The following is a 72,089-nucleotide window of genomic DNA, read 5'->3' as shown; positions in this document are numbered from 1 at the left end:
GCGCTAGCTAGCTCCTAACTCTTAATGTATTACTGTCAAAACAGACGTACTTAATAGAAGTAAAACCATTATTAAGTGTAATTAAGAAAGTTATTCATCCGTTTGTGTGTCCAACCATATATTAATCAAATAGATTTTATCTAAGACTTGGAGCAACAATTAAGCAACATTGTTTGTTTGTTACGCTTAGTGCTAATGCTTTGAATTACAAAACAAAATATATAATATATATATATGGTCCCTAGCTCCAAAAAGCATACTCACGCACATCTATTTTCTTTACATAACCGCAATCTCCATGCATCATCCAACAAACCTAAAGCTTCCTTTTTTAACCAGCCACTCCCATTTTTACATACATTCTCTTAAAACACCCTCCCCCCCTGCATTTCTCCCTCTTGACATTTCACCGAACTACTACCACTTCTAAGACCACCACGATGTCGGAAAAAGATTGTGGACATCACGATGAAGAGAAAAAGAAGCTGTATCGTCGCTTGTTCGCCTTATTATTAGCTTTTATAATCCTAGTCCTGTTCGTTATACTCCTCATATGGCTAATCTTACGTCCCACGAAACCTCATTTTATCCTCCAAGACGCCACTGTTTACAATTTCAACATCTCCACATCCACTAACATGCTTACCTCAAACTTCCAAATCTCTCTATCCTCCAGAAATCCTAACAATCGTATCGGAATATACTACGATCGACTCGACGTATACGCTACGTACCGGAGCCAACAAATCACACTACCAACTTTACTTCCTGCATCGTACCAAGGCCACAAAGATGTATCCGTTTGGTCACCGTTTTTAAGTGGTAATAATGTGCCAGTTGCGCCTTATATTGGAGATTCATTGACTCAAGATCAAATGGCTGGCACTGTGTTGATCAATATCAAGGTTTACGGACGAGTAAGATGGAAGGTGGGCACATTTGTATCAGGCAAGTATCATCTGAATGTGAATTGTCCTGCTTATATAACGTTTGGAGGCAAGACTAGTAACGGTTTCGGAGTTGGACCAGGGATCAAGTATGAGTTAGTTCAGAACTGTAATGTGGATGTTTGATCCCAGAAATGTGTACTCTCTTTTTCATAAGTAAATGCTTTCGTCATGTAAAATTATTGGTCCTGTTTAAGAATTGGTAACTAGTACTTAAAGATTAAGTACCTAAAAGCTTATCGGTATGTGCCAAGTCAAATGTAAAAGAAACTTTATATATAATTTGAATGTTTAATGTTCTTTACTTTCTTTTCAATCGGGTACAATATCTCACTCTTTAAATTCTTTCAGATCAAAATTACAATTGTTAAATGATCAAGTACACATAAAAATAAAACCGTAAAATATTTGTTAGAAAAAAGAAGAAATTATCGATGTCGTACAAACGAGACAAGAGGAAGGCCTTTTAATTTTTTGATACATTTTCAAGCAGGATTTTTTTACGAATTTTTCAAATTATCATCAAAATTACCCCATCCTTTTAACTTTTGAATAAACTCTTACCATATTTTTTCGGTTTTCCACCAAAATTATCACTAGTGAAATGAGTAATCCGGAGTAGAATAGTGAATTTTGGTTAGCTTGTAGAAAAATGGTGTTATTTTTTGTCCCCGGTCCGGGTAGGTGTGAAAGGACCAATCCGGACTAGAGTAGTGAATCCTAATTGTCTAGAGAAGCTATTGTTATTTTTTTTCGTTGGTTATGAAAAGAACAATTGGGACTAACAAAATGAATCATGATTGGTTTGTTGAGAAAAAATTGTTATTTTTTGCCACCATCCGGGTAGAGTGCTGAATTGATACTTAGTGAAGAATGCAAGTTTTTTCTTGCCAACATTTTGAACTCATCTTGAATTCTGAATTTTTTGAAAGTAATCGGTTTTTTACTTTTCCCCCTTTAAATCCGAATCGTGAGTGGTTATTTTTTTTCAAAAATCGCACCAAAATCATTACTCCTTTAAATTACAAATGTTATATATATATATATGTATTTTGTAAAAGTTAATTTTTCAACCTCTCAAAATTGGCCACATGGCTTATACGGCTTTCTCTTCACTCATTGGCTATAAATGCATCTCCCCTCTTTACGTTTGATTTCTACTTTACAAAATATCTATATTACTCACTTTATTCCAACAAAATCGGAAAAACTTCAACTCAGCTCATTAATTTGCTGACACGAAATGTCTCGACTGTCTTGCGGCTCTGTTTTTCCTTCATTTCCAAATCAATCTGTGAGTTCTTTTGCTTCTTACGTTCATCGTATTGGATTTTTAACGCAGCGGGGTATGGCAAAACACTTTTACACATACAAAATCCAAATAAATGCATACAGATCATGAATAAAAATTCGAGAGATCGAATCTAACCTTTTAAATTAATTCGGAGACAACGATCAGAGATCCTTAGCAGTTGTTTCTCAAGTGTGAAGCACTCCACCGGTATCCACCAAGAAAACGATGTTAAGGAGGAGGAAGGAGGTGGAGAGAATTGAGTTTTCCAAACTTTTTGGGTTTTCGGGTTCCGATGTGGGTTAGAATAAAATAGGGTCTATAATAGTGTATTTATAGGCAAAATTTTCAGCTGAAATTTTCCCATAAATATTATTATTATTATCCCATTTATTATTCTCATTAATAATTAAAACACCTTTTAATCATTAATCCTTTTTCTAAACACTTTAGAAATAATTCTCTCTCTTGATTTAATTTCCAAAAATTAAATCCTTTAATTAATAATATTAAGAACTTTTCTTAATTAATTTATAATCAATTAAATCTCATTTAATCAATTTTTAAATTTGCCAATTAATTATTTATTTCACAAATAAATAATTATTAGCCATTATTAATTAATTCCTCCACCATTAAATCATTCTCTTTTTATGGTGTGACCCTGTAGGTCAATATTAAGCCGGTAGTAGAAATAAATAATAATAAAACTATTTTATCATTATTTATATAAATTCACTAATTTATTAAATATGATTAATTAATTAATCACATTTATTCTACATCGTGAGGGATACTTCTCAGCATATCGCGACTATCCGGATAATATAAATTCACTGCTTAGAATATCAAGAACCTATTCAGTGAATAGTTACTGTACAATAAACTCCTTCTACCCTACAATGTCCCGATTAAATACAAGGCATGGATCTCGTGTCAAGCCTATCTAATTCAATCACTTGCTTACCATTTACTATGCGTAGTTCTATGCAAATTAGAAACTCCTTTCTAATTTCATTCACTCTGGCCAGAGATTCCTGAACTAGCATAAGTGGATCAGCCTTGAACATTCGCTTCCTTCACTGGAAGGGGTAGATCCTTTATTGATCATACACTATCTTCGTGTACAAATTTCTATACCCAGAAGAGCCCTAATAATTGTCCCTGGAGACTAAGAACTAAACCAAAGCATAGTTCAGTTTACACAAGATGACTATGATGACCTCAAGTCTAAGGATACTTGTACAACTATCACTATGTGAACAACTGCTGACACGTGAGTGAACTCCATCAGTTGTTCAGCTGTGCGAGTCATGTTCAGTGAACTTATTCCATAATAAGCACCTACATACTAGCTATAGTGTCACCACACAAATGTCTATGAGAACAGACATCCTTCATAATGAAGCAAGCATAGTATGTACCGATCTCTGCGGATTATTAATTACCAGTTAGTAATCCTATGACCAGGAACTATTTAAGTTTAGAGTTATCATCTTTTTAGGTCTCACTATTATGATCTCATCATAATCCATAAAAAGCTTTACTCTAAACTATAGTATATCTTATTTAAACACTTAAATAGATAAAGCCCGTAATAAAAACAAAACAAGTCTTTATTAATATCAATGAAATCAAAACAGATTACATAAAAGTTATTCCTAAATCCTAATACACGATTGGACTTAGGACATATTCCTTTCAATCTCCCACTTATACTAAAGCCAATCACTCTGGTATCTAATACCCATCTTGACGATCAAAGTGACTTTCATAAAGTAGCTTTGTGAGTGGGTCTGCTATGTTGTTATGTGTGTCAACTCTAATTCAATACAATATAAGAAATGTTACCGCGCTCCCACTAACCCTTTTGTAGACGCATGGTTCATCTGCGTTTTTGATAAAATCAAACTCTTTGATTATCTCATCAAAACGAATGTTCCATCTTTCGAGAAGCTTGCTTTAAACCACATATGGTTCGCAGCAGCTTACACACTAGGTTTTCATTTCCCTTGGAAAGAAAACCATCTGGCCATCTGCCAGATTTCATAGTCGTAGTAAGCAGCATTCGCAAGCAAAATCCGAACTGATTTTAACATGGCTACAGGTAAAAGGTTTCATCAAAGTCAATCCATTGCCTTTGTTTGAATCCTTTTGCCACAAGCCTGGCCTTAAAGGTCTCCACCTGGCCATCTGCTATAATCTATCTTTTGTATACCGTATACATAGATTCCATTCTGGATTTCATGGCACCATGTCATTTCTCTGAGTCAACATTACTCATAGCCTCATTATAGGTTACAGGGTCGTCATCATCAATGATCGACAACTCATTGCCATTCTCAATGATAAGGCCATATTACCTCTCAGGTTGGCGAGACACTCTCCCTGACCTACGAATGGGCTGTTCCACAAAAGTTTGTTCAGTCAGAACAGGTGTTTCCACTTGATCCGTAGTAGTTTGTGCTTCTTGAACTTCATCAAGTTCAATTTTGCTCCCCCTGTTTCCTTCAAGGATAAACTCCTTTTCCAAGAAGTAGCATGTCTGGAGATAAACACCCGATGATCGGTGTAAAAGTAATACCCTAAAGTCTCTTTAGAATATCCCACAAAACTATATTTTACGGATCGATATTCCAGCTTATTTGGGTCAACTTACTTGACATAAGCTGGACATCCCCAAATCTTAACGTGTTTAAGACTCGGTTTCCTTACTTTCCATATCTCATACGGAGTTTGAGGAACAGATTTGGAAGGCACCATATTCAGTAAATATGCTAAGGTTTCCAATACATAACCCCATAGGAATACTGGAAGATTTGCATAGCTCATCATGGACCGAACTATGTCTAACAAAGTTCGATTTCTCCTTTCAGATACCAATCTGGAGGAGTCCACTGGGAGACTATACCATTTACTTTGAGATAATCTAGAAACACTCCATTAAAGTATTCACCACCTCGATCTAATCGAAGAATTATAATACTATGTTTGGTTTGTTTCTCCACTTCATACTTATATTCTTTAAACCTTTCAAAGGCCTCAGACTTGTGTTTCATCAAACACATATCCGAATCCAGATCTATCATCTAAGAAAGTAATGAAGTATGAAAATTCACCCATGGCTTGCGTAGACATTGGTCCACATACATTTGTGTGTACCATTCCTAGCAAATTTACAGTCCTCTCTCCATGTCTACTGAATGGAGACTGCAGTGCCACTATAAAGTGAGATTTTCATCATCCCTTTTCTTTTATTAGTTTGTTCAATCTGAAGTAAATTATGTCACATATATACAGACCATTATTTAAAGCACCACGTCCATAAAGAATATTATCTCTAAGAATAGAACATTCATTATTCTCAATAATAAATGAAAATCCAGCCAAGTCTAACATGGGAATAATATTCCTCACAATCGAAGGAACAAAATAACAATTATTTCAAACAATAGTCTTGCCCGTAGGCATATGTAAATGAAATGATTCTACCTACATCTTCAGTAGCAACTCTTGCTCCATTTCCCATCAGTAGAATCACCTCCTCTTCCTCAAGAGTCCTACTTCTCCTTGGTCCCTGCAACAAATTGCAGATTTGAGAACCACAGGCGGTATCTAATACCCAAGTAGAAATTTGATTTAATGACATATTCACTTCTATCATGAACATACCTGAATCAGAAGCGGTAGTCTCACTACCCTTCTTCTTCTTCAATTCTGCAAGGTAAACCTTGTAGTTACTCTTCCAGTGCCCCACCTTGTTACAGTGAAAGCAAACAACTTTGCTCTTGGGGTCTTCAGCTTTTGGTGGAACCGGCGTTTTCTCACCTACTTTCTTCTTCTTGGAAGAGTTCCTCTTCCTTTTCTTAGGATTGGAACCTTCACCAATTAGAAGAACAGAACTCTTCTTAGGGGGAAAATTCGATTCCGCAGTCTTCAACATGTTGTGGAGTTCAGGCAGGCTGACATCCAACTTATTCATGTGAAAGTTCACAACAAACTGCGAGAACGAACTCGGAAGCGATTGCAAGACCAAGTCTTGGCTCAGCTCCCCATCCATGGCAAAACCAAGTTGTCCAAGACGTTCAATCAAATTGATCATCTTAAGTACATGGTCATTCACAGATGATCCCTCAGACATCCTACAACCGAACAACTCCTTCGAAATCTCATATCGAGCTGTCCTCCCTGCCACATCATACAACTCTTGTAGATGCATGAGGATAGTGTGAGCATCCATATGCTCATGTTGCTTCTGTAGCTCAATGTTCATGGAAGCTAGCATGATGCATTGAGCAACATTTGCATCATCTATCCACTTATGATACACAATATGTTCATCATTATGCGCATCGCTAGCAGGTTCAGTAGGCTTAGGTGAGTCAATCACGTATTCCAGCTTCTCAATCCTGAGAACAATTCTCAAGTTTCGAAGCCAGCCAGCATAATTAGGACCAGTCAATTTGTGAACATCCAATATGCTCCTGAGTGATAGTGCAGAAGATATAATGTATATTGTAAATCTGTAAATGATAAACACATAACAACACTTAGCAAATATTCGATTTCATTTTAAAACACTATATGAATCGGGTCTTTATTCATAAGTGGCTCCCACTAGTTTATCTAATTTATTCAACCCTCTACGTGAAAAATTAAGCATTCATAATGCTAGTGGGAATAGGGATCCTACATTCCATTACACAACCCCGGCTATAGCACGAACCGTCATGCAATGTTCAATAGGCAGACAACTCTTACCAATTACATCTCATGTTATTCCCTAATCAAACTTTAGCCTCTTGAATAATTGAGTCTCGGCTGTAGCACGACAAACTCAATATTCTAAGTCAAGTCTAACCCAACATTCTGTACAGTTGAATCAGTCCCCAAAGGCCCACGGCTGTAGCACGTACCGACCTTTAGATTCTTATTCAAAGTACACATCTCTATGTAATAGACAAGTATTTCTTATTTCGAAATCAAAGCCCTCGGCTGTAGCACGAACCGACAATGATTCAAAAATAAGAACTACTTTTCTATCATGTTGGAAGGCTATGACCGACACAAGCCCGTTGTATCATTGGCCAATTACTACTTGATATTATTTAATTTTAGAGGGATTATATTACGTTACAATCATAATCATATTATAAAGAGATTCTTCCTTTTAAATTAAATATTTCAAATCAATAATCAATAATCAGATGATTCCCAGATCGGGTGGAGCATTGTCAAGAGGCGTCACTTAATAACCCTTTCTTACAGATAGAAATCTGTTGTTGACAGAATCATCATTTCTCTTATATTGAAAATTCATATTCAATTACGTATTTCACAAACACAAGAATCTCATGATTGTATTCATAATATTATTCTTAAGGTTATGAAACAATTTCACTATACTAGGTTTTCTAACAAACGCCTTATGTTCATTTAAGTTCACCTAAATCTATCATCGCATGATAAACTAAGAATATATCACATATATCAACATGAATAAACATCAAGGTAGGCATGTTAAATCATCTAGCACATTAGTTTAAGCATTATACATCTCTATGTATCACATGAAGCATTTAAAAGCAATTAAAACAGTCAAAACCAACTTTAAAACACTTCATGGGAATATAAACAGTTCAAAACTTTTATATAAACTAAAATTGATCACTCCATTAGATCCGTATCGAAAATACGAATCCAACGGTATATTGCACGCCTAAAACGGAGTTACGAAACTCCCAGAAAATCAATTTTAAAATCAACAGACGGGCTGTAACGCATTACAGGAACGCGTTACAAGCCCTGTAACGCATTCCGGTCATGCGTTACACCCCTTTTAAGCCATTAATGGGTGTAACGCATTTCGTGAATGCGCCACAGGTGTGTAACGCATTCCCGGAATGCGTTACACCCCTATTTTATTTTTTTTTGTTTTTCAGCAGCCGACAGCTTTCCTCGATTTCCGTGCCTGTCCTTTCTGCCGCTGTCACCTGTGCTAGTCTGTCTTTGTTTGTTTTCCGTGCATCACAGATTCTTTTGCAACAATACAGATGTATATACAAATATATATATATATACTATATACACATATATTTACTTATTTAATAACGAATTTTAATTGTAAGAACTTCAAAAATTCATAATAAAAAATCTATACATCATAAAATTATGAAAAAAATACCCAGACGATCTACAACACTTGTACAACCCAGATCAACATTCAAAATTATTCTGAGAAACGATTTCTCATCAGACAAAATTAATCCATGATATAACTTGTAAAAATCATAATTAATTCAAACAAGCACATAAAATTCTGAAATTTTTACCACATATCTATATGCATACAACCTATGCTCTGATACCACTATTGGATTTTTAACGCAGCGGGGGCATGGTAAAACACTTTTACACATACAAAATCTAAATAAAAGCATACAAATCATGAATAAAAATTTGAGGGATCGAATCTAACCTTTTAAATTAATTCGGAGACAACGATCAGAGATCCTTAGCAGTTGTTCCTCAAGTGTGAAGCACTCCACCGGTATCCACCAAGAAAACGATGTTAAGGAGGAGGAAGGAGGTGGAGAGAATTGGATTTTCCAAACTTTTTGGGTTTTCGGGTTCCGATGTGGGTTAGAATAAAATAGGGTCTATAATAGTGTATTTATAGGCAAAATTTTCAGCTGAAATTTTCCCATAAATATTATTATTATTATCCCATTTATTATTCTCATTAATAATTAAAACACCTTTTAATCATTAATTCTTTTTCTAAACACTTTAGAAATAATTCTCTCTCTTGATTTAATTTCCAAAAATTAAATCCTTTAATTAATAATATTAAGAACTTTTCTTAATTAATTTATAATCAATTATATCTCATTTAATCAATTATTAAATTTGCCAATTAATTATTTATTTCACAAATAAATAATTATTAGCCATTATTAATTAATTCCTCCACCATTAAATCATTCTCTTTTTATGGTGTGACCCTGTAGGTTCAATATTAAGCCGGTAGTAGAAATAAATAATAATAAAACTATTTTATCATTATTTATATAAATTCTCTAATTTATTAAATATGATTAATTAATTAATCACATTTATTCTACATCGTGAGGGATACTTCTCAGCATATCGCGACTATCCGGATAATATGAATTCACTGCTTAGAATATCAAGAACCTATTCAGTGAATAGTTACCGTACAATAAACTCCTTCTACCCTATAATGTCCCGATTAAATACAAGGCATGGATCTCGTGTCAAGCCTATCTAATTCAATCACTTGCTTACCATTTACTATGCGTAGTTCTATGCAAATTAGAAACTCCTTTCTAATTTCATTCACTCTGGCCAGAGATTCCTGAACTAGCATAAGTGGATCAGCCTTGAACATTCGCTTCCTTCACTGGAAGGGGTAGATCCTTTATTGATCATACACTATCTTCGTGTACAAATTCCTATACCCAGAAGAGCCCTAATAATTGTCCCTGGAGACTAAGAACTAAACCAAAGCATAGTTCAGTGTACACAAGATGACTATGATGACCTCAAGTCTAAGGATACTTGTACAACTATCACTATGTGAACAACTGCTGACACGTGAGTGAACTTCATCAGTTGTTCAGCTGTGCGAGTCATGTTCAGTGAACTTATTCCATAATAAGCACCTACATACTAGCTATAGTGTCACCACACAAATGTCTATGAGAACAGACATCCTTCATAATGAAGCAAGCATAGTATGTACCGATCTCTGCGGATTATTAATTACCAGTTAGTAATCCTACGACCAGGAACTATTTAAGTTTAGAGTTATCATCTTTTTAGGTCTCACTATTATGATCTCATCATAATCCATAAAAAGCTTTACTCTAAACTATGGTATATCTTATTTAAACACTTAAATAGATAAATCCCGTAATAAAAACAAAACAAGTCTTTATTAATATCAATGAAATCAAAACAGATTACATAAAAGTTATTCCTAAATCCTAATACACGATTGGACTTAGGACATATTCCTTTCACATCGAAGTGTGATTTTTTTTTTTACTTTATTTTTCCGGTGATTGTTCGCATGTTCCCTTTATTCTTCTTTTATTTGTTGATTTTTGTGGTTATCTGTTGTGTAATATTATTAAAATTTTGGCATATGATTGTTCAAATCAGGATTTTTTGTGTCTATTTTTGGTTTGATAGAAATCTGAGTTTCCGGGTTTATTCGATTTTCTGGGTTTGGACTCCTTGCGTTCTTGAGGTTAATTTGGAATATATATGTATGTGTAGGAGTTTTTGGACATATTTTTGTTTTTAATTCTTATGATTAAGTGTTTCTGTGTTTTGGCTTCGGTCCGGACTCCGCTGATTTTGTGTTTATAATACTTGACTTAATTATGTGTAAATGTTTGATATAAGATTGACTGTTAACCCGGACTAGTAATATAGGCCCGGATGAATATATAAATTAGTCTAGTCAGGACCATACACTAGCTTAAATTAAAAGAATTTCTTAGAAATTTAGACTAACTCGGATTGCTACTTATAGGTATATGATCCGGACTAAATCACACGTCAAAGCTTATCCGAGTTGTTATCCTGGAGTTTCTAGTAGTCAAAGAGGCCCGGATTCGCCTCACCAAAATTTAACCCGGGTAGAGATAAGTAAAGTTGCTTTCACGTATTCTGAAATGTCCCTAAGCTCTGAGTTAAGGAGGTCTCAGAGAGGCAACTTCCCTGTACCCTAATGGTTATTGGACCAATGGGAAGTATCAATTTTACGAACAAATCTTGGGTTTTAGATAACTACTTTTATCCTAAGAGCATAAATTATGCGTATCAGGATAAACAGCCACACCGGACCATATGAGCACGTGGATTTCGATCAAAAATTCCCTGGAATGATTGTAAGTAAAGCCCCCTATCCGTTAAAAGATAAATTTTCCTACTTCAACCCGATAGAAATGGACAGGGCCATCCGGGCGGCTTTTCAGTTAAACCCTAATATTGAGTGGAGATCTCCTAAACCTAGGGAGAGAATTTACCACCGACTTATTGACGAGTTTGTTCTGGTCTGGATGGAACACTTGAGGTCCGGGTAGAATCCTTATTTCCGTATTTTTGTTAAGTACCTTTGAAAGTATGCATATAAGGTCTCTACAATTTAAATAACTCTAAATGGGATCAAGTGGATAACTTAGTTCTTGACTTATTGTAACAATTCTGGATACCAGCCCACTCTGAAGCTTTTTCATCAGTTGTTTATGTTGGTGAAATCTAGCATGAAGTGTAATAACCCCAATTTTTGGAAATTTTTGAAACCCTTATGAATAGTGTTTTTGCTGAATGAGAAAACTTTTCATGCCACGCTATGTAGGGGTTCTGATATGGATATTCTGAGATTTTATTAGTACTTTATATGGGATATAAGTGTATGTAAAGATCGTCAGAATCCAAATTCAAACACTTTGATTTTTCCCGGAAATCCACTAGATACGGAAAGAATTGAATATAAGGTAACAGGATACGAAGGATTTAAATTGAAGGATTATAAGAGAGGATCATAAAAAGGAATATAATGTATTGAGAAAGGTTAAGGGAACCCAAGTAATAAGATCCCGGGTATGATCCCTCAAACGATAAACGAAAACGAAAGTTAAGCGAACCGTATAACAGATCAGCGGTCATTAGGCAAACAATTAGGAAGTTAATCAAAGGGATTAGAGAGAGTGATGTCACCCAACCAATGAGAAGAGGACAAGGAGGGAAAGATGACATCACAACATGACATAGGCATGACATGGGAAGGAAGGAGATGTGGTGGATTTTTTAACCACACAAAATCAAGGTTAAATTGGTAATTAACCAAAAACAAAACAAAACCAAATCAACCAAGCAAAATAATTCATTCTTCATCAAAACAAAAAGAAACCAAGGCATTATTCTTCAATTGCTCTCGGCTTTTTACTATTCCAAAGGCAAGAAATTTCAAAAATTCAAGATCCAAGCTTCCTAAATTGGTGAGTTAATTCCCTAATCATCCTTATGCATAGTTAGGGCTATATCATGAGTTTAAGCCATCAATTCTTTCTCAATCTTCTTCATTAAATCAATGAAGAAGACAATGAGTGTTTTCAAGTTTTTAACTTGAAATTTTTCTTGTTTTCCTTTAAGATCCAAGCATCCCTAAGACTTCTCAAAGCTTCTTAAGGCTTCCTAGCTACTCCCACCACTTCAAGGAAGGTATATCATCTCCAAACCCTAGATTCCTATGTTTAATAAGATGATTTTGATTATTATGATGATATTGTAGCTTAATGTTTGTGGTTTAGAGTTTGGGTTGAAGTGGTATTGAAATGGAATGGTAAATCTTGTTGTTTTGGTTAAAAGAATGTAGTATAGTTAAATTCAAGCTTAGGCATAAGTATGAATGTTAAAAATTGAATTGATTGGGGCTGTTATGATGTGATAAGGATGGATGCTGGTTGTATGATTGATTTGAGGTTGAATTGGGATGGTTTTTGAATGGTTTAAAATTGGGAAATCGCGTAAACATAGCCGTCGTAACATCCGATTTTCTTTAGACTGTTTTTGTGCATAACATTAGGACCCGAGAACCCCTTGCTAGATTATGACCATTGCCATGTCTAGATAGCTCGTGTTACGAGCTTCGTTTTGATATGTAGTTCGTTCGATTCCGATACACGGTTTAGGAGAAATGACAGTTTCAAGTAACGGCGTTTCGCGAACGAAACTTTTCCCCTCGCCTTACTTTGAAACATAGGTTAAAGACCAAAAAGGGTTAATTAATGTATGAAACATTTATGGTAAGTGTGTTAGGCAGTTGGTAAGACACTCGCAAAGGAGTCGCCTTAAAACTCGTAAAGGTTAATTTATTAAAAATGGTGGAGCCGAGGGTACTCGAGTGACTTAGGAGATTCAATAAGCGCAAAACAAGCGTTAGAGTCTAAGTTAGTCAAAGTATAGATTTACAAGTGACTTTGGTTTAATTCCAACTTACTTGTTGTTTATAGGTTACCAGACTCGTCCCGAGCCTTTTATCACCCCAAGTCGCTCAGGCAAGTTTTCTACCTGTTATACTGTTGTTGTGATGTATATGTGTATATGCATTATCTTGTGATAAATGCATGATTGTTATTAGCAAATTCTTGCGATATATTGGAGCATGTGATATGGTATATATGCATGTCTGTTTCGTAATCTTGATATATATCTTTTGGTTCAAATGCTTATTAGTTGCATAATACCTATGCTAGAGATAAGCGGTAATTTGCATATACCCTTAGAAAAGGGGACCCCAAGGTGAACATATTTCTAAACCGGGAGTCGATGTTCCCGAGTATATTATATATATATATTTATATATATATGGATATAGTTTTCAAAACTATTGATCGAATAAGGTTTATTCGATAATTTTATTTTATTTAATGAATATTATTTGAATGTTCATTCGAGGACTTATGACTCTGTTTATTCTATTTAATGATTATTAATTGGATATTCCTTTGAGGATGTATGACTCTGTTTATTTTATTTAATGAATATTATTTATAATATTCATTCGAGGTATTATGACTCCGCTTATTATTTAATAATATTCTTTATTTTATTAAAGAATAATGTTTCAATAATCAAACTTATTTTCGATTATTCAAATAAAGATAGTACTTTCGTATAAGTATATCTTTGGTTATTTAATACTCATTTCAAATATAAGTCTTACAACTTCTACTTCAATTATTTGTATAAAGATTATTCTCTATGGGAATATTATTTAAATAATAATATTCAGATATTTTCTAATATATTGGGACTGATTTATTTCATTAAATCAGCATTACTCCAAACACTCTTTAAAGTGTTTTCGAGTCTTCAAAATGATTTTTTAAAAGTTAGAGCGGATCCCAAAACTCATTTTTATATTTAAGATCTTCCTTTTAAAGGGGATTTAAATACTCGTTCAAAACTTGAGGGATCCGGCTCAGTGGTGTATTTTACATTCGCAACGAGGTTGCTGTTTTGAGAAATCATATTGATTACTTACCCAACGTTCGGGAAGTAAGTCCATCTATTGAGTCGGCATAAGCAACATGGGCTCAGTGGACGTCCATGATAGTGTAAGTGGCTCAGTGGGAGTCCATCAAATGCATAAGTGGCTGAGTGGCAGTCCAGCATAAGGTCCTATTGTGGCCAGGGTGATGACCAGTGGGGAATTCGTCCATCTACTAGTAGAAAAGGTTACTTATTGGTATCTTTGCCTGATCAGCGAGATATCTGGTTTATGCCAAAATTCTTTCCTTTCCAAATTTATTGGATATTGCAATTCTGTTCATACTTTACATGACAGGGGTTTTCAGGAAATGTATGTATATATATATAGGTGTATATATATATATCGGGACTTAATGAGGTATATCATAACTTCATTTCCTTCAAAATATTTCAAAGATTGAATCTATACAAGTCTTATCTTGTAGTCTCATCAGTGAGATGAACTTTTGAACTAATTATAACTTGAACGGTGGTAGTTCAAGTAGTATTTGGAAATGATATAAGTATATTGGAGTATCTGGTAACTTCATCTTTTAAACTTATATCTAGTAAATGATTATCTTATGCATGACAAAGATTTTCAGAAAAACGTTGAGACAAGGTTAGATATATGAGATCACCTTGCAACGATATTTTTTATACAGTTATAAACTGGAACTTTGTGTATATTATACATGGAAGAGGACTTCCAAGATTTTGAAAAGTATATATGTATATATACTGAATATTTTGTGACTTCATCGCATTAAGATATCAAACTTGGTTCATTTCTTTTGACCAAGACTTTCATGAGTACTATGAGAAGGCTCATATACTGTAAATCATTATACATATTATTTTGGTGGGCTTGCTGCTCACCCTTGCTTTCTTCTTTCATCACACAACATCAGATAGATAAGATGAACAAGACCAAGCTCCCAATTCGCAAGCGGATAGGAAACGTACCGCAGCTTTCTGGAAGCGTTGAGGCCGTTGTAGCTGAGGTAGAAATTACCAATAGGCTAAGTTTTCAACTAATAATGTACCAGACTTATGTATATCATGAATTGTAATAATGGCAAAGAAATGTAAATTTATTCAGAAACCTGTTTAAGGTGCATTGGCATATAATTGTGGAATAAAACGACTTGTGATTATTTTTGGATATTCATCTCTGAGACTATAACTTGTGGTGTGTGTGTTTATTGTGGGGTCACAGTACAGAGTAGTTGATTATTTATTAAGATTGGGTGTTATTAAGGGAAATGGAACTCGTGACAACCCGGATCCCCGACCCCGGATTTGGGGGTGTTACATGAAGCCCTTATATAGGTTTCAGTTCTGGGCAGTAGAGTGTGGCTACGGTCAAGGTGTGCAGAAATTGGTCATTTAACATACTTCTCTGAAATACTGGAATGGGGAGGTTATAATGCTGAAGGGTTTGGATTTGGAATACCTTCCGTATTTTTTCACGAAGGGGATTTTTACTGATTTTAGGCCTCTAGTCTAGGGAGGTCTAGCTCTAGACAGGTTAAGGAGTTTTGTGGGTGTCTCGGGTTCCAGATGACCCGAGATACCTCTACGGGTCATAAAACGTTGTTTGAACTTGGTTGTAAGTGTTTACTTTTGTGTAACCTCAACATAAAATAACTTGTTAATCATGAATATTCACCAATGATTGCTCAACAAATGAAATATATAATCTATGATCCCCAAACTAAATCAAGATCTTTTTAGGTTACAGTTCTAGAAACAAGAATTCCAAATTCCACATATACATTTTTTTCTTTTAAAACTCTTTTCGATAATTCTCATGCTCAAAATTTAAATCACGGGTATAACTTTGAAAATAAGTATACAAGGGAAAACCAAATAATAATATAACTAATATATATAAAAATACCTTTATTCAATAGAACTTACTATAGTATTGAATACCCCGAACCAACCATCTTCATAAAAACCTCTTTCTCTTCTCTTTCTGAAATACGTGATTAAACCTCGCTTCAGCTACCTTTCATTGTAATTGTAAGGTAAAGTATAAAACAAGTATGAGCGAAAAAAATGCTCAGTAAGTACATTAAAGAATAATATGCTAGTTTCAAATCATATATGAGGTTCTAAAATAAAACTGATATCTGCTATCATGCACAACATTTAAAAAAATAAAATTATGAACCCTAGAAATATTAAGAAATATTAAAATATTTGATAATTGAGCACAAAGGTTTCAGTCATAGTTTGAAAACTTATTTAATCAAGTCAGCAATCCTTATTAAAAATTAGGTAATGCAAAGAAATATACTTTTGGAATCTACATCAATCATCATAGGTTAAATGTATTAACAATTTGTATGAAGGTTTAACAATCTCACTTTAACAAGCCTTCACTGGCTTAAAATATTGAATATATTTTTTTTCCGGTTACATGAATACTTTTATAACTTGAAAATCATAAATGGCGATCAACAATATATAGGATTGGACATAAGAAATTATACTATACCCGTTGATCAGTCGGGATAAAGTACGGACCTATATAAGTCCAGTAATATATGGTACCCAGGCACTTATTGGCCTACAATGATGGACTAGCCCCACCAGCCTCTTACACAGTTGGACTAGCCATGCTAGCCTCTTACGCAATAATAGTGTTGAACTAGCCTCTCTACCCTCTTATGTAATCGTCCAATCTTTAGAAAAGGAGTCGAGTTATCGACGTCCTTATTGATTCAACTCCTCATTTCACATTGTCCGGAGTAATCTCAACAACTGATGGAGAAATAATTAGAATAATTAGTTATTCACTGATCACGCAATAAAGATCCACTGTATAGAATAACTCTGGATAGTATAGTGACCCACTATCTATCGAAATGAAATTAAATACTAGCAGAACAATTACTAGAATATTGTGATTTCAATAATCCAATGTCTCCCAGGAATATTATTAAAATAATCTAAATTTTTTTATTATATAGACATCCATTAATTCGAATTTAGAAAAAAAGGTTACTTGCATAATCAGGACTAAATATATATATATATATATATATATATATATATTGATACGTAAAATATTTAACTGTTTTTTTGAATTAGAATAGGGAGAAAATTTGCCTTTGATCTTTAGCAGTTATGCACGCACGAACTAACAAAATTATCTCATATCTCTGCCCCTTGACATCACTAGCTTACGTTTCAATAATTCTCTGATCTACTTTTTATGCGCTTGGTACAAGTCTGATATGCACTTACTATTCCAGTTAACTTTTTATCCACTCGTCTAGCTCTGATCGTCTAGAAAGATATGCATCTATAATTAAAATATACACTTTAATCGTTCAAACAATAACTACTTGACGAACTACTCGTCTAAAACTCTTTCATCTAACCATCCGATAGCCCACTTATTAAGCATACAATTAAAAATAATAATCAGAAACCACTAAGCATGTAAGTCAGGTTGTCAAACGATTTATTTTGGTAATTTTTAAAACTGAAATAGTGTCAAGATTACAACTTTTCAGAAAATATATAACTCAAAAGAGTTTGCAAAATACACCACCTTTCGTTAAAAAAGAATTTAGGTCTCCAAATTATTTTAATAAAAGATGAATAATTTTTTGAGCCTTGATACGTTCGTTTCGTTTAAAACAGACCAACGGTCTATTTGTTATCGAATTATTAAAAATAATTTAATTTTTAATTACCTAAATTAATTAATTATTTAAAATAATTAATCAATTTGGATGATTAATAAAATAAAGTTTTATTTTCGAAAATAATAAATATGAATAATTTTCTTGAATTGAAATAATTTAGTTAATTACTTAAAAATAATTAACAAAATAATTTTTGAATTAAAACCATTTTTGGAATAAAAAATGGATTTTTTTATTAATTTTTAAAATAAATCATAACAACGAGTTACATAAATTGGGTTAGGGGAAAAAGATATCAAACCCGGATTTTATAAGGAGGTCATCAAGAACAGAAAAAGGAATGGGTCGTGTTCAAAAACAAACTTGTAGGGGCTATATCCAAAACAAATAATATTATAATAATATAGAGTTAGGCATACTTAGTCGACCAAACATATAGAATCAACGAATCTATCTATTATTTATTATATATATAATAGAGAAAATATGGGGTTTGTGAGATATTTTATTCATATTAAAATTACTATTTTGTCCTCATATTATTATATATTAATGATATTGTATTTAATGCACATGTATTAATTATATCTAATTTATGTACATGTATTAATTAGTCATTATTACATCTAATCATTACAATTTCATTATTTATGTTAGCAATTTAGTACTTTATAATAATTTTACATTTATCTCATTATAATTTTAGCACTAATTGATAACATAATGTTTGAAATTTATTATTTTGAGGGGATATATTTATTACATCGTTTATATTCAAGGAAAATAACGCTATTAAAGTTAGTAGATTTGAACAAGAAAAATATAAAACAAGTTTTACTGGTAGAGGTAATGGAGATTTTTATAAGAATATTGTCGGCCAAAACTAAACATAAATAGAATTGAACTGGAGTTTTTATAAATAGAAAATTGATTCCGACAACGATTGTTAATCAAAAGGTGAAGGAATTTGTCAATAAATTTGGAACGAATACACATGTTAATTAATATGAAGAGTCGTTATAAATTAATTTAGGGGGCTTATGAGACATTTTATTCATGTTGAAATTACTATATTGCCCCATATTATTATATATTAATGACATTTTATTTAATGCGTATGTATTAATTGTATCTATTTATTTGATAGGAATTGAATTTAATATACATGTATTAGTCTTTATTACATATAAATATTACAATTTAATTATTTATATTAATAGTTTAGTACCTTACATTAATTATATTTATCAAATGATAATATTAACACAAATCGATAATAGAATATTTAAAATTTATCATTTTGAGAGAATATATTCATTATACTGATTATATTCAAGAAAAATCATTGTTAGAGTTAGTGCACTTGAGCACGAAAAATGTATAATATTTTTAATAATAACGGTATCGTAGAATATTATAAGAATATCGTTCGATCAAATTAGAGTTTTCGTAAATACCAAATTTACTATGATATCAATTGTTAAATAATAGTATGTGAAGGAATTTGTTAATGAGTTTAAAATGATATTTTCAGAATATAAACGAAAATCAATATGAAGAGTCATTTATAAATTAATCATAATTACGTATCATAAAAAATAAATTATAAAATAGATAATACGCATGCATGTAATAATATATATATATACATATTTTGTATGTCATCTTTCCTATTGAATTATTATATTTAGACTATAAATAAAAATAAACTCATATTAATGTAATAAATATCAAATTTTCATATTTAAAAGAATAATTAAATAAAGGGGATCATTAATATTACAAAACATTATTATGTGAAGATATCGATCATATAACTAATTCAACACTAACTCATTTATCGTAAATATGTAGATATATTTTATATTTTAGAAAAAAAAATATTATTATAGAATTTAAAGAGTTAGTTAAATAGTAACCGAAAAAATGTAATGTTATTATATATGTAAATACCTGCAAAGCAGAAGAGAAAGCCCTTTAAACCGTACCATGCTTTCAGGATCATGCTCTCGGTAGAGAAGTATAGCATTATCATAATAGCACAGCGATCAAAATTCAGCATTATCATAATAGCACAGCGATCAAAATTCATATATATTTTCTCTTTTCTTTTTAATAGTTTTTAGTTGTTTTGACTGTTCATCACTCATTTTGAAAGTGTTTTAATTTTATAATAAGAATAATAATTTACAAAAAAATTTGAATAAAGATATATAATTTAAACTTTTATCTACAAAAAAAAATTTAAAAATAACAAATTCTACTATATGGTGAATATATCTTGAAATGTGTAAAACAGTTAAAAAAATACTTAAAATGAAGGGGAGTATTCAAAAAAAATCTCTCTTCCCAATAGGCTATTATTGCATGTTTTGGTGGGTTTAAAACGATGTGTTCCCTCCTTTCCATTCACAAGAAACACAGATTTCGACGGTAACTAACTAGTAGCACCTACCTTTTATCGAATTACACCGTATAATTTGAATATAGGTTTAAAAAAAACTCCACCGAGAAAACTTAACTAAAAATTATTTATACATATCTATTATAGGGTAAAAAACCAAAATACCCACCATTTGGGAAATTTTGCCCAAAATGCTGATTGGCGGGGTATTCCGCCCTAAATACCTATAGAATACGCATTCCTCACATGCGGATTTCTTTTTTTCAAAATTTGTAAAGAACACGCATCTACAACATGCGTATAGGTTTTTTTAACTTTTAGCAAATACGCATCATGAAGATGCGTATTTTTTGTATTTTCAAAACAAAACACGCATTCTTAACATGCATGTTCTTTACAGGTTTTAAAAAGTCTGAATACGCATGTTAAGAATGCGTAATCCGTGGTTATTTAGGGTGGAACTCGCGCACACACGCATTTTGGGCACTAGAAGCTGAAAAGTGGTGTATTTTGGGCATTCTTTCTCTATTATTATATATATAATAGAGCAAATAGGGGTTGAGTGAGATAATTTATTTCAAATTACTAATTTACCCCTCAATAGTAAATACAAATAATTGTCAAATTTAATACCATGTATCAATTACACTTAAGTCATTATTACTACTTACTAATAAATATAAATAATTGCCATATTTAATAACATATATTAATTACACCTAACTCATTAATACTAATAATTATTCCAAATTACTAATTTACCCCTCAATAATAAATACAAATAATTGTCAAATTTAATACTATATATTAAATTACACTTAGGTCATTATTACTCCTTATTAATAAATATAAATAATTTCCATATTTAATAACATATATTAATTACACCGAACTCGTTAATATTAATAATTTAATATATGTTACTATTTATAATTGAATATTAACAACCTATAATTAGATATCTAAAATTTAATAATATTTGCATGTGTCTATACTAAATTCTTATTTTTTTTGAAGACTTTATATAAAATATATTTATTTTCAGTAAATAAATTTAATATGTTGGCTAATCTGAAAATGACAATGCTAGTGTATCAAGTATTAAACCCAAGAAATATAATATATATTCTCTTTGTATATGAATAAAATAGTGGGTTATAAGGGGGTTTATAATAAAGTTGAGATTCTTATTATATGGCCAAATCGAATATAAACTAAGACTGGTTTGAAGATTTTGAATATATATAATAAAATATTAAAATAACAAGCTCATTACGGTTACATTGATATTTTACAATGGTAAGGTGAATCATTTTTCTTATATTAACTAATTTAAAGTTTTTTCAGTGGTATAAGTAAAAGAGTTATATGATTAATGCATTGTTATAGAAATCGACAATTTCGCCAATAAATTTTTAGAAGGCAACCAAATAATATTATAGAGCAAAATCGGAGCATACAACATTTTTTCCATTTTCGATCAAAATCGGCAATTTTCCGGTCAAAATTTTGACGAATCAAACACACGATTTGAGGCTATGAAGAGAAGAAAAGGAAGAAGAAATATACTCAGCATCGAGTTGGTGAATAATGACGATTTTAAATGAAGAAATCAGACGGCTGCCGAATAGAAACTGAAAAGATAAGGGAAGAAGAAGGGAGATGTTTAAAGATGATTAAGACTCTTATTATTTTAATAAATAATGCACACGAAATAATTTTATAACTAAGTATGGATGTACAAATACAATTTTACACATTTCAAATATAATTATTTTACTTTTATATTTTAAAAAGAATATAAAATATGTTCGACATTATTTCGATTTAGCATTTCGATAAATTCTCAATTTTTGACGGTAGTTCAACCGATATAGTCCATTTTTCAATTTCCATAACCATTGAATACTGATTTATATATTAATATATTTATCATTAAAAATGATGTATATTGAAAAATATATTTATATTATCAATTGTACAATATTATATTTAATATGTCGGCTTTCATATCCAATCATTACATTTCCTAAAATGAAAAGTAAGAATTATCTCATATTCATTGTATTTTATATCACTAATTGTACCATGTAAACAAATATAGTAACTTTTTAATTAACTTCACAATATTTCATTCATTGTAATTATTTTCATGGGATATGTGTGCTGTCATTTGTATAATATTTTGATTGTATATTTCGATTTCATTGCCGCATATTCAATTCATTTTGAGAAAAAACACGTTAAATACGACATCGATCTCAATTCCATAAAAAAAGAAATTTAGTTAATCGATCCATCATGAAACAACATGAATATATCGTCGATAATTACAATCAAAATAACATCAATTCACGCATTAGAGAACATGCCCGTGCATTGCACGGGCTATAGAGCTAATTATAAATAAAAAATATAGAAATTATGTTAAAAAATCTATTTCCAATAGTACATTTCTCTTATTTATAAATATAGTTAATCTCTTGATGTTGGCTATATTTATTGAACTACCATAAACCCGCAAGAAATTTGTAAAAAAATTCTAATCATTTATTATCACACTGAAATAATATATTCTATTTATGACAACATAAATTTTAATAACATACTATTTTTAAAATATAGTTAACCAATATATTCAATATTATCGAAATATAATGTCTTACATGTTCAAGAAATTTTACATATTGACCTACAGGTCAAATTTAGCCAACACCATCGGAAATGCACTTAGAGCATCTCCGACCAGAAAGAGCTATTAGCTAAAAACTTAGTTGTCATATAAAGATAAAAAATATAGTCAATATCTTCAAAAAATTACACTCCAATAAAAACTGATCCCTTGTTTATAATTATAGCCAACCTCCTATGGATGACTATATTTGTCGATCCACTACAGACTCGACTATATTTGTCGATCCACTACAGACTTGTAAGGAATCTGTAGAAAAATTACACATCAGTTATTATCATATTAAAGTGATATATTCTATTTATTATAATCTAAAATATTAATAACATACTATTTTTGAATTATAACCAATCAATATAATCAATACCATCGAATCAAATTGTCTTACGGGTTTAACAAATTTTACATAATTTCTTACGGAACTAATTTAATCAATCATAGTCAATCGCATCGTAAATGTTCTTTCAGAATGTCGAATTTACACACCTAGCTCCATTCCATCTTTTCATCCCAAATAGTAGCTGCTGTTGTTCAAATGTTTTTAAAATAATTTTTCTTTAGCAAAAAAACAAAAAGAAAAATGCTTGAATAATTTTTTAGACACCTTAAAGCATCTCCAACCATTTCGAATCCTTAGCTAAAAATCATTAATACATATTATAAATAAAAAATATAGAGATTATGTAAAAAAAAATCATCTCCAATGATACATTCCCTTTTTTATAAATATAGTCAACTTCTTGATGTTGGTTATATTTGTTGAACCACTACAGAACTATAAAAAATCAGGTTGACTATATTTGTTGAACCACTGTAGAACTATAAGAAATCTGTAAAAAAAATTAATCATTTATTAGCATATTGAATTAATATATTATATTTATAACAACATAAAATTTTTATAACATACTATTTTTAAAATATAGTTAACCAATATAGTCAATATTATCGAATTACAATGTCATACAGATAATTTAAATCCTACGGGTCCGATTGTGTTGAGTAATCGACCTAATTACCCTACCATTCTTGTTGTAATTGAAATGAATGATTAGAATGTTGCATTAGAGTACATGTTCTTACAACTAAGGCCCAACTAGCAAGAAAGGAAGTCACAAGATGCAAGCTAGACAAGGAAGACATATGTAAATATAGAGACATCAACTAAAAGACTAAAACTAGGCCCAAGCTCTAATACTCTACCATGGATTATTATTTTCAACATGCAATCAACTGCGATCTGTGAATGGGTTCATCTAATAATCGGGAATGTTTTATACAGGTTCATGTTTGAAAGTTTATGAAACAGAGATTTACGACTAGATAATTTCAGTCTTCTTCGATATTTGTTCTACAGGAAAGGGCCTTTTATTGCCAATGTTATAAAACCGTTTGCTTCAGATGTAGCTGCTTATCAATTCTTGAGGTGAGGAACTTTTCCTGTTTTGGAAGCCTTGTCCGATTCTTTGCTAATTAAGATCTAGTTTTGTTTCATTAATCACTTGCCTAATAGATTGTTTCATCTATGTTTATACATTCATAAGTTGTACTTAGTTCGACTAATTCCATTGTTCTGTGCTTCTAAAGAGGAGCAAAATGAAGCTGATAGGCTGCCCTGTTGTGACGATAAGAGTCAAGTACACCGACTATCTTGTACTATGATTCTGTATTACATTGTTTCTTAGCATGGATCAAGGTTTTGTAAAATTCGAAAATCGGATCTCCTCCGTTACGTCTTTAAAATCCTAGTAATCGACCGAGTTTTCGAGTACTCGTTTTCAGCATCTGAATGCTCGCTTAAATTCGAATCGGTTCAACTCTGATTTCCAAATACTCACCTGAGTACTCGTCCGAGTTGACTGATTTTTAGAAGACCGGTAAGGATAGTTTATTACATAATTTTTGTATCATGTAAACAGTAGTGTATTTTTTCTTTTGATGATATCATGTTGTACATGTTTGAGGTTTCCATCTGTCAAGCAATTCACTGGACAATAGGACAAAGCTAGGGTTGTGACTCTTTGTAACATCTCGCAACTCTTTATAGTTATTTCCAAGATCCTATATCCGGATCTTTAGAGATCAAACTTGGGGAAGGGAGGTGTTGGGACTAGGTAACTACTTGTTTGAGAAAGGCACTGAAAGTTTAAATTTTGGTTTAAAATCTACAATAAGACTGAGCATGCCAGAGAACATCACCTCTTGTTTGCAGCATGATGATCACATTACCTAAATGGAAACCATTTCGTCTTGGCAGCTAGACGACAAAAGTCACAGAGTCATATAAGCGTCGTTAACAACAAAAATTACAGTGTGCAACAAGTAATACGCAGAGAACAAACACTAGATGCAGACAGATGAAGGTTGAATCAACCAGAACTTAACTGTGGGGGGAGCCAGGAACTCGGGATGGACAGACTTTAGCTCCCAAACATCCAGCAAATAACAATGTGTGGAAAGAAATTAACGCTAGTGTAGGGGACAGACAAATTGCAGGGACGAAACACCCCCATCAAACATCATATAACCCAATCAACCAAGAAAAAATAATGTGGCTATCAACAAGCTCTGGTAGAGGGACACACACAGCCACAGGACTTGGAAAATATATCCCAATAATGCCATCAGATTGGTCAGAAAATCATTGTATGTTGTACTTACACTTTGTGTTGGAGTTTTCCGTTGGCCACCATAGTGAAGGTAGTATAGACTAGTTACTCCATGGGTTGACACCTTCAGATACAAAATTTGAACAGGATATGTGTAGATATCAGATGTCAACAAACATAGAATTTCAGATATTGAAACATACAATAGAATTATAGTATGACTAAAGAATTACAAACGTACACAAGAACAAGATTTATTATCTTTCACTGCACTTGTTCCTTTCTCATACGCACAACTGTTGCCTAAATCCGAACCTCTCATTCCCCAAATCAAACTCCGTATAAAAATTCTGCAACTGATAATTTCCCAATATTATAGCTGGACCTCCACTTTCTCCCGACTCATCCGTCACCATTGTTAAACAAACTGCCTCCATATCATCACTAACAAACGAAAAGTAATTTGCCGTCGGCAATATCATTTCAGCTCCACCCTTAAAATGCAACTTCATTTCTGGAAAGTTGACATTTCGATATCCAGAAATATTAAAACAAGGCCTTAGCCCCGCAACCGACTCAATATCTTTTGCCCTTTTATACTTCTTGACTTGCTTTACCAATGCACTAACAACAAGATCATGAACATTCTTCGTAAGGAACGTAAATGTAGATCCTGAATCAACTATCGTACCTCCGTCGCCGGTGGGTCCTGGTGTAAGATACTTAAACGGAATCTTAATTTTCTCGCCACCCACCGTGATCTTCCGTAGTCCGATGTAGTAGTAAACTGAAAATGTTGAGAACGTTTGTTTATCTTGAATTTGCGGGAGTTTGACAATTGGTGTATAGCTTAATTTGGTTGTCTTTGTATCGGAATCTTTGCCAGTGTAAAGTACTAAAGAGCTACTTTCCGGTAAGTCATCAAACTTGTGTGATAGAAGACAGTAGGAGAATTTCTTGAGACCCAATTGATTCGGCAAGGACTGAAAAAGAATTAAAACACAAATCAATTGTATAATCATGGAGTGTCTAGTTGACTTGTATAGGTTCATTTAAACTACAAGCTGTACTATCTACTACAAGCTCAAGCTCTGGTTGTCAGAACTGTGAATTTTGCTACCACCAAAAACAGAAATAGTTCAGTCACAAACAAGATTGATTGTTGTACTAATCTGACATTCCCAACTCAAATCTACTAAATTATTATTAAGCTTTTCCCCAAAAATTCGTAATTTAAAATACTACTTTATTAACATTGGCATTCCCAGATAAAATATTTATCGAATAATATGATTTATAAAATATTTTAAAACTTTTTTTTTTAAAAAAAGAGGGTCAAATTTGGTCATATTAATAGCAAAGAAACAGTTTTATAACAAGAGTAATAATTGTACCGTCGGTCCACGACCAAAGCCAGCAATTCCGGCGGGTTGGCGGGAAGAAAACAAAGAACACCCCACTAGAAAATCAGGCACTTCTTTCCCCGGCAAGTTCAAATTATCAACAATGCTTATTCCACCAGTAGAACCCGACCCATAAACAATCAAATAAGGCGGGCAGATCTGCGTACAATTCTTAACACTAGTTGAACAATCAGCACATCTTGACTGCACGTCAGGATTATTATGAACCCACCCACATTTCTTATTCAAACACCCCACAACTCTAGAAGTTGAGGATTGTTTAGGAATGAATGTTTGCGGTGGTTGCGTGGCCGGAAAGCTACAGTTCCGGCAAGTGTACTTGTGTGTGCATGGGAACCAAACAAAGTCACTTCCGGTGTCCATGACAAAAGGGATTGTCTGAGAGGGTGTTCCGATGTTAAGTGAGATAGAGTAACCTCCATAGCTACGGGGGAAGAGTTGCGTGTCGGAGACAGGGCGGATTTTTGGTGTTTTGAGATGGTGGGCTCTGTGTTGGGATAACGAGGCTAAGTAGTTTAGTTTTTGGTATGGTGTTTGAGATGATGGGGAGTTTGGTTTTGTGGTTTTGAGTTGGAGGGTTATGGTGGTAGGAGATGAGAGGACAGGGAGGATGAGGAGAGAGAGTATAGAGGCAAGAATGGAGAGGGAGAGTGAAGAGGCCATTGTTTGATGAAATGGGAGTTTGTGAGGGGATCTTTTGTTTTTATTACTCTTGTAATGTAATGTTGATTTCTTGCTTTTAATTTTAATATTTTCTTTTTCTTTTTTCTAGTAAAAATCTGAGTAATATTGGGTTTCACTTCCTTTTTTGTACCAAAGATTGTGATAAGATTTTTATCTCCTAACAACAAAAAGGGTAGGAATCAAAAGTATGGGTGCTTGAGTGATGAGAAATGTCAAAATGTTGTTCCTAAGAAAGCATATTTGTAATCCAGGCATGTGATTCAGTGCTGGCAATGAGCAGATTGTTGAAGAGGCTAATTTATTGCTTTTTCTAAAGCGTAAGATTAAGGTCACCAAACCGGTTTATTCATCAAAAATTTTATCGTCACCGAAACTAATTAGTGCCAGTAATAATACAATAATTTATGTTTTGATAAATAAAGTATTGTAGTACACATTTTTTGGGTTTGACGGTGGTTTGTGTTTTTTAATTTGAGTGGGGCGGTTCGCAAATTTGCTTGATTTATATTCTTTTAACTCGGTTTTGATGGGTTTTGTTAAACGGACTTTAAATATATCTTTGTATGATTATATTCTTTTAACACGGTTTTGATGGGCTTTGTTAAACAGACTTTAAATATATCTTAGTATGATATTGTCCGTTCGAGTCGAGCTCGCACGACTTTTGATTTTAATCACTTCAAAAGATCTCATACTAATGAAGTTATCTAACTACTTATATACTAACAATCTGCCTATCTCATAAATGATGTGGGACAACTCTTAACAATCTCCCTTTTCACACATCAGACTCGACACCTGTCGAATCTGCTAGCTGATTGTATGGTCTACCTCCCCCTTAACCTATACTGGAATCTTTCTGGTTTTCTGGCAACCTTTAGACCCATACTGGAAGGTCCACCTACCTCTCCCTTAAACTCATCCTGGGGTAGCCCATATGCCACTTCCTAAGTCCAATTGGGAGCCCATTGAGATTGTTATGAACCGTTACAACCTAAAACTCTAATACCACTTGTTGGGTTTTTCTAAACAAATCTAACTCCATATTAGTATAATATTATCCGTTTTGGGCCGAGCCCACACGGATTTATTTTTGGATACATCCCAAAAGGCCTCATTCTAATGGAGTTAACTCACTGATTATATTCTAGCAATATGCCCCTCCCACAAAAGATGTGAGACAACTCTCAACAATCTCCCTTCACACATCGACCTCGCCACCTGCCAAATCTGCCTCCTGATTGTGTGATATGGCTCCCCCTTGACCCATACTGAAAATCCATCTGGCTATCAGCCTTTTTCTAGGCCCATAGTGGAAGGTGTTCGCACTAAAACACACGCAAAAATACACGCAAGCGCACGTGATCACAAGTAGTATAAGGATTAAGTCGAGTTCGTTCCCATAGAGACTGGTTTAGGTTAAGTTTAGATTATGCACTTATGCAACAATGTATAATTATCGTTCAATGCTAAGACAAGTAATAAATTGAGTTTTGATTTAACTAAGAGATTATACTAAATAACATTAACTAAGAGAATTAAGATTAAATTACTTATATGAGAATAAATATGGGATTCTAAATTCATTAAATACTTCATTCAAAGTTATGTCTTTAACCTTAGCATGTGATGGTGATGACAACTAATCAGATAACATGAAACTAGTATGCGCTAACTTTCGTTATACGTATACCTTACTATCAAATATCCACAATTAAGATAGAAATTGAATACACACCAATTATGCTTAGTCCCAATATGTCTATAAAGATTGAAAATATAATGGTTTAAGAGCAAGTTATCTATCGTGATTACATAGGGTGAATAAGATGGTTAAAATTACCCACGAATTATGCATGTCAATTCATACATAAACCTATGATAGCATGACAAGTTCTAAACCTCTATATTCACTGTCGCTTCAATGGAGATTAACAAACAATCTTAGATATTAGCTACGCATCAAAGACGAATAAGTACAACCAAACTAGGAAATCATAAATCACCACACACAAAGATTTAAAATAATTAACTATTGAAATCCATAGATAAATCCGTTAGAACCCCATGACAACGATTAGTTCATAATCGAACTCGTCGTTACCATGGGTTCCAATAAAAACATGATAATAAATAATATAAGAGTACTAGGGTTCAAAGACAAATCAAAAACAAGCATCCAAAGTATCAACTATATTGAATAATGCAAAAGTCTTCTTCTCTGTAACCGTCTTGTGCTCTCTAGGTCTTCGTATTGCTCTCTCTTGGCTCCATGTTATTAAAAACGAATTATTATTGGCTTATATATGCTTCTGGACAACCTGGGCCCTCAAAATCATCAAATTCAAGTCAAATCAGGATTCTGGCTCAGGACTTTGGCGCGGCCGCCCCACACACCACGCGGGCGCGCGCGCTTTCTGACAATCTGGCGCGGCCGCCCCGCTTCCCGCGCGGGCGCTGTACCTCTGGATTTTTCTTCATTTTCTTGTTTCTACTGTAACTTGAGTTCCGCTCATCCGATTTCAGCGAATCAACATTCCACGCGAAGCTATCACGATGCTCTTCAACATGAGAATGGTCTTGACTTTAGAATCTGACCTCCTTTCAGCATATTTCTTTGAAAAGCTCATTTATTCATCCAACTAATGCCTGTAATGCAAAGACACAAAAACAAATCAAAAATACCAATAACTTGAATCCAAAACACCAACTTAAGCTTGTAATGAAGCGTTCCAAGTAGATATAAAATCTACTTATCACACCCCCAAACTTGAATCGATGCTTGTCCTCAAGCATAAACAGACTCAAAACTACAAAACAAAACTAATGCATGAGTGCAACTACGTGAATACAACTAAATTATAATGTAATCGATCCCCTCAGAATAACCATAACCAACCAACAAGCCAATGCATGAAAGAATGCAATGACTTTTAACAGAGTTCGAATAAACCCCACAAACCAACTCACAAACCAGAAACGTGCATGTATGGATGCTTAACAAATATACTCTCGAACTAGATCAATAACCATAACTTATCTATCATCAAAATAATCATGAGTTTATAAATAGAATATATGCTAAACGCATAATGTCTCACAACACTTCTTCTCTACTAGAGTTATACAAGGATTCATGTTATTATTGAACACATAACAAAGATGCTTATTTGACCGTGCAATGAATGAGATCCCAAAAGACTTATACAATAATACCCATGTAGCGAGCGTTAGGTTAGCGGATCCCAGACTATAAAATCCTTAGGTCACTAGGCACAAAATCCCCTAGAACTTAATAACTCGAGTATTTAAGAGCTCACTCTTGATTAATTCTGCATAAACACATATTTTTTTATTTTTTCCTATTTTTCTTTCCTTTTTTCTTTTTTTAACAATTTCTGAATGATTGTATTTCTCTCCATCTCATTCAACCCTAGACTACTCATAAAAATATGAGTCGGCTTGTGGTGCCCCAAAATCTGGGGTCAGAAATCTCGGAGGCCACGCCATCTAAACTACTACAAACCACATACCTCACACTATAATATATAAATACTCACACTTTACAACCCCACACTTATCACACACACACACACACACTTACAGATTATTGTCTTGGAAACGAACCATTCATAGCTAGAGTAATTCAACCATAAAGTGACAATTATTACAATCCAAAAGTAATTAAGTTTTATCGGGGAGTAATCTTTAAGTAAGGCTAGTTTGTCAGTCAAATATACGTCTCTTGTTTATTATCTTACATAAGTCATACTTATAAATAAGCCGAACTAAAAACAACTGAAAACCAATCCAGCTTATTCGGACTACCTGTGGTACAACACCAAACAATCTACGGAACAGCTGGCCATTTCCTACCCGTTTCCTGGCTGTGGTTCTCATGGTAGGCATCTTGATTCACTGTTGTGTTGTGTCAATTTAAGAAAACAAGTGTGAGCTATAATTCCCAGCATAATAATGTACAGTATAAAAATGACTATATGATAACTTACGTAAAATATCATATATGATAATTATGTTTTATTCGAATTTAGTTTTCTTTGGTGACACACACCTTCTTATATAAAAATAATTCTTTAGTGGATTTTATTATCCTGCGAATACCTTAATAGTAAACCCAGCACCTAGGCTTGGGTTACGGTATTACATCACAATTCCAATTGGAAGAATAGGACATTCGTTGGAGCCACCGCATACGATGATCAGTCGTACTGCGATAAAAGTAACTTTTTCTACATGTAGATGGACGATTCCCTTTTATTATTGGTTACCACCCTGGCCGCATTCGGGCCTTTTCTGTGTCCGTCCCTCTCAGGTACACACTTCGCGTCTATCCCTCTCAAGACACGGTTTTGTGCCCATCCCTCTCAGGTACGCATACTCCACATGTTCATCAGTATATAAAATGCTTTCTTATGTGGTAGTAAATTGGTAGTCTCCCCAGTCCACGAAGTACTGGAGTCTACCCCTCCTTATCCTTGTAAGAATCCCATCATATTTATGGAACTTATATTGTTCCCCAAGCATATTGCTTGTTGATAGGTACACTTGGATATGTACGTATATATATGTACTTCCGAGAATTTTCGGAGGAAGTACTAAGGATGTGAGTTGACCGTTGTCAACATATTTGTTATATAAGGGGAAGTTTCTTTTAAAACTATATTCAAAATATTTAATTAAGTCGAGATAATATTCTCCGACGTTCTGAAATTATTCGAATGATTTTTTCGAAAATCAGAAAGTATTTTAAATCAGGATCCATGATTTTTAAATCATAATAAACCCTTTGATAAATAATAAAATGATAATCGATAAATAATTAACCTCGAATAGTTATACTTTTAAAAGAATATTGAAACAATATTTCTCAACTTATTTATGTTTAAGTAGTTAAAGTAATCTTTGGTAGATATAAGTAATCGAGTTTAAAACAAATAATTATTGGAGTATACTTCTCCTATTTAAAATGAATATCTGAAATAATATTCATTGTTCGAGTGATTAAATATAGTTGAGGAAATACCATCTTTGGAAATCGTTTTAAATAAATTTGAGGTATTTAATAATTCGCAAGTGGACATCGAGTCCTTTGGAATAAAATAAATACGGACTTTCGATCGTCCAAAACATCCCCGGGACGATTCCTGGGTATTTACCATAATATACATACCGATCGACTCTTGGTCTATAATATACATGTCACGCTACTCTCTAGCGTTAACATTTCTCAAATATAACAACTCCGGAATACTTCCGGGTTTTTATAACCTTACACCGACCAATCCTCGGTCTAAATATATCGTTTCAAATCTGGTACTTTATTATACCAAAATCATCATATCTTATGATTCAATATATAACAATTTATAAATCTCCGTAAAAAATTTATCATGCATATATTGCAGTATTTAAAAGCAATCACAACACAATAGTTCTAAAAAGGTAGGGTTTGAAAACTTGCCTGAAGTTCAAGACACGTTTCCCCGACTTCTTCTCATTCCATGTTTTCTAATCAACAAACATCATAATATTAATCAGTATTCCTACTCTCATCACCAACTTATATTTCTAATAAGTTCAATACTTCATAACTTTCATTATTTGACCAACTTGAAATAAGTATCACTCCTTGGTCGAAATGGACGGTCAAAGTGGTTTTCTAGAATTGACTTTACCGAATATTACTATTACACGGCTTGTACTCTATCATTTTTAATAAATCTTAAAATTAATATTTTAATACAAAACCACCTCGAGGAGCTTCTTGAGTGATTTTAATATTTATCCTAAAAGTTTCATTTTGATAAAATATAATTTAATTAGGTGAAAAGCATTTCAAAATTTCGGTCAACTACGGAGTTTTACTATTCACACCCCTTTCAGTAAAACATTGATATCTCTCAAACCGTTAACTCAATTGATGCACCGTTTTCGCGTGCGCGATCTAGACAAAATTTAGAATACATTATTTGAAAATAGTTTTCTGGTAACAGTGGTAAAAATCCCGAAGTGACAGTTTCCTAACAGGGGGTTGTTTTGACATTCGTACTCCGCGTGACCTCGGCTCCGATGTTTTTATAAAATTGAAAGATCAATATTTTTACTTAAAATTTTTATGGAATCTAATAAACTCTATTTCTTACTCTCTGTAAAAATTTCATGATTTATGAACATTTTTAAGTTGTTCTTTATATTTTCAAAATTCGTAATTTGTAGCAGTTTTTGTCGCGTAAATCACTTTTAGTAAAACGGCCATAACCTTTGATCCGTAAATCGGAATCAAGCGATTCAAGCGCCTAAACAATCCTGTCTTTATAGTTTTGATCCGTATATCTCTATTGTTTATCCTGGGCTGCACTAACCGGGTTCTGATAAGTTCTAGGAATTTCTTTGGTCTGTTGACTCAATGATGGTCCAAGTATCTTCCGCTTACCAACTCCTTCCCAATCCTAAGGGAGAACGATTCTTTCTTCCGTACAATGCTTTGTAGCCATTCCAATGCCCGCATGATAATTCGTTATTATCAATTATTTGATTAACATCAACTGGTCACTTCATCTCCCTTAAAAATTGATAATATGGACAATTAGCGCATCTTCTAGTATTTGGAATCATCCTTCAACTTATTCATTTCTCCTACATCGCTCCTACTTGTGCTAGAGTTTCATTCCTTAACGTTTTCCCATTTTGGCGCATCCTCTCTGTCGATTAAGTCATGTAAGAAGTTCTCGTTGCATTTCTACACGCTCGTCTCGTGCTACACTCTTAGCACTAGATTTAACATTTCTTCCCGTAGTAACGTAAGGCACGTCGGGTCCTGTTTCCATCTTGAAGGAAGCACCATTTCATACGCAATTGATTGACACGTCTTAGGATCGTGGAACGTTCATAATCCGTCATCGATCGGACTTCTTTAATCATTCTCCGTATAATATCTATAGTACTACGATACCTTCTGGGTCGTACTTGTTATTCTCGCTAGCGCCTTAGACATCTTCACATTTATTGGTACCTGCTACCAGTGGCCTTTATAGGGCGAGTACGATCTTCTTTGCCTTCTATCAGTTCTGACAATGACATCCTTCATTCTTTCACGTTGCCCTTCGTAAGGGATATCGACAACTATTTTTCATATGCTAGCATGGTAAGTACATCTACACGAATTATTTGTCAACAATAGGCGATTCCCCAAACCTTTCCAAATAAAAGGTAAGCCGCTAGACGTATCTTCAATGATCAGGATAGTCCTCTCATTCTACTTGTCAATTTGAGAACTCTAAGTTGTGCCTCTGTCCATCCTTTTTCACAAAATATCTTTGGAAATAGTCCCGTTGTGAAATTAAATCTTGGGTCCTTACGCGGCGCAGTCGTCACAGGGTCTCTCTATCCCAATTATCTCTTCCGTGTTCATAAAAATTTTGTAGAGTGGACATCTATCGTTTGCATAATAAAGTAAGCGATCTTATTTAATTCATCACTCAAAATCCTCAAATAGCACGACGACTAACTTGGTTCTTGATAATCCTCCATCAAAATTTATTATAATTAACTCTTAATCCTATTTGGGTCATCTACAAGTCGTAATCGCCAAAATTTTAACCCTCGCCTTCCGTTTTCATTTTCAACCATGTCGAATACTTACCTACCTACTCAATGACAACCCTTTACATATTCTATCATGACTAATATTCGTTTACATTTTTAGGCATCTTTAAGTCTTCTTGTTAAGTAATAAAGCATTCTTTTCATGCGATCCTTCTCACCAGTTATTCTGAGATTTGTCATCCTCAATATACCTTTTCCTACTTAAAGTGTCGGCCACCACATTGGCCTTTCCTTGATGATAATAGATTTCTCAATCATGGCCTTTGATCAATTTGACTATATCCTCTATCTCGTGTTCAGTAAAAGAATTTTTTCCAAATTTCCTCATAAGTAAACTCCTTGTCCCTTTCCATGCGAACCTTATCGCAATTGTTCTAGATCATTATTAGGATGCCTTATGTCACGGTCCTTAAGCTGCATAGACATATCATTAGACTTCACGCAACATCCTATTTTTATCGTTGAGTATTTCTAGCACGGGATTGCTACTAACTTTACCTTCACTTGTTGAAAATCTTATTCCTCAAATTCATACATGCTTGGTCATTCCCAAATTTATTAGCAACTATCCCGATAATGTTTCATAGAAGTGTACCTCACTAATCACGTTGTATCCCTATTTTCGTTCTTTTATAACCATATTAATGATACTTATGATAATAACTAAACATGGTATTCCCTTTTTAAAACAACTTACTCATCACGATGCTCTGATTGCACCATCATAGCACTAAGCTTTTAGTCTCATATTACAACAATCGGTTCTCAACTATACCTCTTCTTTGTTGGTAAGGCAATTAGCTTTGGAAAAATGATTTTCACGATATCTATGAAATTTAGACAATCTTAACAAGATTTCAAAATCTAACATCTGAACAAATAATGAGCTTTGAATGAAAGAGTCGCAACAGTCAAAAGATTTATAAGTCGAAGGAAGAATACAACAAGGATTATCCTTCCATATCCTTAAAATTCTATATTATGATATTATGGAGAATATCCATTGAAAGCAATGATTGCTGAATAATAACATCATACGAATGGTACTTGTAAGATTTTCCCATTGAAAGAATACTTTTCTTCTCGAATAATGAAAGAAATATCGAATAACATCCTCAACCAATGGTTAACCATTGAGGTCTCAAATAAGTGCTATTTTGAAAGAAGAAATTTTATCCAATGATTAATAAATAAGGAAGTATATTGTTCTTCAATCACTTTATGATTTTAATTGGATATTCGTTATATAAAGGAAAGAATAAAATATTTCATGAACAAAATATTTCATAAAATTGAGTATGAATTCTCGTTTGAGTGGGCGACCTAGTTAGGTCTCAATTAAATCAATCTTTGAAAATTTCATCAATAATTAAATTTTTACATATAAAATGCACTCTGTAAAATAAAATAAAAAATTGATTGGAAGTGGATCTTAGAAAAATAATAACTAGTCCATATCAAGCAATATTATAAATCGACTAAGAAAATGGTCAGCTTAATTGGTTTGGCCCATAGCAACTAGCTAGAACGATTAGCTAGGCTTTCATCGTATTAATTAAAATTTCGACTAGTTAGTACATTAACTAGTCATTCATGAGAATATATATAACTAAGCATATCTTAGTTTGTTTGAAAAAAATCTAACCATCGTAACCACTGAAGAAATTTGTGGCTACCCGGATGACGATTTTGAAATAAAGAGTTTTCAAATTTGGGTTGAGAAAGATAATTATAACTCTGAATCGTGTGGTCTTGGCATCGAAACAATCGATAGCCTCTTATCAAATATTTCTTGCCAAATAAAAGGGTACACTCAGAGGTGTCCTCGTTCACATACTTTTTCAGATTCTCAAATAGAATTGAATTTGGAATATCAATACCAAATTGATACCCTTACTATGATTTCAAAGTTCAATATATAATTTCATCCCGATTAGAAGAAAAGGATTCCCGAGGAATATATGGATATTAGATCATCCATGTTTTTAACAATTTGTTAGATATTTACAATCTTGACTGAGAAGAGTAAGTATGAAAGAAGAATCAAATGAAGATACTCATTATGAATATTCATCGATGAATTGAGGGAAAATTTATAATAAAAAAATCTCTTGGATAATTGAAATGAAGTGTAAATATCTCTGAGTTGAACAAGAAGATCATAATCTATGAATGAAAGTTCATGGATTAACTAAAAGAATTGAACAAGTCCTAATACGGAGAAAGACTATTCAATATGGTCACATCAGAAGTTCAAAGTAGGGAACGAAAAAGATTGCCTGATATGACTTATCAAGGCGATACGAATGATCAACAATTTGGAGGGAGTAACATGACAGTGAGTAGGTGCCAAAATATTTCACTGATTATCCTAACTCTCTTTATTATCCGCCTGAGGATGATACCACCTCTTCATCTTTGTAATTCCATGTGTCAGCTAGCGTCTTTTTCACATCATTTTAAAATCGCTTACTAATCTTGACTTTCGCACGTATATCTGTCATTCCGGTGTTTTACCTCGAAGACCTTACTCAGCAATATTCCAAAAACATCTGTTAAGCCGATAGTTTCTTGCTACACGCATCCGTTACTAACTATAAGTGGCCAGTTCCCCCTGGGAACATATCAAAGAGATCTCTTAGAGATCTCAATGCAGTCCATAAGTTCAGTGGCATGTGTGTGTAATTGAACATACGTTACCGAATATATTAGAGGTCTACGTGTATATATACGTAGCCTCTGACATCATATCTACCGAAGAATTCCGCATTAGACTCACTGGTCTATCCTTTTTAAAAGGTTCTAAGATCGAACTATCGCTCATTGTAATCTTACGCCATCCAATTGTAGTCATGCCATCAATTCTCGATGCTCTCGATCTCTGAGCTAAACCATCATAACCGTACATGTTAAGTACACTAATAATATCATGTAGTGTAGTCGTCTTATGTTAACATTCTTATATTAAATTCAAATCTTCCTTAATAGAAAATACAGTTAAACCTCTTTAAAGTAATAGGGTCGGGACCAAGAAAAAATATTACTTTAGCGAGTTTATTACTTTATCGGGAGTAAAGAAACACTGTGTCTATTATGTTGGGACCGGAGAAAAATATTATTTTAGCGAGATTATTACTTTATCGATTATTATTTCATCGAGGTTTAACTGTATCCTTAAGGGTATATTGGACACAATCTCTGGTGAATTCGTGATTACAAATACAATATTCACATCCTCCTTGGTAAAATGACACCTTTAACTAGTTTGGGTCAATAACCTTAACTTTATATTAATAATGAGACTCTATGGTTCTCACATGTAATGCCCCTTCATGGGTAGCCTATAAAGAACTACGAGTAACAAGGCTCGTGTTATCAAAATTTACATATGGTGTTGGTAATATCGTCTTTACCCCAAATACTCTGGAGACTCAGCTCTAAGTTCTACATCCACATCCTTGCCAAATCAAATATGATTCTAATTTTTCTCCTCATCATTCTGATAATCTCAAATGGTCCTATTAGTCATGCTTTATTACCTCAAATATACGCTTACCCTCACCTACCCATTGGTCTACATCCGGTAGTCCAATGATGAACTCTATATGAGCTCTTACGCAATCTCGCATCTAGACAAAATCCTAACACTCACATCTCTAAGTACTATAACTTAAGGCTCTGATACCATTTCTGTAACTCTCCCAAATCCGGGGTCAGGAATCTGGGTCGTCACGCAATCATTCAATCATGTGTAACCTGCATTAACTCAATAATCCAATAATTCCATATCACAGACCCCCAATCTCACACACTCACAAGTTATAGCCTTAGAAACGACGTACAACAAGTATCATCTGTTATTAAAACTCAAATGTACTTTACAGGATCTCAAACAATTATTCATAACCTCTACATGAAGTTACAATAATTACGACTGATATCTTATACCTATCTGATACTCTGGCACACCTGAGACAAAGCTGCCAGGGATCCTCCCCATGACTGCAAGCGATTAAGTCCCACACCGGCATACTGGTTATCTGTTGTGTTGGGTCATTTAAAAGAAAGCAAGAGTGACCTATAATGCCCAGCATAATAATGTACAGTATGAAAATAACTGTATGATAAACTCACGTAAAACATCATATTTGATAATTACGTTTTATTCGAAAATAGTTTCCCTTGGTGATACACACCTTTTATGAAAACAATCCTTTTGTGGATTTCATTAACCTGCGAATACCTTAATAGTAAACCCAGCACCTTGGCTTGGGTTACGGTATTGCATCACAATTCCAATTGGAAGAATAGGACACTCGTTGGAGCCAGCGCATACGATGATCAGTCGTAATACGATAATAGTAACCTTTTTTACTAGTAGAAGGACGACACCTTCGTATCCCGGTTATCACCCTTGCCGCATTCGGGCTACGTGTCCCATTTTTGGGTATACACATACTTCAAAAGTTCCTGAGTACACATAGTACCTTCGCATGCGGTACCTTTGGTAGTCTATATAGCACACATAGTACCAGAGTCTACCCCTCCCTTGTCCTTTTAAAAGAATTATATCATATCTCGAGAACTCGAACCACATCGAAGTTCCCCAAGAGTTTTGTTTGTTGATAGAAACAGTTTATCTTACTAAGATATAAATGTATATATATAAGTACTTCCGAAATTTTCGGAGGAAGTACTAAGGATGTGAGTTGACCGTTGTCAACAGATAATTAAATAAGGGGGAAAAGTTTCTCCTTGAAACTATATTTAAAATATTAAATAAGTCGGGATAATATTCTCCAACGATCTGAAATAATTCGAATGATTCCCGAATATCCGAGAATATTTTAAATCAGGTTCTATGATTTTTAAATCATAAATAAACTCTTTTTATAAATAATAAATAATTAAATGATAATTGATAAGTAATTAAACCTCGAATAGTTATACTTTTAAAAGAATATTGAAACAATATTCCTCAACTTATTTATGTTTAAGTAGTTAAAGTAATCTTTGGTAGATATAAGTAGTCGAGTTTAAAACAAATAATTGTTGGAGTATACTTCTCCTATTTAAAATGAATATCCGAAATAATATTCATTGTTCGAGTGATTAAATATAGTTGAGGGAATACGATCTTTGAAAATTGTTTTAAATAAATTCGAGGTATTTAATAATTCGCAAGTGGACATCGAGTCCTTTGGAATAAAAATAAATACGAACTTTCGATCATCCAAAACATCCCCGGGACGATTCCCGGGTATTTACTATAATATACATACAAACCGACTCTCGTTCTATAATATACATGTCACGCTACTCTCTAGCGTTAACATTTTTCAAATAGAACAACTTCGGAATACTTCCGGGTTTTATAACCTTACACCGACCAATCCTCGGTCTAAATATATCATTTCAAATCCGGTACTTTATTATACCAAAATCATCATATCTTATAATTCAATATATAAAATTTATAAATCGCCGTAAAACATTTATCATGCATATATTACAGTATTTAAAAGCAATCACAACACAACAATTCTAAAAAGGTAGGGTTTGAAAACTTGCCTGGAGTTCAAGACACATTTCCCCAACTTCCTCTCATTCCGGGTTTTCTAATCAACAAATATCATAATCTTAATCAGTATTCCTACTCTCATCACCAACTTATATTTCTAATAAGTTCAATACTTCATAACTTTCATTATTTGACCGACTCGAAATAAGTATCACTCCTTGGTCGAAACGGACGGTCAAAGTGGTCTTCTAGAATTGACTTTACCGAATATTACTATTACGCGGCTTGCACTCTATCATTTTTAATAAATCTTAAAATTAATATTTTAATACGAAACCACCTCGAGGAGCTTCTTGAGTGATTGTAATATTTATCCTAAAAGTTTCATTGTGATATAATGAATTTAATTAGGTGAAAAGCATTTCAAAAGTTCGATCACCTACGGAGTTTTACTAAAATATTGATATCTCTCAAACCGTTAACTCAATTGACGCACCGTTTTTGCGTGCGCGATCTAGACAAAATTTAGAATACATTATTTGAAAATAGTTTTCTGGTAACAGTGGTAAAAATCCCGAAGTGACAGTTTCCTAACAGGGGGTTGTTTTGACATTCGTACTCCGCGCGACCTCGGCTCCGATATTTTTATAAACTTGAAAAATCAACATTTTTACTTGAAATTTTTATGGAAGCTAATAAACTCTATTTCTTACTCTCTGTAAAAATTTCATGATTTATGAATATTTTTAAGTCGATCCTTTATAATTTCAAAATTCGTAATTCGTAGCAGTTTTTGTCGCGTAAATCACTTTTAGTAAAACGACCATAATCTTTGATCCGTAAATCGGAATCAAGCGATTCAAGCGCCTAAACAATACTTATAACATTTTCTATCATAATCAAGGGTTTTTTTTCAAGAAACTACAGTTTACATCTTTAGGACTTTTTGCAGAAACTTAAAGTTATGTTTTGTTCGTTTTAACGAGATTACGGTTACGATCGGAGTTTCGTTTACGCCTTAAATCATTATACTACCACCAACAATCAACATATCATCATCAACACACTAACTCCTCTAAAAAACATCATGTTCTTGAGGCAACAACAATCAACCTTAAATCTACTTAGCTAAACATCAAGATTACAACAATACTCCCACCAAAATTATATTTACAACTACATACTAAAAGGATCTTGAACTTAAATCTTAAATAAAGTCGGGTCAAAGATTTTTACCTTTCTTGAGAGCTTGAGATGTGTTCTTGATGATGGTGAAGTCTTGGGAGTGCTTAGTATGGTTTTTGGAACCTAAAACAACTATTGAAATCAAGATACCAAAGAGGAGTTACTACTCATGCTATTCATTATCGTAGAAGGGGGGGGGGGGGTTGAATATGATAATCAATAAATTAAAAATTCTTTCGAATCTTTAGCGGATATAGATTTAATGCTCGGTTAGTGGTTTCGAGTTCTTGAGGGGAATAGTGTTTGGAACAATAAAAATGAGGAACACAAGATATTCGGGGAAATATATATCCGTATATAAATCCTCGAGGGTGTTGCTACACTCCGGTAAATAAATTAATCGGCTACAATCTAAGAACAACAAAGTTCCTAACTACTACAAAGATTTACAAATCAAATCCTATACAATGATCTCGCTTTTGTTTGTACTAGAATTTAATTACCGGGTAACGATTATAATACCCCTAATAATATACAAGAATTAAATCGGGCATTATAACTTTACTCCGGTGAGAAGTTAAACGGATATACAAAAAGCTTGAGCTTTTCTGTAAATCAATGCTGCCATTTTCACTTCTCTTTTGGGAGAGAAGATGAACAGAACTTGATCTAAAAATGAATGGCTCCTTTTCTTCTGCTGCAAAGTGTAGACTTTATCCAATAAAATTGTGTGGCTGAGAATTGAGTGGCGACAAGTGATGCTCTGTGGTGACAGGGGGTTGGAGGACATCCTGTGCGGACTACCTGCTTTCCAAGTACATATACATGTACTTCACTTTAAACTAAAAACTTAAACAAACGTGTATTTGTTTATTCTTTTATTCTTTTTCCTTTTCTTTGTTTTCTTTTCTTTGTTTTTCTTTTTTTTTGTTTTCCTTTTTTTGTTTTGTTTTTCTTTTGTTTCCTTTTTCTTTTCGATTTTCTTTTTCTCTTTTTTTTGTTTTTGTTTTTCTCTCTTTTTTTCTTTGTTCTTTTTAAGTTCAAATTGTAACTAAATTAATTTATAAAATAAACTTAAATATAACTTATATAAATAAACTAATTTAGATTTATAAAATAAATTTATTTAAAGTTTATAAGATAAAACATTTTAAGTTTATTAAATAAATTATATTAAAGTCCACTAAATAAATTTATTTAATTTACCAATTAAAATTTGAGCTTCGCCAGTCCCCTTAGCCGTTTAGCTGTATACCCTGCGCACCTCTTCTCGTATTTAACATATAAATGTTCAATCCAAGTACGTTCCTCAACTTAACAGTTCTTCTATAAATAATACCCAGATTCCTTTCACGAGCTGCTGTCGCCTAGTGCAACTGGTCTGGTTCACAGACGACTAACCCCAATTCAGGTCTTCATATTATGACCTTGATTAAATTGTTAAGCTTGCCTCAACTTTATTGCTTCAGACACTGACTGTCAATAAACAACTGTACTTTCACTGGAATCCTTTCTGGTACTTTAGACAACGTCTTCATTAATCTCTGTCTATGCCATGTCTTCAATTCTTCAGATTCCTATGCTTCGAACACTGTCTATCTTCAATCAATGCCAATACACTGAAATCTTTCGGTAGCACTTGTATACTGAATCTTCAACATTTCTGAAACCCTGAAAGTCTTTAACCTTTATTCTTCACTGAGGAATGATCATATTAATGAACTTCTTTTAGTGACCTGTAGAAAGACTTCAGGCCTTCTTCTAATCTTCTGATTCTTTGTATTTGCCTTGTCTTTATTCTTCCTGATTTCTTGTATAGACGTAGTATTATAAACCTGTCATGTTCTAGTGTTGTTATCGTGTTGAGTTATCACGTAACTGTTCATACAGCTACACAGTCTCACCAATAACGCCATTAGCATGAGACCTTTTGGTATATGCCTAATATAAATCTGTGCGGGCTCGACCCAAAGTGGACAATATCATACTAATGTGGAGTTAAGGTTTGCTCGCGGCCCAATAGGTTTGACTCACCTTGTTTAGTTAAATAAGCCAAGTTCGGCCAGTGGTTCTGTCTCGTTTTATTAAATTAGCCCACACGACTCGACTCGTGAAATTAAATGAGACGAGTTCAGGTAGAGGATTTGGCTCAATTAAGTGTAGAATTAAATGAGCGGACTCACCCGACTCGTTATAAATGGTTCATTTAACTAAACGAGCTAGCTCGACTTGACTCATTTAATTTCATGACTCGAGTTCGGGAAGAGATTTAGGGTCGATTAGTTAAATAAATCGGTAATGGACTCAATTATCTCGACTTCAATTATGTCCGGCTCAAAACACGACTTCCTTGTTTGAATTACATCCCTAATGGTTTGGTTTGCAAAGAGGGCCATACCGAATTCAATTTTGTGTATTATTGAGCTAAGCAAATATGAAGTGTTTTAAGAAATAAATGGTAGACAATGCAGTTGCATTGTAGTATTTTTTGTGAAGGGTTGTTTGTCTCTTATTTTAATTTATTATGAAATTTAAGTTTGAAACCGTGGTATTGTATTATTATGATATTAATAAACTTCTTTTATATTAGTTGTAGCAGTGGAAGAATTTTTGATTTTATTTTTAAGTTAAAAAGGAGATTAAAGCAGTGATGCAAGTGAAAATAGACAAAAAAAAAACAATTTCAAATACTCTATTTTCAAAGGGAAGATGGTCCCTGGCAACGGTTGTCAGGGAGTAATTATGTAACAAACGGATTTTTAGCCGTTAAATGGTTGATCCAATGACTGTTGTTAAAAAAATAGCTACAGGGACCGTGGACATTATATCCAGTCCGAAAAATAACCTTTTTATCTCTTTTTACGAACCGCGGACATTGTCTGCGGTTGTGACCTAAAATAGAATTTGATTTTCTAAATAAAAATGAACCCCATGAAAATGGACCCCCTGCATTAATATCGACAGGCGATTTCAAGTCCCAAACGCAGATAACATTCGCGGTCCGTGATCAGGGGGCAAAAAGGTAATTTCTCCGGACCGCAGACATTGTCCGCGATTCCTGTGATTATTTTTTTAACCACAATATTGGATCAACAATACAACAACTCAGAAATTGTTTGTTAAATACCTCATTTGCTAGGGACCGCCCCATTTTAAAAGACGAGAACTTTGGATATTATATCAGCCGACATGTTACCAGTTTATTCTTGATGTAAGGTTGGATTTTCGATACGATTATGAATGGACAATTATGAATGGGGAAATATAAATTAATTTCAAGGTGTATTTTATGGATTACGATTATATTATTACATCTCTCTACTAGTAATATATACAATAAATAGAGAGTTGTGATAGTAAGGACGGCCACGCCTATGATTAATGCATCATCGAATGCTCTTGTTTAGAGAATTACAGCTGTGAAACAAGGTTAGGTTTGGACACTAGTGAGTTTGCATTTTGCATCATTTGTGAGTGAACCTGTTTTGACTTCACTTTAGGAATAAATCTTGGCGTACAATCCTTGTTTACTAAAAAATCACGGCCACACTCCTGTCGGAGGACACTCATATTTTAATTTAGACACATAGAAATATAGCATCATATTTCTTTTTACTTTTTCAATGCACAAGCTTCTTAGTTCTTACTACAAAGATTCGAATAAATATAATTCAGATATTTAAAATAAACATTTAACTAGAAACTATAATTCCTTTTTTAAGAATGTAGAGTTAATTTGTTCCATGATTCGCAGCTTCGCACCATTCGGTTCTTCTTCCAATATAACATATTTGGACAGTTGTTATACATTATAATACAAATGTACAAGTATTCAAAATTGTGTATGACTAGATTAGTTCCCGGGCATGCCAGTTATACAATATCATTTTCGGCTTGATTATACCATATTTGTTTTATTGAAAATAAATATTAAAAATTTAATTTACATATTTTATAACTTCATATATCTATCTATATATCTTAATAAGCACATTTCATATCTTATTTAACTATGTTGATTAAAGATTTGTTACAATGATATTGAAGAATTAATATGATCGTGAGAAATATAAGATATTTAAAAATGAAGAGGAGAGAAAATTAGTGGAAAAGGAAAGAAAAGATAATTAAGAAGAAGGGAGAATAACTGGGGAAAAATTATCTTTTTATTAATAAAATAAATTACTGGAAATTGCCACGTAAGTAATTATTTTGAAGGAGAGATTGACATGTATGTCAAACTTATACTTTATTTTAGTATAATCCAGATGGAACCAGTATTCATGATCCAAATCAGCTCATGAGAGCATCTCCAATAGGGGTTGCCAAGAGGTTTCCAAATGTTAGGTCCCGAAGTGTCGTAAAAGAGGAGGGATTGAATATGATCTCTCTAAATTAAAGAAATTCTCTCTGAATGAATAACAGCTTGCTGATTGTCTTACAAACAGATTGTTGTTTGTCTTGCTAACAGCTTGTTGTTTTTTACTGATGACAATAGAACAGCTTGTTGTTTGACACTTTGTAACTCATTCTTTTGAATCTTTTACGGATAAATAATTTAGTGTTAGGTTAGTGGTTCCGTGTTCTCAAGAGTGAATAGTATTTAGGACATTAAAATTAAGAACACGAGATACTCATGAAAGTTTATATTTATATATAAACCCTCAAGGGTGTTGCTACACTTAGGTAATTATATTAACCGGCTACAATCTAAGAACAACAATGTTCTTTCTTCTACAAAGATCTAAAAATTAAATCATATACAAAATTTATAATTATTTGGGCAAGGATCTAATTACCGGATAATGATTATAATTCCCCTTAAGAATATACAAAAATTAAATCGGACATTATAACGTTTCTCCGGTGAAAAGTTTAACGGTTATTCAAGAAGCTTGAGCTTCTTTATATCTCTTTGTTTCTTGTTTTTATCAGCTCTCGCTGAAGAAGAAGATAAAAAAGAACAATACCATTATTTACCAACTAAAATTATTGGCTCTGCTTCTTTAGTGTAGACTTGAAATCAACTTTAATACGTGGCCAAACGAGAGCCAATAATTCAAATTAATTTAACCAATAAAGTGTAGTTGGTCATAACATTGGTGGCGCAAAGAGTGAAGTTTAGGACTTAGAATTTTCAAACAGCTTGCTGAGTTGCGCCTATAGTGCTTGTATCTGCAAGTATACTTAGTTTCTGGAGTTAGTTACGCCTACAAGGCACCAAGGAGGTTTACTTGCACTTCCAAGGCACCAAGGAGGGTAACTTGCGCCACCAAGACCAAAGGAATGGGTTACTTGCGCCTAGGGGGTACAAGAACTCTTCTTTACTTAGTTTTTATTCGCACTTACAACAACAAGGAGCTAATAACACCCCCACTTGCACCTACAAAGGATCAAGATAAGTGCACTTGGGCCTAGAGGGGGCAAGTAGGCATTTTTGCCTTAGTTTTTTAGGTTACTTTATATAACAGCTTGCTTTTTGCATGTCACAACTTGCTATTTGGTCATAGCAGCTTGTTGTTTGCATTATTCTAGCATCCTTTTTGTATTTTTGATTTATTTTCCTTCTTCTCACCCAATTAAGTCAACAATTCCAACTTAAAAATTCTTCTATAATAATACTTCAATTCCTTTCACGAATCACTGACATCTAATGCAACTGGTCTGTTTCACAGACGACTAACTTCGATTCAGGTCTTCGTATTATAGCCTTGATTATATTCTTAAGCTTGCAACAACTTTATCGCTTCAAACGCTAACTCTCAATAAACAGTATACTTTCACTAGAATCGTTCCGGTACTTAGACAACATCTTCATTGTTAGTACAATATTGATAACTTTATTCTATGTTCTTTACCGACACTTGAACATATAAATAAACTCCTTTCAGTGAGTATAACTTCAAGACTGCAAATGTCTTCTTTAACCTTTTTCTATACCATGTATTAAATTTTTCAGATTTCTATGCTTCGAATACTGTCTATCTTCAATCAATGTCAATACACTGAAATCTTATGGTGGCACTTTTATACTGAATCGTCAACACTTCTGAAACCCTGAAAGTCTTTAAACTTTATTCTTCACTGAGGCATGAACATATTAATGAACTTCTTTCAGTGACCTGTAAACAGACTTCAAAACTTCTTCTAATATTTTAATTCTTTGTATTTGTCTTGTCTTCATTTTTTTCTGATTTTTGTGTAGATGTTGTATTATTTGCCTATCATGTTATAGTGTTGAGTTATCACGTCTATTGTTCATACAGCTTCGTAATCTCACCAACGATCTCCCTCTATTTGATTGTTAAACCTAATAAATAATTAATAGAGAGATAACTCAACTAATGACTAGAAAAAATAAAGTACTAGGACTTGTAAATAATGCTACTATTTTTCTAGGTCATATTTTGTAGTTCCAGATTTCTTGAGTAATTGAAATGAAAGATGCTTGTTCCTCTAGTACTAAACTGATCTTCAACTAGTCTAATCTTCATTTTATTGGTTCTTCACATTTCTGCTAGGTAAATCTTCTCGATGTTGATGTAATCATCAGCAGCTTCTATTATACTACCACACTTCCTATTGAAAAACACATAACTCTCTTAGTTTTTCCCCAATGAAAGACAACTACTCCCCTTTAGGAAAATAGCTTCTCTCCTTACGAAAAACAGTGATAAACCAATACCACTTATTCTGATCACTAGGAAATCACTTATGTTTACCACTTCTCCCTTTCAATAGGACATCCGTAGTTTAAAACAATGGTATGGTGTATATATGCTTTACTTTTGCTTTTTCCTGCCACTTCTCCCCCTTAGTTGAGGAATCCTCCATCATTTTTCATGTAATACTTCTTCCCCTCGGAATACGAGAAGGAGGTATTCTATAACGACTCGTGTATTTTTCTTTTTTACTCTTAATATTTAAAAGTGTAATAGGGGAATAAATAATTAAATAAATATGTGTATTGATTTTGGCAGCAGTTGTTGATTGTTATTTATTTATTTGTGATATGTTGATATGAGGATTGGATTATGTGATTTATTAGTGAATTATACGATTTTATTTCGCTTGTAAAAGTGATTTTATTACAGTTTTAATTCCATAAATATTTGGATTGTTTTTAAAATTGGTTTTATAATTTTATAATTTCAATAATTATTTTTAGGACTTTATAAAATTGAGAAAACAATATTTCACTAATTATTTATTTTTAAATGATTTTTCGGAGTATATTATTTGTAAAATTTATTTAATTATGGAAATCTTCAAAAATCATGAAACACATATTTTATTAAGTTCGTATTATTCTGAGAATTTTAAAATTTATTTTGCAAGTTTTCGGGATTCGTTTCACCCGCGCGTTCGTTTGATTGTTAAAAAGCGGGTATAAAGTGCACCTTAAATATTGTTTTAAAATTATAAAATTTATGTTTTTATTAAGTCTGGGATATTTATAAAATTTTAAAGTTGTTTAAATAAATTTTCAAAGTTGTTTCTCGCGAACTCGATTCGTAAATAATAACTGCCGATGTAATTAACCCTGTGCGACTCGGTTTGGCGGGAATAAGAGAGTGACACTTATCCTAAAGCAGCTGGTAATTTGGGAAATTAAAATATCACCTCTCCTTTGTCTCTCTCTCGGCCTCGGCTGTAACTCTCTTCGTTTCTCTCTCGATTCTCTCTCGAATTCTCTCTATTTCTCTCATAAAAATCTATTCTTGTCCTCTCTCCTCTACTCTCTTGTTCGTGTCTCTTTCCCTCTTTCTCTCGGTGCTTCCGGTCGTCACCGTTCTTGTTTTTCCGGCTTGTTTCCTCCGGTGAGCCGCCGCTTATTTGGCTTAGCTGGTTCAATTTATATATGTATATGCATGTAAATGTGTATATGATTATGTGTGTGTGTGCTTTATTGTGTGTGTGTGCTCGATTGTGTGTGTGAGTGTATGTGTTGTGTGTATGCGTTTGTGTTGTGTGTGTGTGTCTGTGTTGTGTGTGTGTGGTGTGGAGGTGGCTACGCTGGTGGCCGCGTTTGTGGCCGTGTTTGTGGCCGTGTTTCTTTGTTGTATATCTCTATGGTGATTCTCTTGGGCTTTCTGTGTTGTGGGCTTGCAGTTGGGCCGGATATTTTTCAGGACTTTATTGTTGGGCTTGTTTATGCAGTTGGGTTTTTGATTTGGGCCTTGTTGGGCCACCTGTGCGCTGTTGATTTGGACTGCGCAGATTTTAATTATAATTTATGTATTGCAGGGAATTTTGAGTAATATTCGTGATAAAAAAGAATTTATGCGAGGAAAAAAATTCAGTAATCTATCGGCGAAATTTTTGGTTGGAATCCGAATTATCGGGTATCTCGAGAATTTTGTCGCCGTACCGCGATGACTCGTTACGAGCGGGCGGTGGACGGTGATGACGTTGTTCTGAGTCCTAAATCTAATAAATAAATAAGATGACTTACCTAAAATACTTTCGGACTTAAATAATTAATTATAAATTATGTTGTGGTATAAGTTGTATGGAAATGTTGGAGTCAATATTGTGGATTGTTATGATTGTTGACGTTGATTGTAATTGATGGGTAGGCTTACAAACAAAGGAGTTGCTGCCAAAATTTTCTAAAAATATATTTTTAAAACGTACGTATTTATGTTATACGTGTTACCTCTATTTGTGTTCGGATTACGTGATTACGTGATTATGTGTATAATAACTATATGAGTCGGGTTATCGGATTGGGTTATTAGGATTTGAGGATATCAAGCATGTCGGTATAACTGATTAGGGTACTCTGTATTTGTAGATCCCAGTCGAGTTTCCCCAGGACCAAAGTCAGCGTGAAAGCTACTTAAGATTTTGTAAAGCGTTGCAAGGCAAGTACCCCTGACCATTCTTTTATGGTTCAGTACGGATGAATAGATAAATATTTTATTCTCGTAATGGAACATAAATGTTTTAAGTTACGTATCCCCTGTAGTTATAAATCACTGTTTTAAATCTATTTTGGGCAAAAGTAACTTTGAAAGGTACCTATCTCGAATGAAATGATTTGCGAACTGGATTTTATATGTGTTTTGGTAAAATGAATGATTTTGAAAATGAGATAGGTACAAGTGTTTGAAAAACTGGATAAAACGATCAGATTTGGTATACATAAGGGTCAGAGTAGGCCTATTGAGGTGGCGTAAGAGGCTAATTCGGTTGCGCACAATATATAACCGATTAGTCCAGCAGGTCAGAGACCTAGCTAGTCTCTGAGTTCCGGAACAGGTAAATGGGATGGCAGTTAGAGCCATCTGGTGTTGATAGCCTGATCAGCTGTCTTCACATATCCGTTACGTATCTGATTTGGATTTGTGATTCCCGTAAGGGCATAAATAGTTGATACAGCGGTTTTATAAATGTGAATAGCATGTTAAAATTGGACTCTCGTACTTACACAACACACTTCTATGTTGTTTTGATAAAGCATGTTAGTCAGTGATATCCAGTTATCTCAAATTTTCATTACATAATGTTGATGACATGATTACAGCTCTGTTCCTATTATTGTTTACATTATTGTTTTATTCTGTTATTCATATATTGGTACTGTTGAGCGATTATGCTCACCCTTGCAAACTGTTATTTATATATCGCAGATGCCTAGAAGACTAGTCATACATACCCGTGTTCCTGCCCCTTCAGGACTCGACTCCTCTGAGGTATTGTTTGTCAGGCCATGTGTGGTCTGATGAGTTGCGGAATAAAGTTAGAATGTGTTAGATATTGAATAAATGGTTTGTAATAGTGTGAACCTGAATCATACTTGAACCTGGATCAGATCTTGATTTGGGGTCAAGTTAGTATATATTAATAATAATCTTGTTGTTTATATTTTGGTATTAGTATTTGGTGACGTCAACTCCTGACCCCGGGGTTGAGGCCGTCACATATTCTGTTGTATGAAGGAGTTCTTATATAGCACTTGGTTGAAAAGAATTAGCAAGTTGTAGTCTGATCAATCATGCCCTTTAGATATTATAATAATGGCTTCACTGTTGTTCATCCCGTTAATCAAATCTCTGACATCCTTACACCTCCCAACTGTTAGATTACAATTATTAGGCCCTACTATTCTATTGTTAGGTCCTAAATTTTTTATTCCAGTCTGTAAACATTAGATCCCTGTGAGTTAGGTCATGACGTAAACAGATCCGAGTCCGTGAAGAACAGAGTTGGGTCCCTAGAATCATCTTCTGAAAGATCGAACATTACGAACCATGTTAAGGGAAAGGGAATTGGATTTGATGTTTCTCTTTCTTCCTCACTATGAGTGTGTGATTCTATTTTATGTACCTCACATGTATTTTACTCTTCTCTCCACTCGTGTTTACACTCATTCTCACAAGTGTATCACTCCTCTCATAGCTCCAAAGTCCAATTGTACCTGCAAGGAAAATCACCTTAGCCATCCTTAAGAAGGTTATAGGTGGTGCATTGGGAACTTGCAAATTCCCATCCTTGTTAGACTCATCATAAAAATCTGAGTCATAATCTACAAGTTTCTAGTTTCCCGTTGAGGGTTCCATGTTTGAACTATGGGAAGGTAAATACTGATCCAAAAAATTTAGCATAAAGATCAAAGTTTCCTTCTAATGTCTGTGAAGATATTTCCTTGTGACTCATCAGGTAAATCTGAATCATTGTTAACAAGTTGTCGATATGCGCCTATGTTAGATCCACTATCCGCAGATGCATCCAGGGGATTTAAGCCTGGGGAGGTAGACACTAACCACTGACATATGGCTATTGGATTTGTATCTTCTCCTAAAACCTTTAAAGGAAATTAGTCCATTAAAGAACCTTGAAAAATCGAATTTGACCTTAAAATGGTCGAACCTCTTATTTCCATCAATTCTTCCTCGTGTGTGTAACCTCACCTTGTTGCATCAAGAATTGTTTGTGTTCGAGGTGGTGTCACTACTTCGAATACCCTGGCCGATAGGAGAATTTCAATAGATGCACCCTGTTGAGAGAATGAATCTAGTAACTATTTTTGTGCCTTTTCAACCATTTCATCTTTTTGAGAAGATGTATGGGGGCTAGCAGTTGTCGCAATTATAATGTTACTCAAATTTGTAGGAGACAGAGATGCTGGGTTGACCTCAGAACCTTCCTTATGTGGTACACCAAGGCACTTTCTCCCTCGTTCATACTTCATTTTAGGGGTAAGGGGGTATCGTTGATTCTGTTTCTGTGTTTGTCTTTACAGTCTGGGATAGAAATTGTGGGTTTTCAACCTCATAACTATCAAATAAAAGACGGTCATTGGAGGCTGAACCTGCATCATAGAACATATAACAATGTATAGATAAAAATGCAATTTGATCTATAAAGTTTTGTATTAATGAAAATCATGCATTTGAACTTTTGAGAGAAATGATGTACAATAGTGATTTCAAAAAGATTTTCATGAACTAAGCAATCACCACTATAGAAAGATGTTTGATTTTTCTCTTAAAAAAATTTGAGTGCACAAGTCTGTTTTTATGCATAAATAGATAAATTATTATATCTTTTAACTTGAAAAGACACAGAATGATGACCTAGCAGTTGTAAGAAGAGAAAGAAAGATTTTGTCTTGTAATATGAATGAGTTTTTAGAAAAGTATTGATCATTTAGGGTAAAGTCTTAGAAATTCTCATTCATTTAAAAGCTCCATAATCTATCTTGATAAAATTATTATCAATAAAATTGTTCATTAATGAATAATCTTAATAAGAATGACTATGCTGCTAATTTTAAATTATAATTAATCTGTCAGATATAGCAACAAATATAAATTCACCAGAACTTAAAATCTCACAATTATCTGTAACAAAATATTAATAATATATCATTAATTGATACTTATCAAGTATTTTAGATACCAATAATTGTGTTGCACCTTATTTTAATATATTTTAAATTATGAAACTGATTTGACATGAAATTGTCTAACATCATAATTTAAATGTATTAAAATAAGATATCAATGAATTAAACACTAACAACCTATCAGATAGACATTAGCATTTAATTTCATATACTATACAATTGTTACCTCCTAACAATTGTAATATCTCAAACAATATTGGTTCGGTAAATAAAGCCTTATTAACCAACACTGTCCTGTTTGCAATCTTAGAACAACATTATAAGTTTCATATACTTTGATCCATTCAGTATTGCATTTATTATCAAAGTATTTAAGAATTTGCAAATAAGTATAAAAATTATTCTAAGTAGACAACATATGGTTACTTCTAATTAAACATCAAACACAATAACCATAAGAACATCTTGGGCTGCCAAGATAGTTTCCAACCCTTGGAAAATCATCGCATATAATAATTTTTTATTTTAACATAATTACGTGTCAACTTACCAACTTTTTACTCCAATAATTAATAACCTTTAAAAGTTTTCTTATGGTCCCTTAAAATTAAATTGTAAATAATTCTTAAATGAAAAAAGTATTGATAATATATACTTTTTACATATATATAGATATATTAACAACTTCGGGAAATTTCCAAAAGTTGACAATATTGGTTGGCAACCTTATGGCAACATGCCAACTGCAATAGGTAGGCAACCAAGAGTACCTTTCCACATCAACTTTGGTGTTGGTGAGATTGCGAAGCTGTATGAATAGTAGACGTGATAACTCAACACTAAAACATAATAGGTAAATAATACTATGCTGACACAGAATTCATGAAGAAATGAAGATAAGACAAATACAAAGAATCAAAATATTATAAGAAATTTTGCAGTCTGTTTACAGATCACTAAAAGAAGTTTATTGATATGTTCATGGTTCAGTGAAAAATAATGTTTAAAGAATTTCAGGGTTTCAGAAGTGTTGAAGATTCGGTGTAAAAGTCCCACCAGAAGATTTCAGTGTATTGACATTGATTGAAGATAGAAAGTATTCGAAGCATAAGAATCTGAAGAATTGAAGATATGGTATGGACAAAGGCTAAAGAAGACAGATGCAGTCTTGAAGTTATACTCACTAAATGGAGTTCATTTATATGTTCTATCGTCAGTGAAGAATAGAGAATAAAGTATTCAATATTGTGTTAACAATGAAGATGTTGTCTAAGTACCAGAAAAGATTCTAGTGAAAGTACAGTGCTTATTGGCAGTCAGTGTTTGAAGCGATAAATTTGTTGCAAGCTTAACAATATAATCAAGGCTATAATATGAAGACCTGAATCGAAGTTAGTCGTCTATGAACTACACTAGTTGCATTAGACGTCAACGGTTCATGAAAGGGATCTGAGTATAATTATAGAAGAATTTTTAAGTTGGAATTGTTGACTTGGTTGGGTGAGAAGTAGGAAGATAAATCAAAATTGCAAAAAGGATGTTAGAATGATGCAAACAGTAAGCTGTTATGAGCAAACAACAAGCTGTGACATGCAGACAAAAAGCTGTTATATAAAGTAGCCTAAGAAACTAAGGCAAGAACGCCTACTTGCCCCATCTAGGAGCAAGTGCATTCACCTTGATCCCTTGTAGGCAAAGTGGGGTGTTATTAGCTCCTTTTAGGCGCAAGTGGGAATTAAAACAAAGTAAGGAAGAGTTCTTGCACCCCCTAGTTGCAAATAACCCAGTCCTTTGGTTATGGAGGAGCAAGTAACCCTCCATGGTCCCTTGGAAGCGCAAGTAAACCTCCTTGGTGCCTTATAGGGGCATTTAACTCCATAAATTAAGTAAACTAGGAGATACAAGCACTCTAGACTTAACTCAGCACGCTATTTAAAAATTCTAAGTCCTAAACTTCACCCTTGGCGCCACCAACCTTATGAGAAACAACACTTTATTGGTTAAATCAATTTGAATACTTGACTCTCATTTGGCCACATATTAAAGTTAATTTCAAGTCTACACTAAAGAAGCAGATCCAATAATTTTAGTTGTTTAATAATTGTATTGTTCAGTTTTATCTTCTTTTCCAATGAAAGCTGATAAAAACAAGAAACAAAGAGATACATAGAAGCTCAAGCTTTTTTAATATCCGTTAAACTTCTCACCGGAGAAATATTATAATGCCCAATTTATTTCTTGTATATTCTTAAGGGGTATTATAATCGTTATGCGGTAATTAGATCCTTGCACAAATAATTATTGATTTTGTATTGGATTTAATTTGTAGATCTCTATAGAAGCAAGAACATTATTGTTCTTGGATTATAACCGTCTAATTTATTTACCATAGTATAGCAACACGCTCGAGTGTTTATATATGAATATAAACTTTCACGAATATCTTATGTTTTTCATTTTAATGTCCAGAACACTATTCACTCTTGAGAACACGGAACCACTAACCGAACAATAAATTATTTATTCGCAAAAGAATGAGATATCGACAAGTCTTTTCTTCATACAGGAATTCAGAGATCTCGACAAGCCAAATTCTCTTCTAGAGAACTCAGAGACTTCGATAAGTCAAAACAACTATAGAGTAATAAGAGATCTCGATAAGTCATTATACTTATCGAGATGTCGAGTTCTCTATATAAAAAACTAGAGATCTCGATATAAAACTCAAGTACAAAATGCAGACCAGTTAAAGATGCAAGATTATCACTGATTTGAAAAGTCTACAAAAGCAGCTTAAAGAGTACAAGATCAAAGGCCAAGATTAACTAACAAAGTAAAGTCACAGACATACACGATTTGCAAAGATACACTAAGCCAGAAATAGAAAGTTTTAGTTAACTTAAAGTAGGGTTTAGTACATGTTATTGCATGCTGTGTAAAACCTGTGTTTACTGTTCTATAAATTAAACACTGGATGCTTTATTTTAGGTGTAACAAATAGATCTAAAAATCTTGTAACTCTCTCAAGAAAGAAGCTCAGTTATTTATCAACAAAGAACCCAGAAATTGGTAGCAAGACATACTTGATTTTAATATAAAATTAAGTGATTTTTGAAGATAGTGCGTTCATATGCATGTTTTATTATTTTTGTTAAAACACTTTATCTCTACAAGTTAGATTACTTTGTTCACCACATCCATAACAGTTCAAAAAGGTTAAAAATAATCCAAAACACATTCACCCCCTATGTGTTGTATTCATTACCTAACAAGTGGTATCAGAGCAAAATCTGAAAGCAAATAGATTAAAGATCTTGGAAGAATGAATATACAGAAGCTCAGCACTATCAAAATCCCTACCTTTGACAGATCTAACTACACATTATGGAAAAAGAAAATGATGTTTATAAGGATGGACAACCCATTATATATTCAGATCCTCAAGAATGGGCCTTTCACCCCATGGTAAGAGTGGGGGAATCTACAGATGGAGACATGGTTATTCCAGCATATTATGCTCCTAAAGATCCTTCAGAATATATTGAACCTGAAAAAGAAAAAGTCTCTCTAGATAGTGGCTTGCAGGTGATTTTAATAGAGTCACTTAACAATGAAATATATAATAATATTATCAATTATGACACAACCAAACAGATCTGGGAGATGATAGAGATTCTATGCAAAGGAACATAGGAAGTTAAGTCAAACCAAAGGAGGATTCTGGTTTCTCAGTATGAGGGGTTTATGGCTAAACCAAAAGAAGGAATTACTGAAGTTTTTGAGAGGTTCAATAAGTTGATAAATGACTTGCAGCTATATGATAAATATTATGAGGCTGAAGAGGTTAACCTAAAGTTCCTGCTACCTCTTCCTGACCATCTTGAACAGAAAATATCAGCTATTAGAGAAGGAAGAGATCTAAGCAGAATGACTTTGGAAGTTCTATATGGAATCTTGAAAACTTATGAACTTGAGATGCTGCAAAGAAAGTCATTGAAAGCACATCATGGACATGTTTTTTATGGTTCCAGTGCTTTGATTGTAAATGACAGAGAAGAAAGTGAAGATGAGAAAGATGATGAAGTTCCAGTTTGTTAGATATATTTGATAATGTCATGACTAAAGTGATTTATGTTTAGTTTTCAGATCTTACTTAAACAGGACAAATCAGTACTTAACTGAAATCAGCACTTATACTGAAGTCAGAACTTAAGTCGTCAGTACTTAAGGTTCAGGAGATATTTATCAGAAGATAATATCAGGACTTGAAGGAAATGTTCAGATAATAAGGAAGGCAGCTGATTTACAGGAAGAGAAGATCGAGGCAAACATAAAAAGAGATATGCATGAAGAAGGAATTCTATGAAGAATAGAAAACTTGGAAGAAAAGATATCTGATTGATATATTTTAGGAAGCAGAATTATATTCCATATCAATTAGTGATTATCTTGTAACTGTGTAGTATATAAACACAGACATAGGGTTTACACTATAAGTGTTATCATAATCGAGAAGATTATTCATTGTAACCCTAGCAGCTCTCGTGATATTTGTTCATCACTGAGAGAGGACAGTTCCATACTGTAACAGAGTTTATTGTTTTGAATAAAGTTTGTTTTCTGTTACTTGAGTTATTAAAGTTCGATTTGATTGTGCTATACACTGTATTCACCCCCTCTATAGTGTGTGACCTAACAAGTGGTATTAGAGCCTATCTGTTAACACACAAACAGTTTAAGATCCAAAAACAATCATGTCCGAAGTAGAAACTCCAACTAAGCCCACCAAAACCGAAGAACCTCCAAAGATACAAATTTAAAGCCGATATGAGACTATTAGAGTTCCCATATTGAGACCATCTGAATATCCCATATGGAAGGTGAGGATGACCATGTTTCTGGAAGCTACAGATCCAGAATATCTTGATAGAATCAAGGAAGGGCCTCACAAACCAACCAAGCTCGCTGTTGCAGTTGCAGGTGAAGCAGCAAAGTCAGTACCAAAGGGAAAGAGTGACTACACTATTGAAGATATCGCATCAATTGCTAAGGATGCTAAGGTACGACACTTACTGCATAGTGCCATTGATAATGTAATGTCAAACAGGGTAATAAACTGCAAGACTGCAAAGGAGATATGGGATGCCTTAGAAACAAGATGTCAGGGAACTGATACGATTAAGAAGAACAGGAAGACAATACTCACTCAAGAGTATGAACATTTTGACTCAAAGGCTAATGAGTCATTGACTGATTTATATGATAGATTTGTCAAACTCTTGAATGATTTGTCACTGGTTGATAAGGAGTATGATTTTGAAGATTCAAACCTTAAATTCCTGTTGGCTCTTCCTAAAAGTTGGGATTTGAAGGCAACAACAATAAGAGACAACTATAATCTTGATGAAACAACTCTTGATGAAATTTATGGGATGCTCAAGACTCATGAACTTGAGATGGAACAAAGAAGCAAGAGGAAAGGAGGAAAGTCAAGGACATTTGCTCTTAAGGCTGAAGAAGAATCCCCCAAGGCAGCTACCTCAAGGAAAGGCAAGGGTAAAGCTCTCTTCACAAAGTCTGATACTGAGTCATCAAGTTCTGAAAGTGATGATGACTAAGAATCTGAAAGCTTGCCTGAGATGGATACTGATGAAGAGATGATGAAGCTGTGTGCACTTATGGTGAAAGGAATCACAAAGATTGCATACAGGAAGTTCAGGAAGGGAAAGAAGTTTTCCAGGAAAGGTGCAAGTTCTGATAAGAAGAATTTCAGAAAATTTGAGGGCAAAGGAGGAAAGTATGACATAGGAGATTATACAAATGTCAAATGCTACAACTGTGGTGAGAAAGGCCACATATCTCCTGATTACAAGAAAGTGAAGAGTGACAAAGGCAAGGCTCTTGTCACAAAGAACAAAAGCTGGATAGATACCTCAGATTCTGAAAGTGAGGAAAATTATGCCTTGATGGCAAGTGATGAAAGCAGTTCTGAAGCTGCTGAGTTAAAGGTACCTCAAACTACTTATGCCTTTCATACTGATGATATTAATGAGTTGAGAAGATATCTTAAAACCATGTTCATTAGCTATAGAGATCAAACTTTAACATGTGAAAGATTAACTTCTGAAAATCTTGTTTGCAAAAAGAGGAATGATTATTTAGAAAAAGAGTTAGTCATGTTCCATCAAACTCAGAAAGATAGAGATGATGCTTTCAATGTTAGAGATGAAGTGCTTAAAATGAATGAATCTCTAAAAGCTGAGTTAGAAAAGGAAAGAGAGATTATCAGGACTTGGACTAACTCTGGCTGAACAACTCAGAATTTATTAAGTAGTGAAAACTGGAAAGAGGGCTTAGGTTATGGAGAGGATAAGAATGATAAAGGAACTATAGATATTAAGCCTGTAGTTGTTAAACAAAAGCCAAAGATAAAACCTGTTAAGTTTGTAGCTGTAAAGTCTGATACTGAGAAATCAGAAGTTAAAAAGGAATTAACTTCTGATAAACTAAAACAGGAAAAGACAACTGAAGTAAACATAGGCTTAATGACAAAGAAGCAACTTAAGCATAAGCTGAAAGATGTTAAGAATGCAAACAAGGTAAAATCACCTAGGAAAAATAGGAATGGAAAGGAAGGTGTGAATAAAAGCAATGATTATACGCCTGTTCCTGATGCTCCTAGAAAAACATGTCATAACTGTTGAAGTTCTAACCATCTGGCTTCTTTTTGCAGAAAGAATAAGAACATAAATTCATTACCTTCAAAGTCTGGATTTAAGAGTCAGTCTGTTAGATATAAGCCATAAAATTCTTGTTTTCATTGTGGTAGTTTATGGTATTCCATTTATACTTGTAAGGAATATCATAGTCTGTACTATGATTATTATCAAATAAAACCTTCTTTAAAGAAAGTTAGCATTGTTCCTTCTAGTGTAAGTTCTGATTCAAAGTCTGATAGTGTAAATTATGATTAAAAAAATGTTAACATAAACTCTGATGCTAAATCCGCTGCAAATGTTAACAAAATTAATAAGGCCAAAGGATCCAAGAAAATCTGGGTCCTTAAAACTAATCATTAGTGGTCTTTGTGATTGCAGGGCAACAGGAAAAACATCCTAGTTCTGGACAGTGGATGTTCAGGACATATGACTAGAAATAAAGCCCTGATATCAGACTTTGTGGAGAAGGCTGACCCAAGTGTTTCTTATAGAGATGGCAATATTGGAAAAACATTGGGATATGGCAATATCAATCTTGGGAATGTCATCATTAAAGAAGTATCTCTGGTCTCAGGACTTAAACACAATCTGCTGAGTGTCAGTCAAATCTGTGACAGAGGTTATCATGTGGATTTCTTTGAAGAACACTGTGAAGTTGTAAGTAAATCTACAGGCAAAAGTGTTCTGAAATGATACAGGCGTGGTAACATTTACGAAGCCAAGCTTTCAACAAGTACTGATGGTTCTGTAATCTGTCTGATGAGTAGAGCATCAATTGAAGAAAGCTGGAATTGGCACAAGAAACTCTCTCATTTAAATTTCAACAATATAAATGAACTAGTCAAGAAAGATCTTGTGAGAGGACTCCCAAAGTCAGTATTTGCTCCTGATGGCCTTTGTGATTCTTGTCAGAAGGCTAATCAAAGAAAATTCTCATTCAAGAGCAAGACTGAATCATCAATTCTTGAGCCTTATCACCTTCTACATGTTGATCTATTTGGTCCAGTAAATGTCATGTCTATTGCAAAGAAGAAATATGCTATGGTCATAGTGGATGAGTTCACCAGATACACATGGGTGTATTTCTTGCATACAACAAGTGAAACTGCATCTATCTTGATTGATCATGTCAGGCAACTGGATAAATTGGTCAAAGATTCTGTGAAAATAATAAGAAGTGATAATGGTACCGAGTTTAAGAATTTGATAATGGAAGAATTCTGCAAAAACCATGGAATCAAGCAGGAATTTTCTGCTCCTGGAACTCCACAGCAAAATGAAGTTGTTGAAAGAAAGAATAGAACTCTCATTGAAGTTGCACGTACAATGCTTGATGAAGCAAAGCTTCTAACCTATTTCTGGGCTGAAGCTGTGCAGACTGCTTGTTTTACTCAAAATGCTACACTAATTAACAAGCAAGGAAAGACACCATATGAGATGGTGAAGAAAAAGAAGCCAAATCTGAAGTATTTTCACGTATTTGGATGCAAGTGTTTTGTTCTTAAGACTCATCCTAAACAGTTATCGAAATTTGATCTAAAAGCTGATGAAGGAATCTTTGTTGGAAATCCACTTTCCACAAAAGCCTTCAGAGTCTATAACTTGAGACCAGAGTGGTCATGGAATCTATCAATGTCTCTTTTGATGATAAGAAGATTACTGGACTTGAAGATTTTATTGATCATGATCATCTGAGATTTGAAAATGAAGACTTAAATTCTGATACTGAAAATCCTGACAGTCTAAATCCTGATACTATAAACTCTGATGGATTAAACTCTGATATTATTGAAACTGTGGTGACTACGCCAAAGGAAGATGCACCTATGCAGGGGGAGCATACTCAAGATACAACCACATCTCAAGAAGCAGCAGAACATACATCTGGCTCTTCAAGTTCTGATTTGTCAAGTTCTAATAAGCCAAGTTCTGATAGTTCTGAAAACTTAAATTCTGAAGAATCCAACTCAGAGAGCATAGTTTTAGGGGGAGAATCAGAAAATGTTGATGAAGATAGCATGGATCATGGGGGAGCATCCAGTTCTAGAGAAAACCTTCCATCTGTAAGGAAGTGGACTAAATCACATACACCTGACTTAATTATTGGAAATCCTGATGCAGGTGTCAGAACTAGAACAACTACTTCAAGTGAATGTCTTTACAATTCTTTTCTTTCTCAGACTGAACCAAAGAAAGTGGAAGAAGCTCTTCAAGATGCTGATTGAGTGCAAGCAATGCAGGAAGAGTTAAATGAATTTGAAAGAAACAAAGTCTGGACCCTAGTGCCAAGACCAAAGAACAGATCTGTTGTTGGTACAAAGTAGGTATTCAGAAACAAAACTGATAGTGATGGCATAATTACAAGGAATAAGGCAAGGTTGGTTGAAAAAGGATATTCTCAACAGGAGGGAATTGACTATGATGAAATATTTGCACCAGTTGCTAGATTGGAAACCATAAGGATATTTTTGGCTTATGCTGCTCACAAAAAGTTTACTGTCTTTCAAATGGATGTGAAAAGTGTTTTTCTTAATGGAGAATTGGAGGAGAAAGTATATTTTGAACAACCTCCAGGGTTTGTAGATCCCAAATATTCTAATCATGTCTACAGGCTTGATAAAGCACTTTATGGCCTTAATTAAGCTCCAAGAGCATGGTTGATAAGTGGCATTTTATACCACTTAGAATGTCTTAAAATAGCTTAAATTGGTGTCTTGAAATCAAGTATTTTGTGTATTTGATGCATTTTTCTAGTGTTTGTGCATTTCAGGATATTAGTTGCATTTCAGAGGAGTAATCATCAAGAATAAGCGTTGGCATGTGTTAAGCATTGCGAGAGGAAAGAAAGGGGCAGATTACAGCGAAGAAACGGAGCAAACTCAGGAATTTTCCAGTAGGGTCCTGAGCGCCCGCTCAGCAATAGCTGAGCGGCCGCGCAGAAAGCTGAGCGCCCGCTCAGCTATTCTGAGTGGCCGCGCAGGGTCGGGAAATATAATAATTTGTTTTAGACTTCTACTTGTTTGGCTTCCAACTTCTATGTAATCTGAGTTTTATGGGACTATTATATAAGTAGATTTGGAGACGTTTTCACAAGGTTGGCTTGTGGTATTAAGCAAGGAGAGAAGGAGATAAGGAAGAAGACCGTTTTAGCACACCGCAACGAAGAAGAAGCATATTTTCTTGTGATTCTTTATTTCGTTGTAACGTTAGATGCTAGTTTTCTTGCTTTTGAATCTAATTACTCTTGTGACGTACTCTGGTTTAATATAATTAGTTTAGTTATTATTTTCTTGTGTTTATTTATCATGTTTTCATATGAACCCATGATGACGATAAGTGCTATCATGGGCTAATCGTGATCATGGGGTCGTAACGGATTTGCTATGGAATTCTTTAGTTAATTGTTTAATACCTTAGTATATGATGATTGTATGATATCTAGTATTGGTTGTGCGTATTCGTCTTATGTGCGTCGCGAACATATAAGATAGGGTGTTAATCTCTTGTGAAGCGACGGTGGATCTTGAGATTTAGAACTTGCCATGCTAGCATAGGTTCATGTATGATGTGCATGATTAGTGGGTAACTCTAACAGTTTTATTCGCCTTGTGTAATCAAAAGGAATAACTTGTGCTTAAATCATTATGTTGTCAATTTCTGTAGACATATAGTAACTCAACATAATTGATGCATATTCAACTTCTATCTTAATTGTGGATGTTTGGTAGAATGGTATTAGTACAATGAGAGTTGACTTTTATCAGTTTCGTGTTATTCGATTAATATTATCACTGTAGCATGCTAAGGGTAATAACAATAACTATTGAAGGAAGTAGTAATGAAGTTGTGATTTCATGAGTGTTTTAATATTGTTAATTCGAAGTGTTAATATAGTGATTAATTAAGTAGTTAATTGTAGTTAATATTTAGTCAATAATTCTAAGTGTTAGTGTCTTAACATTGAGAAGTAATCATACATTGGTGCGTGAGTTTGATTGAACAATAATTAGTCCGAGTCTCTGTGGGAACGAACTAGAAAGTATTCTATATTACTTGCGAACGCGTATACTTGCGTGTATTATTAGCGCGTATTTTCGCCCTAACAATGGTATGAGACTTTAGCTCAGTTTCTTCTGGAAAGTGGATTTAACAGAGGAACAATAGACAATACACTGTTCTTCCTCAACCATGGAAAGGACTTACTTCTGGTTCAGATATATGTTGATGATATCATCTTTGGTTCTACAAATGACAGACTTTGCAAGAAGTTTGCCAAACTGATGCAGTCAAGATATCAAATGAGTATGATGGGGGAACTTAGTTATTTTCTGGGCCTTCAAGTCAAGCAGAAGGCACTTTTATTTGTCAAACCGAGTACACCAAAATTTTTTTGAAGAAATTTGGAATGCAAGATTGTTCAAGTGCATCCACTCCCATGGCCACTGCAACAAAATTGGATAAGGATACTGGTAAATCAGTAGATATTACTGATTACAGAGGTATGATTGGCTCTCTACTCTATCTCACTGCTAGTAGACCTTATATCATGTATGCTACCTATCTTTGTACAAGATTTCAAGCAGATCCAAGAGAACCTCACTTAACAGTTGTGAAAAGAATTTTCAAATATCTTAAGGGAACAGCTGATCTGGGATTGTGGTATTCCAGAGAATCAGATTTTAAACTAATACGTTACTCAGATGCAGATTTTGCAGGTTGCAAAATTGACAGGAAAAGTACAAGTGGAAGCTGCCAATTTCTTGGAGGCAAATTGGTTTCTTGGTTTAGCTAGAAACAAAAGTCAATCTCCACATCAACTGCAGAAGCAAAATACATTGTTGCAGAAAGCTGTTGTGCACAAATTCTTTGGATGAAGAATCAATTACTGGATTATGGGTTAACATATTTTAAAATCCCTATTTACTGTGATAATCAAAGTGCTATTGCTATGACAGGTAATCCAGTTCAACACTCAATGATAAAGCACATCAGCATTAGGTACCACTTCATAAGGGAACATGTGGATGAAGGTACAGTGGAATTGCACTTTGTTCCAACAGATCAACAATTAGCAGATATCTTCACAAAACCACTGTGTGAAGCTACTTTTACAAGATTTGTAAATGAACTTGGAATGGTTTCAGATACTTTCTCTAAATCTGCTTAGTTTTGTTCTCATGCATCAGACTTTATGATCAGTATTTATAGAAATTACTCTATTTATGTATTCTGTGCTTAATTGAAAATTGCTTAAGTACTAATTGTTGTCTGATGTGAATTTCTAAACTCTGATAGTGACATGACAGTTTATGTGACTATTCAATCCTATGAGGATAATTGTGTTAGATGCTGACCTAGTAGTCTTTAACATACTAGAGATCCCATGTTAGAAGTAATTATTTATGTGGACATCTATTGACACAAACAAATTCTTATATTGAGCTTAGTCACGTTTACTTTGTCTATCTTATTACTAAGTCAAAAACTAGAATAATGCTTCTCATCTGTTAAGTTCTGATGTTAGTAAATCTGATGGATGTACTAAGTGCTGATAAACCTCACTCATCAAAAGAAAAAGTAAGAGAAAAGCGAATAAAAATCAGGTACTCCTTTGAGATCTAGAGTAAAAATGTGGAAGGGACGACCCAAGTGCATTGCTGGTATTAAGTAATATGCATCAGAAAAGCAAATAATTATTTTTCTTGGTGACTTTTCACACTCTATGATTACTAGAGAAATACTCTGATAAAGGCATAAATTCTGATAAGCAGTCGTGACTCACTTACACTGAGAAGCCACTGTAAAATGGAATTTCAAAAGATGCATAAAATAAGCACAAAACAGTTGAGGTGGACTCATGCATGCACTCATTCAAAAGTACACTTCAGAATAATGACAGATTTTTAGTAAAGTTCTAAGTTATGCCTTATTTCTAAGATGTACTGAAGTGAATCAGACCTTACTCTTTGTTTGATATTTTGCTTAATGCACACATTTGCACTCCATATGAATGATGAAAATTACTGTGGCGTTCAATGTTATTTTAGATGAACAGTTTATGTGTCAGATTGCATAAATTCTGAGGATAGGTTCTGATGAAAGTTCTGATGATTAAGTTCTGAAGAACCGAAATCAGAATTTGTATGAAGAATCACAGAGATAGGCATTCATTTTTCGAGTTAAGAAATCATGTTCTGATGACTGTTAAGTTCTGATATAAGTCTAAGTGCTGATATTAAATTCTGATCCTCTATTTGACTTATTTGTGGTTAAAATTTGACACAGTCCTTGTTTAAATCATAATATGTACGGGTGAGATATTAACAGTCAATACAATTAGGGTTAGTGGAACACGTACATGCACATTAATTTTTACTTATTTTTTATGCGCATTAAACCCTGTTTTACATTTCCAATGACTGTTTTTCTTCTTCCAAGTCTAGGGAGACGAGGTAGAATTTCTACCTCTCAGCATTAAATTTCCTTGCGTCTCCTGGCATTCTCTTGCCTATATAAACCAACACCTCAAATCAGCCTACACATCATTTCTTTTCTCACACACTCACTCTCATTTCCTTCATACAAACACAAAATGGTCAACTACAATATGTTTTTGAACTATGAAACCTTCAACATGGAGCTGAGTTGTGAGGACTGGCAGCAAGAATGGCACATAACTATCATTCCTGATGAGATTTGGGACTCAGTTCCCCAGGAGGTTCTCACACACCTCCTGTTCTTTTATATGGACTACCATCGCCATCTGGAGCGATTGGAAGAAGAAAGGCTGGAAGCTCTCCGCTAACAAGAGCGAATCATTCAACTCGCTATTCTTTTTGTAGAGAGTCGGAAGATGAAATAATTTATTTTTCTTCTTCCTGCTTTTCTTCATCGTCAGCTTTGTCCGGCTTCTTAGCCAAAGACAAAAGCTGTTGATGTTAGGTTCAGAAGTTTAGGACAGTCTTGTAATACTCTGATGTAATTTCAATTTCATTAATGTATTCTCTTAATATATTAATGGAATTTCTTATTTTTGCAAGATTCTGTCTCTGAGATGTTTGCAATTTTACTGCACTGTCAAATCCTGATATGTCCATATTCTGCTAACCATTTTAATTATTGATTTAAATTTAGTTCTGATTTTAAAATATCAGTATTTGTTTACTTGCTTTATTTTGGTCATTCTCACACTCGACATTTTTTTACAGAATATTGGTTTTGCAGTGAAAATAATTGAATAAGTGGGAACAGTTTAAATTTTGAATTAAAACTGACTTACCTCAATTAATGGGATTACTGGGTAAGTGGAACGGTTTATCCTTGAAAAACTGTATGTGATAAGTAATGATTACTATTTTCCCGTGCCCATTAACTTTTCATTATTGCTGCATGTCTGACAGGTGTCCAACTGTTATATTTTGTTTACCAAGTATAAGTCAGAGAGAGAGAAGATTATATAATCTTTTATTTACTTTTACACTTTAACTCTCTTTCTTTATTTTTACTCTCTCTCATCTTCTGACGTTGGTTTTTCATACAGACATTTTATCAAACACCTAACAGGCAATCTTAATTTTCAATTTTTCTCATGGCACCTAAGGATTTGATCATTGATGGAGCTAAGTTCGTTCCAAATAACTATGCTGCAATTCTCAATCATGATGAAGCTCCGTTTGAGTTGCATTTTGTGCAAGATCTTCTTGCACATAGTGAAATTGGGTATGCATTGACCCAGCCTTCAGTCTTTTCAAGCCAACAAGTTCTGACATTTTGGCGGACTGCGCATTTTGATAATGGTGGTACTAATGGTTCTCCCAGCATTGTTTTTGAAGTGGATGATTCTGAACATGTGGTAACTCCTAGAACAGTTCGTAAGGCTTTACATTTACCAGAAGGCTGCATTTTCTCAACACCGGAGGAACCAGCTCTACAGCAGCTCATGGCCAATTTGGGGTATGAGAAGAGTTTGGCCAAGCTTGGACAATTGAAACGAGCATACATCAGAAAAGAATGGAGCTTCTTCTTCGACTGCATCACTAAAGCCTTCAGGAATAAGTGTTCTAACTTTGATGCCATTCCTCTAATGAGTCAGCACATCGGGTATGCTATTATTAACTAAACTCATTTTGATTTTGCAAGTGTTGTGATAGGTTTTATTGGGGATAGGATGACAGAGGATAGGAATGTTGTCTACTTTGCTAGATTCTGTCAGCTTATAGATAAATTATGTTGTGTTGATGAACCCCAACCTACCACTGACTTATATCCACCTTTCAAAATTGCAAAACGAGCCTTTAATGACTTGGTAAATGCTGATCTTAAGAAAACGATGGTTAGACCTTTACAGATTCCTTGGTCTGTAAAACAGATCTTGGTAAATGCTGATCCTCAAACCTATAGATCTGTTTATCCTGATGTCCAACCCACCACCACATCCCAAACACCACAGCAACCATCAGAACATACCACTCATACATCTATACCTCAATCATCTATCAGAACATATCTCAAAACATATCTCACACCTTCACAGACAGCTCAACCTTCATCCTCAGCACCTACTGTGAAGCCTTCATCTTCCAAGCCCAAGAGGACAAAGATTGTTCCTCAGACACCACAGAAGAGAAGGAGGATTGTTCTGAGAGATGAGTCTGATAGTGAGAAACATATTTCTGCATCAGAACCTGTTGGTAATGAAGCTGAGAAGGTTCCTTCTCAGAAGGATTCTGAAATTGGGGGATCTAAGCTTCTCAAAAGGCTTAGAAGAATGACTTCTGCTGAACCTCCCAAGGAATCCCCACCTTCAAAGAGATACAAGAAACAGAGAGCTAAAAGGCCAGCTTCAGATGATGAGGAAGCAGCAGCTAAGGAAGGAGATCAGGAATCTCTGATCTCAAAAGAACCAGAATTTGCTGAAGCTACTGCATCACCTTCTTCATTGTCCCCACCTCAGGAAGCTACTACAGACAAGGCAAACACACCATCTGTGTCTCCTGTATATGAAACTGTATCTCCTGTAGACCCAGGCACAAGTGCTGAAATTGATATTCAAAACCTGGTTGTGCCTGAGGTTCTCTACTTAGAAGCTCCAACAGCTATTAATCCATCAACAACACCTGTTACTGATGCTACTCAAACTCCAGAATTATCTACTACACCTTTTTTGCATCTAGATGTTGATGATCAGAATATAGGTGAGCATCAGGATATGGCTGTTGATCAGAACTTGGAAACAGATCAGCACTTAGAGGATGATGCTGAAGCCTCAATTGCTTCTCATACTGTTGTTTTATCAGAAGATGTTGATTCTGTAAGTTCTGATGCTGCAAATGCTAATGATACTGGTGATGTTGCTCCAAATGCAGATGCTGATGAAGTCGGTCCTTCAGGACATGCACCTCTACAAACTGTTTCTAAATCTGAACTAGTCAAGAAGTTTGTACGAGGAGAAGCACCAGTACCTTGGAGTGAAACTCCTCGAGTACAGGAGTGGACTAAGGAATGGAACTCAATTACCTTCGTTCCATCTAAAAAGATTCTTGCTGAGCACTTGACAAAAGCTGATAAAATGTTACTTAATGATGATTTCAAGACACAGCTTCGAGTCACTGCATTGAGTACTAGACATCTTCAAGGTCTTCATTCAAAAACTCATGCAGAGTTACATAAAATTCAGGAAGAATTGCTCAAGCAAGAAACAATTAAGAAACTTGAAGAGAAAAGTTTCTTTAAACCTACCTTTGACAGAGTGCTTACATTGAGAAGACCCAAGAGAAGCAACAGTCTCAGATTGATGATATTTTAAAAAATCAAGCTTCTCAGCAATCTCAACTCGATGAAATCCAAGTCTCAGTGGAATTGCTTGTCTCTCTTCTCTTACCTGCTGATGCCAAAAAGGGGGAGAAAGTAATTAAGTCCAAATGCAAAACTGATCAGACACTGAAGGGGAAGGATGATGAAAAAGATGACCAGGGAAACTCTGGAATGGGTGGAGGTCATGGTCAAGGTAGAAGTTTCTCATCAAGAAGAGCTGAAATTACAAGTCACAGGACAAGTTCTGATGCTGGAAAAAGAACTACTTCTGCTACTGGTAAAAGGATAAGTTCTGATGAACTTTTGGATCTTGATGAAGAATTATCAAGACAGTTATTTCTAAAGGAGAATCCAGGAATGGACTTGGAAAGTCTGATGAAAGAAGAAGCTAGACTTAAGTCAGAAAAAGTCAAATCTAAATCTGAAGCTTCTGTTGGTAAAAAGAAACTTCCAAAAGTCAAAGGCATTGTGATAAAAAAAAGAACAAATCCTGAAGCAACCAAGGCTAAATCACAATTGTAGATAGATCCAAGGTCTAAGGGCAAAGAGAAAATTGGTGAACCTATCAAGGTTTATGTGCCTTCTGTGGATGAAGATATTACTGTTGAAGATGCTGATCTTGCTCTGACTTCAAGAAAAATTTCTAAAACAACCTCTGACATGGCTCAAGTTGTTCAGAGTAAAGATAGAGTTAGTTCCGATATCTCAAAGAAGCAAGTAACCTCTGACATAGCTCAAGTTAACTTGATATCAGAAGATAAATCAAAGGAAACCTCTAACATTGCTCATGTTAAACCTTCAAAGATACTCCTGCCAGGATTCACCAAAGCCAAACAGACTCAACCTTTGAAGACTGCTGCAAGTGGTTTTGAAGCAAGAGTGGTTACTGGAAAGGAAGCAAGAGATAAAACTGGATTGGGAAGTACTGATGAAAGAAGAATACAGAACACAACCAATGATCCAAGTTCCTTAAGTGAACCAGGTATTGGAGCAACTCCTGAAAGACTGAATCAACTAGAATCTGTACAGATGGTTTACCATACCTACTTGAAAGAACATATCTTGTTGTACTTCATGACAGATGGTAGGGTTTATCATATAAGGGAAAATGCCATTCCACTGAAGTATTATGAAGAATTGGAACATGTATTATTCTTACTTCAAGTGAATGAAAAAATAAGAGAAAGTGCTGCAAACTATTTGAAGAATCAGATTCAAAGACAGAAAAGGCTTTATTCTATTAAGTCTGACAGCACATATCTTCCAAAGTATAGAGATCACAACGGTGATATTGTTGAGATGAATCCTAACTCTGCTAAGATTATAACTACCTTTCTGGGTTACAGGGATGTGGAATTCAATCTTGAGTCTGACAAGGCGTATTTGATCAGACTGGATCAGGATATAAAGAAAGCTAAAATTAATGATCTCAGGGCTGTAATCTTTCAAACTGGTGAAGATTCTGCAGAACTTAAAGATGCTAAAAGGAGAATGATTGATGAACTCAGATATGCTGAAAGATGTTTGTTAAAGAACTATCTCAGAACAACTCCTGACATCAGAGAGATCAGAAGATGAAGCCAAGT

General features: G+C 33.9%; 2 protein-coding genes across 3 annotated transcripts; one reads left to right on the top strand and one right to left on the bottom strand.

The window, feature by feature from the left end:
• Positions 1–264: 264 nt before the first annotated feature.
• Positions 265–1,263, top strand: LOC141667055 (NDR1/HIN1-like protein 1). Its single transcript, XM_074473390.1, has one exon. It carries the CDS (start codon positions 441–443, stop codon positions 1,071–1,073), a length of 633 nt encoding a protein of 210 aa, XP_074329491.1. The 5' UTR covers positions 265–440; the 3' UTR covers positions 1,074–1,263.
• A 24,084-nt stretch (positions 1,264–25,347) lies between these two features.
• On the bottom strand, positions 25,348–27,796 carry LOC141666645 (putative aspartyl protease At4g16563). 2 transcript variants are annotated; one of them, XM_074472761.1, is made up of 3 exons: positions 27,072–27,796; positions 25,919–26,660; positions 25,348–25,801 (listed from the first exon to the last, which is right to left on the bottom strand). In XM_074472761.1, exons 1-2 carry the CDS (start codon positions 27,762–27,764, stop codon positions 25,962–25,964), a joined length of 1,392 nt encoding a protein of 463 aa, XP_074328862.1. In that variant the 5' UTR covers positions 27,765–27,796; the 3' UTR covers positions 25,348–25,801; positions 25,919–25,961. The 2 variants fall into 2 exon arrangements, with proteins under 2 accessions (XP_074328862.1, XP_074328861.1); XM_074472760.1 differs by having other exon boundaries at positions 25,348–26,660.
• Between the last annotated feature and the right edge of the window lie 44,293 nt (positions 27,797–72,089).

The sequence above is a fragment of the Apium graveolens genome, chromosome 6, assembly GCF_009905375.1.
Source record: "Apium graveolens cultivar Ventura chromosome 6, ASM990537v1, whole genome shotgun sequence".
Taxonomy (NCBI): Eukaryota; Viridiplantae; Streptophyta; class Magnoliopsida; order Apiales; family Apiaceae; genus Apium; species Apium graveolens.
The sequence above is the reverse complement of the archived record's forward strand: the minus strand, read 5'-3'. Positions and strand labels throughout refer to the sequence as shown.

Excerpts from the sequence above, each read along its gene's own strand:
- LOC141666645 (XM_074472760.1), bottom strand. The coding sequence starts at position 27,764 with ATGGCCTCTTCACTCTCCCTCTCCATTCTTGCCTCTATACTCTCTCTC. Across the intron at positions 26,661-27,071 it reads GCTTTGGTCGTGGACCGACG|TCCTTGCCGAATCAATTGGG; the intron begins GTACAATTATTA and ends ATTCTTTTTCAG.
- LOC141667055 (XM_074473390.1), top strand. The coding sequence starts at position 441 with ATGTCGGAAAAAGATTGTGGACATCACGATGAAGAGAAAAAGAAGCTG.